General features: G+C 35.2%; 6 protein-coding genes, 2 long non-coding RNA genes and 1 other non-coding gene across 11 annotated transcripts; 5 read left to right on the top strand and 4 right to left on the bottom strand.

The window, feature by feature from the left end:
* Positions 1-22,935: 22,935 nt before the first annotated feature.
* LOC141670632 (pentatricopeptide repeat-containing protein At1g43980, mitochondrial) lies at positions 22,936-25,631 on the top strand. Its single transcript, XM_074476575.1, has 2 exons — positions 22,936-24,976; positions 25,226-25,631. Exon 1 carries the CDS (start codon positions 23,023-23,025, stop codon positions 24,916-24,918), a length of 1,896 nt encoding a protein of 631 aa, XP_074332676.1. The 5' UTR covers positions 22,936-23,022; the 3' UTR covers positions 24,919-24,976; positions 25,226-25,631.
* Positions 25,632-28,228: 2,597 nt separating this feature from the next.
* Positions 28,229-35,908, top strand: LOC141671397 (ACT domain-containing protein ACR3). The gene is made up of 8 exons (XM_074477636.1): positions 28,229-28,483; positions 31,486-31,603; positions 31,831-31,876; positions 32,661-32,775; positions 32,961-33,028; positions 33,616-34,233; positions 34,707-34,811; positions 35,431-35,908. The coding sequence occupies exons 2-8, from the start codon at positions 31,536-31,538 to the stop codon at positions 35,752-35,754; spliced, it is 1,344 nt and encodes a 447-aa protein (XP_074333737.1). The 5' UTR covers positions 28,229-28,483; positions 31,486-31,535; the 3' UTR covers positions 35,755-35,908.
* Positions 35,909-36,061: 153 nt separating this feature from the next.
* Positions 36,062-38,594, bottom strand: LOC141671398 (uncharacterized). Of its 3 annotated transcripts, XR_012555127.1 has the most exons (4): positions 37,337-38,594; positions 37,054-37,207; positions 36,845-36,885; positions 36,062-36,545 (listed from the first exon to the last, which is right to left on the bottom strand). It is a non-coding gene; the product is annotated as an uncharacterized LOC141671398 (long non-coding RNA). The 3 variants fall into 3 exon arrangements; XR_012555128.1 differs by lacking the exon at positions 36,845-36,885 and having other exon boundaries at positions 37,054-37,228; XR_012555126.1 differs by lacking the exon at positions 36,845-36,885.
* Positions 38,595-46,934: 8,340 nt separating this feature from the next.
* On the top strand, positions 46,935-47,301 carry LOC141671886 (uncharacterized). Its single transcript, XR_012555287.1, has 3 exons — positions 46,935-46,999; positions 47,079-47,144; positions 47,239-47,301. It is a non-coding gene; the product is annotated as an uncharacterized LOC141671886 (long non-coding RNA).
* Positions 47,302-50,447: 3,146 nt separating this feature from the next.
* LOC141674679 (protein FAR1-RELATED SEQUENCE 5-like) lies at positions 50,448-53,186 on the bottom strand. Its single transcript, XM_074481385.1, has 3 exons — positions 52,869-53,186; positions 51,031-52,721; positions 50,448-50,463 (listed from the first exon to the last, which is right to left on the bottom strand). Exons 1-3 carry the CDS (start codon positions 53,184-53,186, stop codon positions 50,448-50,450), a joined length of 2,025 nt encoding a protein of 674 aa, XP_074337486.1.
* Positions 53,187-56,400: 3,214 nt separating this feature from the next.
* LOC141674678 (U-box domain-containing protein 28-like) lies at positions 56,401-57,333 on the top strand. The gene has a single exon (XM_074481384.1). The coding sequence runs from the start codon at positions 56,401-56,403 to the stop codon at positions 57,331-57,333; it is 933 nt and encodes a 310-aa protein (XP_074337485.1).
* A 169-nt stretch (positions 57,334-57,502) lies between these two features.
* Positions 57,503-60,111, bottom strand: LOC141675312 (L-type lectin-domain containing receptor kinase S.6-like). The gene is made up of 2 exons (XM_074482030.1): positions 59,091-60,111; positions 57,503-59,027 (listed from the first exon to the last, which is right to left on the bottom strand). The coding sequence occupies exons 1-2, from the start codon at positions 59,953-59,955 to the stop codon at positions 57,847-57,849; spliced, it is 2,046 nt and encodes a 681-aa protein (XP_074338131.1). The 5' UTR covers positions 59,956-60,111; the 3' UTR covers positions 57,503-57,846.
* Positions 60,112-64,859: 4,748 nt separating this feature from the next.
* Positions 64,860-65,980, top strand: LOC141672287 (protein MKS1-like). Its single transcript, XM_074478858.1, has one exon. The coding sequence runs from the start codon at positions 65,039-65,041 to the stop codon at positions 65,681-65,683; it is 645 nt and encodes a 214-aa protein (XP_074334959.1). The 5' UTR covers positions 64,860-65,038; the 3' UTR covers positions 65,684-65,980.
* Positions 65,981-69,844: 3,864 nt separating this feature from the next.
* LOC141675909 (small nucleolar RNA R71) lies at positions 69,845-69,951 on the bottom strand. The gene has a single exon (XR_012556536.1). It is a non-coding gene; the product is annotated as a small nucleolar RNA R71 (small nucleolar RNA).
* Positions 69,952-72,089: the final 2,138 nt, after the last annotated feature.

Below are 72,089 nucleotides of genomic sequence, written 5' to 3'. Positions count from 1 at the left end.
AATTGGCGGACCGTTCCATTACTTACCCAAGGGGCATAGTTGAGGATGTGCTCGTCAAGGTGGATAAGCTCTTCTTTCCAGCAGATTTTATTATTCTGGATTTTGAGGAAGATAAGAAGATTCCCATAATCTTGGGGAGGCCTTTCTTGGCTACTGGCCGTACCTTGATAGATGTGCAAAAAGGGGAACTTACTATGCGGGTCCAAGATCAGGATGTGACCTTCAATGTATTCAAGGCAATGAAATTCCCTACAGAAGATGATGAGTGCTTAAAAGTGGATGTGATTGATTCCGCGGTTACTTCGGAACTCGAGCACATGCTAATGTCTGATGCATTGGAAAAGGCCTTAGTGGGGGAATTTGACAGTGATGATGAAGATAGCAACGAGCAATTACAATATCTGAACGCTTCTCCCTGGAAGCAAAAGCTGGACATACCATTTGAATCTCTTGGTACTTCTGACCTTAAGAATGCTGAAGGGAAGCTCAAACCATCAATAGAGGAAGCACCTACCTTGGAGCTCAAACCACTACCTGAACACTTGAGGTATGCTTTTTTAGGTGATTCATCTACGTTACCTGTTATTATTTCAGCTGACCTTTCAGGTAGTGAGGAAGACAAGCTCTTAAGGATTTTGAGAGAATTCAAATCGGCTATAGGATGGACCATAGCAGACATCAAGGGGATAAGTCCTTCTTATTGTATGCATAAAATTCTGTTAGAGGAAGGTAGTAAGCCAACTGTGGAACAGCAGCGAAGACTGAACCCGATCATGAAGGAGGTGGTGAAGAAAGAAATTCTGAAATGGCTAGATGCAGGCATCATTTATCCTATTTCTGACAGCTCGTGGGTGAGCCCCGTACAATGTGTACCTAAGAAAGGAGGTATCACTGTGGTCGCAAATGAAAAGAATGAGCTCATCCCTACTCGAACAGTTACAGGATGGAGAGTGTGCATGGATTATAGGAAATTGAACAAAGCCACAAGGAAGGATCACTTTCCTCTTTCATTCATTGATCAAATGCTTGACAGATTGGCGGGACATGAGTATTTTTGTCTTCTGGATGGTTATTCCGGGTATAATCAGATTTGTATTGCACCAGAGGATCAGGAAAAGACTACCTTCACTTGTCCATTTGGCACATTTGCTTTTCGTAGAGTTTCGTTTGGGTTATGTGGCGCCCCGGCCACCTTTCAGAGATGTATGATGGCTATATTCTTTGACATGATTGGAAATAACGTCGAAGTGTTCATGGATGACTTCTCCGTCTTTAGACACTCATATGATGAATGTTTGAATAATCTGCGCGCCGTACTCAAAAGATGCGTGGAAACTAATTTGGTGCTTAATTGGGAGAAATGTCATTTTATGGTGCGTGAAGGCATTATCCTTGGGCATAAGGTCTCTAGCAAGGGTCTGGAGGTGGACAAGGCCAAGGTGGGAGTCATTGAAAATCTTCCCCCACCCAATTCTGTGAAAGGAATCCGTAGTTTTCTTGGTCATGCGGGTTTTTATCGGTGATTCATCAAGGACTTTTCAAAGATATCTAAGCCGTTGTGCAATTTGCTTGAGAAAGATGTGCCTTTCAAATTTGATGATGAATGTTTGGCAGCATTCGAGACTCTCAAGAAGAGTTTGATCACTGCACCAGTTATTACAGCACCAGATTGGACAGAACCGTTTGAGATGATGTGTGATGTGAGTGATTATGCGATAGGTGCAGTTCTGGGAAAGCGCAAGAAAAATCTCTTCCATGTGGTCTACTATGCGAGTAAGACTTTAAATGGTGCCCAATTGAACTACACCACTACTGAGAAGGAGCTTTTGGCTATAGTCTTTGGCTTTGAGAAATTTCGATCTTATCTGCTTGGTACGAAAGTAACAGTATTCACTGATCATGCGGCTATTCGCTATCTGGTTTCTAAGAAGGATTCGAAGCCGAGACTCATTCGTTGGGTGCTTTTACTTCAGGAATTTGAGTTAGAGATCAAAGATAGAAAAGGTACCGAGAATCAAGTAGCTGACCATCTCTCTAGGTTGGAGAATCCCGATTCTACTTCACAAGATAGGACGTTAATCAATGAATCTTTTCCGGATGAGCAGTTGTTTGCAATTTAGGAGGAAGAACCATGGTTTGCAGATATTGTAAACTATCTTGTCAGCAATATAATGCCTCTTAATTTGACATCCGCGCAAAAGAAGAAGTTTCTGCATGAGGTGAAGTGGTATATGTGGGATGAACCATATTTGTTTAGACAGGGAGCTGACCAGATCATCAGGAGATGTAGCCCGTTCTGTGAGACGGAGGGGATATTACGAGACTGCCATTCCACGGTTTATGGTGGACACTATGGAGGTGAGAAGACGGCAGCTCGTATTCTGCAAGCAGGCTTTTTCTGGCCTACTTTGTTCAAGGATGCTCATCAGTTTGTTTTAAGGTGTGATCGTTGCCAAAGAGTGGGAAATTTGTCAAGGAAGGATGAGATGCCATTAAATGTGATGCTTGAAGTCGAGGTCTTTGATGTGTGGGGAATCGATTTTATGGGGCCTTTTATCTCATCTTGCAATAATCAGTACATCTTGCTGGCAGTCGATTATGTCTCGAAATGGGTCGAAGTTAAAGCTTTACCGACAAATGATGCAAAGGGAGTACTAAATTTTCTTCATAAGCAAATTTTCACAAGGTTTGGAACACCTCGGGTAATCATAAGTGATGAAGGATCACATTTTTGCAACCGTAAGTTCACTTCTATGATGCAGCGTTATAATGTGAATCATCGAGTAGCTACTGCCTATCATCCGCAAACAAATGGTCAAGCGGAAGTGTCTAACAGAGAGATAAAGCGCATTCTAGAGAAGGTTGTTTGTCCGTCAAGGAAGGATTGGTCTTTAAAGCTCGATGAAGCTGTTTGGGCTTACAGAACAGCATACAAAACTCCACTAGGGATGTCACCGTTTCAGTTGGTGTACGGTAAGGGATGTCATCTACCAGCGGAGCTTGAGCATAAGGCCTACTGGGCATTGAAGAAATTGAACCTGGATTTAGATGCAGCTGGTAAGAAAAGAATGCTTCAGCTTAATGAACTTGATGAATTTCGACTTCAAGCGTACGAGAATAACAAAATGTATAAGGAAAAGGTGAAGAGGTGGCACGATAGGAAGCTACATCCTAAGTTATTTGTGCCAGGGCAACAAGTTCTTTTATTCAACTCTCGGCTCCGACTTTTTCCTGGGAAGTTGAAATCAAGGTGATCTGGACCTTTTATTGTCAAAACTGTGTTTCCACATGGAGCGGTGGAAATTTTTTAGAATGATTCGGACCAAGCATTCAAGGTTAACGGTCAGCGGTTGAAGTACTACTATGGGGACATGGCAAACCGAGAGGTGGTTAGTGCCATTTTGTTGACTACTTGAGAAAGGTAAGGAACGTCAAGCTAATGACGAAAAAGAAGCGCTGCGTGGGAGGCAACCCATGAATTGTTGTTACAGGAACCCTTAGAAGTTAATAACCTATCCAAAAACACAAAAAAATCAGAAAACAGGGGCTGAAAAATTTTTTTCCCAGAGACCCTCTGCGCGCCCGCGCAGCTAGGCTGAGCGGCCGCACAGCTTGCTGCGCACCCGCGCAGAAATGCTGAGCGGCCGCGCAGGGGTCGAGTTCCAGAAAATTTTTTGCAGTTCAGAAAAAAAAATAAAAAAAATAAAAACACAAAAATAGTTTTAGCCCATAAACCCACGAATTGTTCCCACTACCCCATGATTTTATCCCTTAATTACCAAACCCTAATCTAATCCACACCCTATATATACATACACCTATCCTACATATCTCCCACAAAACTTCCTACACTTAAACCCTCTCACAAACATCAAAATTCAGTTCTTACACACTTCTATTCACGAATCAATGGCACCCAAGAGAGCACGCACTATTGACAGCAGCAGCACAGTTCCTACTGCTGATTCTTCGAGGGGAACTGCTGCAAGGCCTCGATTAACTGACAGAGCTGCGGAGGAGGAGTACACTAGGCTGTTGGGGAAGCCGATTCTGAAGGAGAGGGGGTTTTTACCATCAGGGAGGGATGGTGAGTTGTTGCCCATGATTGCAGAGAAGGGGTGGATAGCTTTTTGTGAGTCACCCGAAGCAGTACCGATGAGCGTTGTTCGCGAGTTCTACGCGAACGCGAAGGCTGAAAAGAATGGGTTTTCTGTAGTCCGTGGGCTGACGGTTGATTATCATCCTGCGGCGATTCGCCGTGTGATTGGACAGCGAGAGAGGAAGCCCGAGGAGGAGAACTGGAATGAAAAGACTGCTGAGGATTTTGACTTGGATTTGATTTGTGCGACTCTCTGTCGACCGGGCACAGTTTGGAACCGCAGTCCAGCCAATAATGAGTATCGTCACTTTCCGGCGATCGCCATGAACAGGTATGCCTGTGCATGGAATGTATTTATATGTGCTAATATTTTGCCTTCTTCACATGCACACGAGGTCACAGTTGAGAGAGCACAGCTGTTGTGGGGAATTCTGAATGAGGAATACTATGTGGACCTTGGTGAGTTTATCTACCAAGGAATTCTGAAGTTTTTGAGGGGAGCAAAGCATATGAACATCCCTTATGCATCCATGGTTACGAAGCTATGCCGAGCAGTGGGAGTGAACTGGCCGGCTCATGAGCAGTTGCAGTTGCCAGCAGCTCCGATAGATTCTGGCACTCTGAATGGGATGCAGGAGTGGACCGGTGGTGAGCCTGAGGAGCATGGGCTGGGTTATCGTCTTCTAGGAGGGCGTCCAGCACGAGGTGCTACTATGGCTAGGCCAGGGCGTGGTGAGGCTGGTTCGTCGAGAGCTCAGGAGGGTGCTGGGATGGGTGATGCCCAGTATAGGAGGCTTTCACGGCGGATGGATGCCATGTATGAGACACAGAGTAGGTTTGCTCAGGAGCTCACCCTTGCGTTAGGGACTGCTTTTCGAGGCCTTGGAGCTGATATTCAGTGGCCAGTTTTTGGTGAGGACTCTGCATACCCGCCGCCTGATACTCCACCCGCTGAGGGTGATGATGATGACTCCGAGTAGGTATACCCTGTGTTCCTTTCTACTACTTTCACTGAGGACAGTGAAGATTTTTAGTTTGGGGGTGGTAGTTAAAGGAATATTGTGTGTGTGTCATTTAGTTGCATATTCATGATAGTTAGTTCATATAGTTGCATAATTTATGCCATATAGTTTTTTTTATGAATGTCATGTAGCTCATGCATTTACTATGATCCCTTTTGCAATGATTTATCGACTGAATTGTGATATTGATGCGAGTGTAGTGATAGCATTAAAGTGATATTAAGTTGTGTAGGTTGAATTGCATGCTAGAAACAATTGTAAGTCCACTGAGTCTTAAAGAATGCGTAAGGGCTAGATTGTTGTTATGATTTGGTTGTTTTCAAGGTCAATCTATTTATTATGCTTAGAATTCGATTATAGGTTCTTAGTGATAAAAACATGAAAAAGAAAATTGTTTTGGAGAAAAAAATATGGAAGTTGTTGCTAGTTGTGGCTAGGCGTTAAATGGCTAGTAGCCGGCTCGCTTATGTTGCGAGTAGTCTAGGGTTGAGTAAGATGGAGCGAAACGCACTTGCTCAGAAGTTATGAAAAAAAAAATTTGCATAATTGATCAAGAGTGGGCTCTTTGGTATTCGAGTTATTAAGTTCTTAGGGGACTTTGTGCCTAGTGACCTAAGGCTTTTAGAGTCTGGGATCCGCTAACCTAACGCTCGTTACATGGATACCATTGTATAAGTCTTTTGTGGACCTCACTCATTGCACGGTCAAATAAGCATTTGAGTTGTAAATAAAAAGCACAATTCCGTAGTAAGCTCCAGAGTTCTTGTAGTGTTGTATATCACTTTGTGCCTAGAATTTTTATTTTTTGTATAATCGTAGGATTGCCTTGAGGATAGTCTGGTCATAGTAATTGGTCTAGTTCCGAAGCATATCTATTAAGCATTTGCACACACCACGTTTCTGGCTGTTTGTCCGGTTGCATGAGTTTATTGATCTTTAGATGTCTAACTGCATTCGTTGAGATGTGACAATTTGGTTGGTTAATTGTAGTAAGGGGGATCGTTGCATTTTCATATAGATTGCATTCATGCATATTTTTATTTGTTTTGAGTCTGTGACGCTTGAGGACAAGCATCGATTTAAGTTTGGGGGTGTGATAAGTGGCATTTTATACCACTTAGAACGTCTTAAAATGGCTTAAATTGGTGTCTTGAAATCAAGTATTTTGTGTATTTAATGCGTTTTTCTAGTGTTTATGCATTTCAGGGTATTAGTTGCATTTCGGGGGAGGAATCATCAAGAATAAGCCTTGGCATGTGTTCACCATTGCGAGAGGAAAGGAATGGGCAGATTACGGCGAAGAAACGGAGCAAGCTTGGAATTTTTCCAGTAGGGTCCTGCGCGCCCGCGCAGCAATGCTGAGCGGCCGCGCAGCAGCCTGCACGCCCGTGCAGAAATGCTGAGCGGCCGCGCAAGGTCGGGGAAAAGCTGAATTATTTTAGACTTCTACTTCTGTGTGGCTTCCAACTTCTAGGTAATCTGAGTTTTATGGGACTATTATATAGGTAGATTTGAGACGTTTTCATGGAGAGTATTAAGGAGATTATGTTTTAGATTGTGTTTTACGCAAGAAGCGAAGGAGATAAGGAAGAAGACCGATTTAGCACACCGCAACGAAGAGGAAGCATATATTCTTGTGATTCTTGTTTCGTTGTAACGTGGGATGCTAGTTTTCTTGCTTTGACTTATTTACTCTTGTGACGTACTCTGTTTTAATATAATTAGTTTAGTTATTATTTTCTTGTATTTGTTTATCATGATTTCATATGAACCCATGATGGAGATGAGTTCTATTATGGGCTAATCGTGATCATGGGGTTACAATGGATTTATTATGGAATTCTTTAGTTAATTGTTTAATACTTTAGTGTGTGATGATTGCATGATATCTAGTATTAGTTGTGCGTATTCGTCTTATGTGCGTCGCGAACATATAAGATAGGGTGTTAATCTTTTGTGAAGCGACAGTGGATCTTGAGATTTAGAACTTGCCATGCTAGCATAGGTTCATGTACGTTGTGCATGATTAGTGGGTAACTCTCATAGTTTTATTTGCCCTATGTAATCAAAAGGAATAATTTGTGCTTAAATCGTTGTGTTGTCAATTTCTGTAGACATATAGGAACTCAACATAATTGATGACTATTCAACTTCTATCTTAATTGTGGATGCTTGGTAGAATGGTATTAGTACAATGAAAGTTGGCTTTTATCAGTTTCGTGTTATTCGATTAATGTCATCACTGTCACATGCTAAAGGTAATAACAATGGCTATAGAAGGAAGTAATAATGAAGTTGTGATCTCATGAGTGTTTTATTATTGATAATTTGAAGTGATAGTTAAGTGGTTAATTAAGTAGTTAATTATAGTTAATATTTAATCAACAATTTTAAGTGTTATTATCTTAACATTGAGAAGTAATCATACATTGGTGAGTGAGTTTAATTAGACAATAATTTAGTCTGAGTCTCTGAGGGAACGAACTAGAAAGTATTCTATATTACTTGCGAACGCGTATACTTGCGTGAATATTAGTGCGTGTTTTCGCCCTAACAACAACCACTTTGGGGGATTCCTCCTCAGCCTTAAGAGCAAATGTTCTTTACTTTCTCCCATGTCTCTTGCTTCTTTGATCCATCTCAAATTCATGAGTTTTGAGCATATCATAAATTTCATCAAGAGTAGTTTCATCAAGAGCATAGTTATCTCTTATAGTGGTTGCCTTTAAATCCCAAGTTTCAGGAAGAGCTAAAAGGAATTTAAGATTAGTATCTTCAAGATCATATTCCTTATCCACCAGTGACAATCATTCAAGAGTTTGACAAATCTGTCATATAAACCAGTTAATGACTCATCAGGTTTTAAGTCAAAGTGCTCATACTCTTGAGTGAGTATAGTCCTTCTGTTCTTCTTAAATGCATCAGTTCCCTGACATCTTGTCTCCAAGGCATCCCATATCTCCTTTGCAGTCTTGCAGTTGATTACCCTATTTGACATGACATTATTAATGGCACTATACAGCAAATGCCTTACCTTTGCAGTCTTGGCAATAGATGAGATATCTTCAGCTGTATATTCACTTTTCTCCTTTGGTACGATCTTTGCTGGTTGATCTGCAACTACAACAGAGAGCTTGGTTGGCTTATGTGGTCCTTCTTTAATTCTGTCAAGGTATTCTGGATCTGTAGCTTCCAGAAACATAGTCATCCTCACTTTCCATATGGGATACTCAGAAGGTCTCATCATGGGAACCCTAATAGTCTCATATCGACTGTGGATTTGAGTCTTTGGAGTTTCTTCCGTTTTGGTGGGCTTGGTTGGAGTTTGTTCTTCTTCAGACATGATTGTTTTGGATCTTTACTGTATATGTGTTAATAAATAGGCTCTGATACCACTTGTTAGGTCACACACACTGTAGAAGGGGGTTGAATACAGTGTATAGTACAATCAAATCGAATTAAGAACACAAGTATGTAACAAAGAATAATCTTATTGATAAAACAATATTGCAATGGAACCGTCCTCTCTCAGTGATGAATAAATATCACGAGAGCTGCTAGGGCTACAATGAATAATATTCTCGATAATGATAACACATATAGTGTAAACCCTATGTTGTGTTTATATAGGCACACAGTTACAAGATAATCTTCTAATTGATATCGAATATGATTCTGTATCCTAAAATATATCAACTAGTTATATTTTCCTCCAAGTCTTCTATTCTTCATAGAATTCTTCTCCATGCATATCTCTTCTTGTTTTAGTCTTGATCTTCTTTCCTTTCAATCAGCCGCCTTCCTTATCTGAAAGTCTTCTTAAGTCCTGATATTATCTCCTGATAAATATCTTCTGATATCTTAAGTTCTGATAACTTAAGTTCTGACTTCGGTATAAGTACTGATTTCCAGTTAAGTCCTGATTTGTCCTATTAGTCAAGATATGAAAACTAAACACAAATCATTATTAGACATGACATCACAAATATATCTAACATTACTATCACATCCCCTGATGCAAGACTACCTATTCGAGAATCCCCCACATGCTAATTCTGGTTCTACCGGATATTCAGTTGTGAGTGCATATTTTCTGTCTACTCCACACCTTGTTCTATAACATCCGTTTAAAACTCGTCTTATGAAGTAACAACACTTATGAGGATGGATTCGAGAGCTACAACATATGGTGAGTATACGAGGTATTAAGAAATGTGAGAAAGAACCTAGAGTGAGGATGCGTGTGTTCCGGAAGATAGCCGCTACCAGGTTATATAGAACTACTAGTAAGTATGCCACCCATGATTATCTTGTGAAGTGAGCTAGATGGATTTTAAAGGAATTTGAGAAGATTGGATATCGAGAGTTTCTTAGAATTGATGATGATGTTATGATCAATCATGACACGTATAGTAGTAATGTGATGTGATATTAGTCGACCTTGTTTTATAAAATGAATTTAATGATTACTGGATAGACTTGTTATACCTAGTAATCATAAGAAATGATGATGGGAGTGTTACCGGTATGAAAGACTACAAGTGAAGTTATGAATAAAATTATACGCAACGGTAATTGGAATTTTTGTCGACCAATGAAGGTAAAATGGACCCAACAAGGGATAGAGGATATATAGAAATGAATGAGCTTTTATCTGATTGTGTTCCTAATTTGGTACTTTGCAGTGGTTGAAAAGAACGACAACCAACTCATATAGTAATGACGATCAGGTGTATGATTTTCAAAATTTTAAACCAGTTTTCAAAAGAGATTTTCTTAACATATTTTTTTTTCTAAAAATCCTTTGAATAAAACAAGTTTTAAAAACTTGGTTGTCCAATTACTACTTGAGTTTCTCGATTGTTATAAGACTTGGATTATCTAGAAGAATACTGGTTTAAGAAGTTAGTATGGTTCATTTAGAAGGCCAAATGGACCCGCTATTACAGAAAAGATTTGATTGTTTCTAACAGAAGAGTGCAAATCTTGCTTGATAAGTTTAAATGTCAGAACCGATGTAAGTAGAAACTATTCATCCAATATTTGAGACTATTAGAGTTCAAAGGTTACGTCGATTTAAAAGAAGATGACTAGGATCAAAGAAGATTGAGAAATTTCCAGAATTTCCTAAAGGAAGAACGTTATTAGCAAATGAGGCGATATATTGAACGATCAGCAGCATAAGCGAAATTTGAAATTATGATTGTAAATCTCGTAAAACTGCAAATAAAGTCGAATTATAAATATGGAAGCGCGACGCTAAAGATACAAGACCCAGTACAGGGGAATTTATTCTAATGATCAATTAAGAAGGCATGTCAGAGAACTTTCTAAGGTTAATATATGACTCGGATTGGAATATATTGATCGAATCAGGTTAAAGTTGTAAATAGATGAAATGTGGATGGCGAATGCTATCATTCTTTTATATAATACCATTCGTTCTTATGAATCTTGAATAAAGTATGAACTTCATTCATAATCAGCTCTATGAGGTGATAAAAAAATTGTTATATTCCATTCAAAATCATTTTCCTCTCAAGCCTTATTTTCTGATTGAGACAAACAGTGTTATGGTGTGACGCTTTGTCAAAATGACAAAGAGTCTGGTGGGACTCCACCTAATCATGTGTTGTATGCCATATAGTATGAAAGACTGGTCATCTTGAGTACAAATATGGTTGTCTCATTCATATCTAAATTATTATTCATTCTTTCTTCTTCAATCATGATTTGTTGATTCATGGATCCTTCCAATTGTTTCCTTGTACTCTTATTCCTTACAAAAGGTTTCCAATCAGAATCATATACATAAATTTCCTTCTTGTGTAAGGTCTATTCTTTGAATATTTTCAAAAGAAAGTGAAATGAACCCGTGTAGCAGATGGAGCTATATGATGAGTGTGGGTAATTGCAAGCCAATAAATGGTGGACATATACGTGTAGAAAAGAACCATTATGCCAATAACGTGGTTGTTACGAGGACATCAAATCCGAGGCAGAAATCTGTATACATGATATGTTTCAAGTATGAGATTTTGACGTGAATTGGAGTAGTTAGCGAACCGTATGAGGTAAATTAACTAGAGAAATAAGAAAGTAAAGCTGCGTATATCGGATAAGGCAAATAATTGATTGGAGAGTAGAAGTGAATAAAGAAATTCTTAATAATAACCAGATAATCGATTAGTACATTGTGAAGATGAAGCATACCTCAATCATGTGGGAGATACTGTCATGAAGGTTCAAGATCGAAGAAGTGCTAGCTACAAATAAACTTTGAGTGTGTTCTTCAAGAAATGGTTGGGCTTTTCCACTTAAGTAAATGAGTTATGGTAAATTTGATACTCATAACTGAGCCAGCAAAGAAGGTTCGGTATGGAAAGACATAAGGGGAGATGAAGGTATGGTGGTTTGACTGCAACAATTTTTTTTAGATATGATGAATTCTTTCACAAGATTATAATAGTGTTGGTTAAGACCACGTGCTGGTTATCAGAAGTTAAAAAAGTTGACTAATAAGAATAAGTGTATGTTTTCAAGGATGGATAAATTGTTAATTAGAGAGCTTAAATTGAAACAGGAACTAGAAGAATTCTAGAATGATTCATAATTGTACTCAGTAGTGATATTCTGTTATAATCAGAAGATATGAGAAAAGGTATGGTATAATAAGAATTGTTCGCTATAATCTTAAGTTGAATTAAAAACATGGGTTATAATGGCTAGTATTATATGCGGTGGTGAAATGGTGAGTTTAGAAGATGGCAGTTGGTTGGTACACTTGTGGATTGGTTGTGGGTTGTTTAATTGATTGTTGGTGTCGGCTTCAGTCCGACTGGTAGTCAATAACACAAAGGAGATGCTGCCCAAATTTTCGAAAAATATCCTACTCTTAAAGATATAAATTATACTTCCGGGTGTTGTTGATATTCCTGTTGATACTCTAAATAATAGTGATCTCGGTTCTTGAAAGAGGTTGTTACCGCCAATCTGACTATATATAATTGGTCTTTGATTTTATTTAGCTAGTCATCACTTGGTGTAATTGATCAATTAAGTGAGATAATTGGTTAATTTTACCAATTAATGGTCAGTTAGATGGAAATCGATTCCAATTAGATTAAGTCAAATTTTGATGTGACTTTCAAATCCAAAATCAAAGCAATGAGAAATTTGGAGGAAGTAAGGACACCGGTAGAATTCAGGAATTGCTGCAAGTGTGTGAGGCTTTACTTGGATAATATGCCCTTTATAATGGATAAGAGAAATAAAAAGTTATTTGAATGGACAAGTGAGAGAAATGTTCTCAAGAACTACAAATTTAAAATAGAGCAAAGAGAAGGAAGGAAAGGAAGAAGGGAGGTGGAATAAAGAAGATATTAATAACTACACCAATAAGGATTTTATTAGACAATCAAAGAGATTTTATCATCTGCAATAAATTTTATTAAAGGACGTCGTGTTTCTAAATTGTTTTGATAATCATACAATAAATGATTTACCCAGTATTTCTGTTTTGGATAAAATGTGAGATATAGTTTTAATTCAGTTTCTGATTGATGTTGATACTTAGGTTGTTGTTAAATATCGAAAGTGTTATTAATATAGATGATTGATGTTTAATTCAAGATGGGATGTTGTGAGCATCAAAGTTCGTATTGATATCTAATTTGATATGACATCAAAATGAGTATTAATGTCAAGAGTTCAGTTTTGAATAAGCTATGAGAATGAAGAATGGAAATAGGAAAGGAAGTGGAATCAAAAGGATGATAAAGAAACTTTATAAGATGCCAGGATATAGGTAAGATGTGGGTATTATGTGGGATAGGAGTAAAGTGAAGAGTTTGAGGAAAAAAATTGTAAATTGAGATATGGAATGCATCTCAGAGGTACGATTAAATACCGAGGGCTGAAAGAAAATATCTAGTGACCAGACATGCAGAGAAAATGGGAGAAATATGTAAATAAATGTTATACTTACCCAAGAATTAAGGCGGGACATCAAAGGCTAGATGGATACATTTCTCCAGGAGACGTCGTAGTGAAATCACCTGATAACTAAAGGTGAGGAAAGCATTAATTGCATCACTATCGATAGGTTATCCAAACCTAATCATTCTCTTTTATTAATAAACAGTTTTTCTAATAAGTGGGTTAGTGCTATTTGAAAAAGTGGTGGTACGTCATCAGGTCCAGAAATTGATTGTAAATGATCAAAATTATTTGTTTTGAGATTTGACAGAAGTTTTCAGAACACGATAAATTATGTCGAACCAGAATAATAAATACCACTCCTAGGTGAACGGGCATTAAGTAAGGCGGAACTAAAAGATAGGAATTTGGCTACGATAACTCAAGGGATTTAAGTTACTCCGAGAATATGATACGAGACATAGATGTCAAAGAAGACTTTCTGATAGTATGGCATAAAGAAAGAATAAGCGTTATATGCGACTAAACGTCAAGGAAGAGCATTATAGTCAGTTTCGTATTAGAACTCCCTAGAACTAAAATAAATGATAATATGGGTTAGAACATGTTGGTGATGCCTCCAGGTTAGTGTATTTTCTTCTAAATAGTAAGAGATCTTTGCTCAACAAATATACTCGACTGTGATTTAAGGAAATTAAGGTATGATGATACGATTGTGCGTCAATCGTATCCAGTCGAGATTTTCTCGTTAATTCTTAATTCTGGTATAATTTTGAGAATGTCAGGAATCGAATACGCCATGGTCTCAGTATATCATTCGCAGATGGACATGAAGATTAAGAAAACGATTAAAGAGCCTCGAATGCGATTGGAAGCGATTACAAACTAGGGTAATTGAACAGAGAAACATGTGGGAATGGGGTTCAATAACCAGTAATTATTGCAAACGTTCATGAGCACGAATTATTAGAATTAGAAAGAAAAAAGAATTAATAGGTGTAATAACCCCAATTTTTGGAAATATTTGAAACCCTGATGAATAGTAACTTTTTGTTGATGATGCTGATTAAGGAAAATTATCAGACCACACTATATAGGAGTACTGTTATGGAAATTCTGAGATCGTATTAGTATTCCATATAGTAAAAGAGTGTATGTGAAGGTCGTCAGAATTCGGATTCGAACACTTTTGTTTTTCCCGAAAATCCATCAGATACCGAAAGGATTAAGTATAAGGTAACATAATTAAAAGGATTTTTATTTAAGGATTATAGCAGAGGATCATTAAAGGAATATAAGATATTAATAAAGGTTCAGGTAAGCCCAATTAATAAGATCCCGGATATGATCCCTCAACCAATTAACAAGAACGAGAGTTAAGCGAACTGTAAAACAGATACGCGACCAAGAGACAAGCTTGTTCAAGAAGCCAAGGGGCTATGACATCATCAAACCATGGGATTTTGACAAGTGGCAACTAGGTGATGTAATGATGGTGACATAAGCATGGTTAATTAGATATTTGTCAAGAATTAATTCTAGCCAAGCATTTAAACTATAGCTAAACCAAGGTTAGTTGTTAACCAAGCAATAAAAACCATACAAATCATTTAATCAAACTAGAAATATTTTCACTTCACTTCTTCTTCCTTTGCTCTCGGCCAAAACCAGAGCAGCAACTTCAAATTGTCTTATCTCCTTCAATACTCACTCAAATATTATGTTCTATAGCTCTTTGGAAAGGTATTGAGATGGCCTACAACTCTTGTTCACAAGTCTCGTCCAAATAAGTAAGGTAAGACCCTCATTTGTACAGTTCTTTCAATCGGACTTTTAGAAACTTCAAAATCTAACTTTGTATTTTCTTGATTGTTTGTGAGATCCAAGCTTGTATAAGGATTGATCAAGGTTTTAAGTCTCCCTAGCAACTTTTCACTCACAAATCAAGGTATAAAAACGTCTTGACCTTTAGCACTAAGCTTGATTGTTTGAGTTTTTAAATGAATTGGTAAATGTATAGTTAGATCCACGCTTAGTAGTGATTTTTGTGAAGTTGTGTTGATTTTGAATGGTGGATTTGTAGTTGATTAAATGAGTTGGTAAAACCTTGGAGTGTGGACTGATTTTGCAGTTGTTTAAGTTGTATTTGTTTTGATATTAATTGTTGGAGGATGGGAGTGAATTGATGAGGATTTAGAGTGGTAATTATTTTGGGAATCGCGTAAACATAACCGTCGTAATGCCCATTTTCATTCAACTGTTTGTACTTAGTGTTCGGGACAGAAATCTCACTGACCAATCTGTAACCTTGCCATGTTTAACTAGACTGTGTCGTAAGCTTTGTTTTGGTATGTGGTTCTCTTAGATCCAATGTACGGTTTAGGAGAAACGGCTGTTTTAAATAACGGCGTTTCGCGAGCAAACCATTACCCCTCGCTTTACTTTGAAACCTTGATTAAGGTCCTTAAATGACTAATTGGAGTACGAAACAATTACGTAAGATTAATTGGTCAGTTGGTAGAGTATTCGCGAAAGAGTCACCTTAAAATTCGTAATGGTTAATTTAATAAAATTAGTGGAGCTGAGGGTATGCGAGCGCTTAACGCAAATCGTTAAGTGTATAAGCGACCGTTAGGGTATGAGTGAGTTTTGACTAGTTTCTTAAGCGACCGTGGTCTAATTCCAGCTTATGTTATTGTTCATAGGTTATCGGATCCACTCTAAACTTAAGTCTACCCCGGAATAATCAGGCAAGTTTTCTACCCATTATACTATTGTAGTGATGTAAATATGTATATGCATTATCTTGTGATAAGTGCATGATTGTTATTAGCAAATCTTGCGATATATTGGAGCATGATATATATATATATATATATGCATGCCTGTGTCATAATCTTGCTATCTCATTGTTGATTCAATTGTTATAAACTGCATAATACCTATGTTAGTGATAAGCATTATTTGCATATACCCTTAGTATAGGGGACCTAAATGTTAACATTTTTCTAAACCAGGAGAAGATGTTCCCGAGTATATTATATATATAGTTTTCAAAACTATTAATCGAATAATGTTTATTCGATATTTTTAAATTATAAGTAAATATTAGTTTGAATATTCATTCGAAGGCTATTGACTTCGTTTATTTTATTAAATAATATTCTTTATTTTCTTAAAGAATAATGATTTGTTATTCGCCAAGTATTAGAGAAATGATTGATATCGTCAATCATTCTTACCTTAAATATTTTCCGAAAGTTATTTTCAAAACTTTTACTTCATTTGCTTTGATAAAAGCTATTCGTTATTGGAATATTATTTATAGAATAATATTCAGATATTCTTTGATTATCTTGGAATTGATTTATTCTATCAAATCATCCTTATTCCAAACGCTTTCAAAAATGTTTTCGAGTCTTCAAAATGATTTTAAAAGTTAGAGCGGATCCCAAAACTCATTTTCAAATTTAAGATCTTCCTTTCGAAGGGGATTTAAATACTCATTCAAAACTTAAGGGATCCGGCTCTGTGGTTTATTTTATATTTGCAACGAGGTTACGGATTTGATAAAGAGCTTTTGATTACTTGCCCAACATTCGGGAAGTCCTTCTAAATGAGTCGACATAAGCGACAGGCCGGGGTACGGTCTATTAAAGTGTAAGTGGTTGGGTGGCAGTCCATCAACGCGTAAGAGGTCGGGTGGCGGTCCAGCACAAGGTCCTAATGCGGCCAGAGTGATGACCGGTGGGGGATTCATCCATCTACTAGTATAAAAGGTTACTTAATGGGTATCTTTGCCTGATCAACAAGATATCGGGTTTATGCCAAAGTTTTTCTTCTTTCCAAATTCATTGGGTATTATAACTCTGTTTATACTTTTCATAATAGAGGTTTTCAAGGAAAGTATGAGATATATATAGGTGTATATATATATATATCAGGACTTAATGAAGTATCTCGTAACTTCATTTCTTTTGAATGATATTTCAAATATTGAATCTATTCAAGTCTTATCTTGTAGTCTCATCCATGTGATGAACTTTTGAAACTGATTATAGCTTGAATGGTGGTAGTTCGAGTAGTATTCGGAAAAAATATAAGTATATTGGAGTATCTTGTAACTTCATCTTTTCAACTTATATCTAGTTAATGATTATCTTATGCATGACAAAGATTTTCAGAAAAAACATTGAGACAAGGTTAGATATATGAGATCACCTCGCAATGATATTTTTATACAGTTATAAACTAGAACTCTGTGTATATTATAAACTGGAATCTGTTGTAGTTGGACTTGTACTTGAACTTGGGATTTCTCTTGAATCTGACATTGGAGAATCTCTTGATAATCTGGGCCATTGACTCATCTTCCAATTGATCCAGCTCTTCCAAGGAGTAAAAATCATCACTAGATTGATTTGTAGTAGGAGGATCATATTATGCTACTAATATATTTTCCTCAGCCTTGGAATACTGTATCATTCTCTCTGACTATTGAGATTGTTGTTGTTGTTGTTGACCTTCAGCTACTAGAGCAGTAGATGTGCTGACCACTCTATCTTTCCCGTAGACTTCCTTCTGCTGAATCTGCTCCAACTCATAGGTTTTTAACACACCATAGAGTCTATCCAAAGAAATCCCACTCAGATCTCTAGCTTCTCTTATGGCAGTGATTTTATGTTCAAGATGAGTTGGCAGTGTTAAAAGAAACTTTTTGTTGACCTCCCTGATTGAATAATATTTTCCATTTATGTTCAGGTTGTTGATCAATGCATTGTACCTCTCAAACACTTTAGTAATTCCTTCTCCTAGATTGGATTTAAAATGTTCATACTCAGAGGTTAGGATCTCTAACTTGTTCTCCCTAACTTCCTCTGTGCCTTCATTAATCACCTCAATAGTTTCCCATATGTGTTTGGAATTTTTACAGTTCATCACATGTCTGTTCATCAAGGGATCGAGGGAATCAACTAAAATTAACTGAAGGCTGGATGCTTCTTCTTTTTCAGCAGGAGAAAAATCCTCAGGCTCTTTTGCATAGGTTCTAACTTTGGTAATCACAACATCATCTACTATCACCTCTGGTTCAATAACCATCGGAGTTTTTGGACCCTTCTTTAACTAGTTCAGATATTTGGGATTTGCAACTTGTAAAAACAAAAGCATCTTCTTCTTCCACATAATATAATTTTCTTTATCAAATAGTGGAATTTTAACGGTTCCAACTTTTTGTGAAGTCATTATGAATTTTTGAATAAATAAAAATTCAAGGAGTTGAAAAATCACAAAAGTCTAGGATCTTGATTTGTTCGTTAATCAGAAGGCTCTGATACCAATTGTTAGGTCCCAATATGTTTGTAGAAGGGGGTTGAATACAAACTATACCGTTTAATCGAATTTAGTGCGGAATAAAAATTGAAACAAAATTCAAGTTAAATAAAAATATTATTAAACTTGAAAGGTGTTACAACAACGGTATCGATTACAAGGGATTAATCTCAAATTAATTATCACAAATCTAGAATAAATTCGACATGAACTTTTTCTATTTTTTGCAATAAAAAGAATCAAATGCTAAACGTAATTTAAGATTAAGTTCTAGGGATTTTGATCCGCTAGATAGTTACACAAGAACAAAGAATGATTTCTAGTTGTTTGGATTTAACTTTAAAACTAGAAATGAATGATCTTGAATTCAGCAGAGAGATGAAATATTTGTTCTGCGACTGCTGTTCTTGGTTGGTTGATTTTTGTTGTGAATAAATATGAATGTCTGATGCTTCTGTCTTTTAAATAATAATCAACAGAACTGAAATGAACTGGCATGACAATCCCACAGCTGGTAGAACTTTCGGTGAGACAATCTGTTGTACTACCATGACAATCGGCATGATAATCTGGTGAACTAGCAAGACAATCGGTGAGACAATCATTTGTACTAGCAAGACAATCGGTATGACTATCTCCTGAACTAGCATGACTTTCGGCAAGACTATTGAATGAACTGGTATGCTTTCGGTATGACAATTGATTGTCATACTAGTTCAAATGATTGTCTTGCTGAATTAATTTTGAATATAAATTCAAAATCAATTCTGAAAATTTCTAATATTAATTCAGAATTAATTAATAAATTAATTCAATTAATAAATAAATTAATCTTTACAGATATAATTTATTTTCTTAATTAAACTATATGACTTAATTAATTAATAGAGAATTAATACTACTCTTCAACAACAACCATTCTTCTGAAAATCTTCTGAAAATCACTGTCAATAATGAATCAATTCCACCACTTCAATGTTGACACTCGATGTACTGTCTGGTTCATGAGTGACTAACTTTCATGACGTTTCTTCATGTCTTGACTTTGATAACTTGATTTTCTTCAGATTAAATCTCTGTAATTATCTGATACCCTGACAAGATCTCTATCACTTGATTAAATCCACAATTTTGATTTATATCACTGAGGCTTGATCAATTTCTTGAACTTCTTCCGGTGAATTAATTCCTCAAGTCTGTAGATGAACCTTGTTTCTGAATCATTTGACAGATGTTACTTTCATTTGTTGTTGAAGTATTGTTTGTTACGCATTTGTTGTTAGAGTATTATGTAGTAATATTATAAATACTTGATACACATTTGGATTTGGGGTATCTTGTAAATACCCAAATCAGTAATGCGTATCTTTTAAAGACCCCGTTCTTATACGGCTAAAAAATTATATTATTGAATTATGATAAAAGAATAATATATATTAGTCATCCAAGTTAAAAAAAAAATTATACAATTGACCCAAATTAAAACAAAATTATAATTAAAATATAATTTAACCAACTAAAACAAAATCAAAGGGTTATGGTCCATTTGGCACATTTTTTAAGAGCAATGACCAAAATAGCACTATCCTCAAAGTTGGCCCATTAATGGCACTTTGATAACGCATTTGTCTCATGCATTATGCAAAAAGCAATCCAAACTTACGTTAATGTGGTAGTTAGCTAAAATTTAGTATGGTCAACGTACTGTATATATAACTTGCGTTTGGAATTCCAACGCATTACAAAAATGCACGGGCTTGACGTATTGCATATTTGTATTACCTCACTGTCTACGTGCTGTTAATTTTGTTATTTTGTCATGTTTGTTGGTTCTATCTGTTAGGTTTGCACCCCTGCAGTATGATATTGATATTAATTTTTTTAAATAAAAATAACGCATGTATTATATGTGTTATGCATGTGCTAGGTGAGGGCCATACATTTACAAGGTGCTATTTTGGAACTTTCTATATGAGTAAAGTTCTATGGAGTCCACTTTTAATTGGAGTCCTCGGAGTCCATATATGTTCTGCAAGTAAAATATAGCTTAAAATATTGCAAAACATATTATTTTTCGACAAACATCACTATTCTATCAAAAATCTTGTAGATTACATACATTTTACAAGCAGAACATTGCAAAAATATATATTCTACAAAACATGTTTAGTTTGCAGAACATAAATGTTAATGTTGCAGAACATATTGCAGAACATACATATTGTACCGTAAATATATGAGATTTGCATGATTTTGTTGAAGTTATGCTATTTGTGTAACATGTTTTGCAAAATAACACGTTTTACCATATATTTTATTTGCAGAACGTAGATGGACTCCGAGGACTCCGATAAAAAGGTGGACTCCATAGAACTCAACCCAATTATTCTAATTCTAATTGGTCAGTTGGTCGATCGGTCAATTCAAATTCTAATAAATAACTCAGAACATAAAATTTTCACTTCATATTAAATTCAAAAATTATATAATATTAAAAATAATTTGTGCATCGCACGCGTTTTAAACTAGTATAACTTAGTGTGAAAAGATAAAAAAACATGTAAAGGGTTGTAATCAATCAATTTTTAATATATATATATATAGTGAGTATAATGAATTAAAATAGTGGATGCGATTGATTTTTATATTATAAAATTTTATTATTTTTGAAACGAACGTATGTATAAAAATAAATGAGATAAAGGTAGTAGGATAGTAACACAACTTGAATCAGTTTTAGGAAAAAGTAATTGTGGGCTTGTCGCAGTGACATCCCCGTTGGCCCATTTATTGGACCCATTAAAAAATAAGGACCTAAACGTCCATATTTGTGACCCATTAAGATCCCGCAGCCCAAATGTACAAGGGACATTATCAACGGGGCTCATTTTTTGCAAACGATTTTTGAGCATTTTTATTTCAAATGGATGAAAACATTTTGTTATAAGAGGAAGTTCAATACCAAATATAAAATGACTATAATTATTATAATAATTTGATTTAAAAACTGTTTTTATGTTAAAATACATTTTAACTCCAATATTAGTTTCATTTTGAAATCAAATAATTTCAAATTTAACTCGTTTTTATCTTTTCCTTCTAAATATTATTTAAAATTTATCAACATACATATCATTTATGTTTACTTGATGATATGGTATCAATGCATAAATGTATTTTTATTTTTAAATTTAGAACCAAAAAGGCATATTTGCATCTAATGATAGCATCCATTTGAAATTAAAATTTTTATCGCTTGATTTCAAATTATGAAAATGCCACCACTTGTATCATTACATTGGACTTGCTCTAAGGTATTGCAAAACTAAATGTTGGGTCCATAATGATTTAAATAGATGTTTCAACACGAATGCGGGTTGACGAATTTTTTAAACTTGCAAAAAAACGTAATAGACAATGTTGAGATATTAGTTCAATATATGATATATTAAAGACGATGATGATTATGTTTTATTGCATGACGAAAATATTATAGCGAGGTGAGGTAGATATCTTCATAAATCATTAAATACAGTCAAAGGGAGATATATTATTTGGGATTAAGAAAGTTTTCGGGTTTTGGCTAAATCCGAGTCAAGATATTATTAGAGCGGAAGGGGGAAGCATCATTACGCATGATGGGTAACCACAAAGCTGTAGGCCTGAATGAGATGTTAATTGAAGTGTGATATTATTTGGCGGAATACAATGCTCTTTATAAAAAAAAGACAAAACTCAAAATTATAGTAACCATCATAATATTAAGTTACTTAGTCGTACACTGTAATTATGGGAGCGTGTTATTGAATTTAGAAGACGAAGAGTTATTGATATATCGACTAATCAATTGAGTTACATTCCCGACCGATCAAACATTTTGACAACTTATCTCATTCGCAGTTTCATGAAAAAATATCGGAAACGTCATAAATATCTTTATATGATATTTATCGATCTTGAAAAAATTCACGACGTTACACCGAGAGTGGTTATTTGGAAATATTTAAAGACTAAAATAATTTCACAAATATAAACACATGCTTAATACAAAATATGTATTCGGAGAGACGAACATGTGTAAGAACACCCATAAAATATACTCGTTTTTTCTATTTGAGTTCGACCTTCATCAATGATCGATGTTAAGTTTTATTTTGTATGGAATCGTTCGTGATATACAATACAAACTAATGCACTCTCGTGTATAACTTTTGTTGATGATATAATGTTGACAGCAGAATATAGAAACGAGGTTAATGTATACTTAGAGCAGTTTCCTAAATTATTAGAGAACGGAAGGAGTATATACAGAATAAATAACAAATTAAAATTTGATAACAACAATGAAAGTAAAAGAATTAAAATTAGTATATTTTTCTACTTAATAAATTCATCAATTAAATATACCTTTAGTTTTTTTGAAAAAAGCTGCCCGTATTTTAAATTTTAATGCAAAAAATTAAAAATATGATTAAATAAGGGGCTACAAAAAATATTTTATGATACATTTTACGTTTTAGGCTTGAAAAAAAAGAAACAAAAAAACTATGTTATGATATGTTCAATTGTTCATACTAGTATCAAATATATCATATGTTTGATGGATGATATATAGTGTGATATCATATATGTATGTACCAGTCTCTGAGAAAATGCCACACACTCCACAAATCATCATCTTCCTATGTATCTCACCTCATTAATCATTGTTTACACTCAAAGTCTTTAACTTTAGCTAAATTTATACATGCCCATTTAATAAAAATTGGATTAAATCATCATACTTTTCAGGGTAACTATTGTGTGAATTTTTATTCTAAGTTGGGTAGTTTTAAGGATTCTTTACTAGCATTTGATGATATTGAAGTGAAAAATGTTGTGTCTTGGAACATCTGTTTGAGGGTTTTTGTTAAATTTCAAGATTTGGTTAGTGCACGGAAGGTGTTTGATGAAATGCCTGAACGAGATGTTGTGAGTTGGAACAGTATGGTTTCGGGGTATGTTGAGAATGGGTTTGGAGATTGTGGATTTGAGGTTTTTAGGAGAATGCAGAGTGAGGGTGTTAGGCCTAGTGGGTTTACGTATTCGATATTGGTGTCGTGTGTTGGGTGTGGGAGATGGGGTAAGGAAATTCATGGGAATATGATAAGGAGTGGAGTGGATTTGTGTAATGTAGTTGTTGGGAATTCTTTGATTGATATGTATGGAAAGCTTGGGTTACTGGATTATGCGTTTGGAGTGTTTTTGTGTATGGAGGAGTTGGATGTTATTTCGTGGAACTCGTTGCTCTCGGGGTGCTGTAAATCAGGTCAGGAGGAATTGGCATTAAGTCATTTTTGTACGTTGAGAGAGATATTTTTTCCGGATGAGTTTACGATATCCATGGTCTCAACTGCATGTTCCAACTTGCAAGATTTGGGAATGGGTAAGCAAATTTTATGTATTTCTGTTAAATTGGGGTTTCTTTCGAATACCATTGTTTCGAGTGCAATGATTGACATGTTCTCCAAATGCAACAGAGTGGAGGATGCTGTCTATGTCTTTGAATATGTACACGTGTGGGATTCTGCAGTTTGTAACTCAATGATTTCAAGTTATGCAAGGAATGGATCCGAGGAGGTTGCATTGGAACTATTTGTCTTGACTTTAAGGAAGGATATCAAACCAACTGAGTTCACACTCAGCTGTGTTATTAGTTGCGCATCAGTCCTTCATCCCATAGATCATGGTAGTCAGTTTCATTGTTTAGTTGTCAGATTAGGTTTTGATTCAGATTATGTTGTTGCTAGCTCTCTAGTAGAAATGTACAGTAAATATGGACAGATGGATTTTGCCACAATGATCTTTGACGACATGTGTTTAAAAGATTTGATATCTTGGAATACGATGATTTTGGGATTGACTTGCAATGGGAAAGTATCAGAATCACTAGAACTTTTCAAGGAATTACTTGAAAGAGGCCCACCACCAGATCACGTCACAATGACTGGAGTTTTATCAGCTTGCAACTATGGCGGATTTGTAGATGAAGGGATGTCTATATTTGCATTAATGGAAAAGCAATATGGGGTCAAACCTGTTAGCGAACATTATGTTTGCATAGTGGACATGATAGGCCGAGCAGGTCATCTCGAGGATGCCCTAAATATATTAGAAACAACGCCTTTCGAGCGAAAAGTCCTTGGCTGGATATCTATTCTTTATGCTTCTGAAATGTATAATGACTTAAAATTTATGGAAAGAGCTTCAGAGAGGATATTAGAATTGGAACCACAGTCATCGCTTCCTTATATGGTGTTGGCCAAAGCCTATGAAAGAAGGGGCAGATGGGAGAGCCTTGTTCGGGTCAAAAAGCTCATGGAAAAGAGTCGTGCAAAGGAAGTGGCGGGATTCAGTTCAGTTGGAATAAGAAACTGCGTATATATGTTTAAAGAAAATCAACTACTACACTGTGGTGGCAAGGACATATATTTAACACTAAGATTACTGGAAGAGGATTTAGAACACTCTGAGAAAACTGGCACATGACAGAACTAACGGCTATATTGTTTACATATTAAAGATATAGTAGAACGAATTTTAATAGGTAAGAAAGATGAGATTATTAGGAGATCTGAAAGCCCTTTGTATATGTGATATATGTTAATTACTTGTTCCATAGATTTCATTTTCGGCCCAGTTTGTACAGAATAGTGTTTAGATGAGCTAACCTAAAATGATCAAGCTGCTGAAGTTATTTAGATGGCACAACTTCTACATTTAGACTTGCTGATGCACACAATATGGTTATATAGAAGCATTGTAAATCTAAATTTTGTTTTCTTTGAATGATTAGATAGAAAAGTTGATGCAGAACAGGATGAGTCCAAAGAAAGCAGCTCCAACAATCACCCTACACAGTACATTCACAATCCCAGGTTCTGAAATCATTCTTCACAATTATTGATTGCTCATAATTGAAGTCATTACATTTAATGTTTCTTAACATCCTACTGAGTTGTTGCACATCTATTAATGTTGTACTATTGCTGAGGACTAGTCGTAACTTCCAAGTAGTTGATACAGAACGATTAAAGTTTCCTAAGCCTTCTGCAGTATTAAAAATATTTGTGAATGTAAGTTTGACCTGTACATGCTTTATTGTTAGAATGCAATTATGGAGTCCTAATATTAACATTGACATGAGAGTTTGTTTTGATATCAAAATTTTGGATTAGAGATAATTGAGATGGTACCATTCTATACAGGTTGCTTTATAAATGACCTTATTGTATATAGTGATACAATATTATCAGCAAGGGAGTAATGCAAGTAGTCTCATCTGTAGTTGCATATTATATTGTAACATAATTAGTTAAGCAGTTGAGTTTACTGAAGTGATGCAAATGTATGAACCAAAACTTTGGTTTGAGAATGTATATCTTAGACTTTAGGAATTTGTTTAGAAATTTGAGTTTGACTATTCAGTTTTGAAGTTAAGATTGGTAACAGAAGTCATCTCTCTTGTGTGTTCTCTTGTTGGCTAATGCATATGAGAGTTGAGTTGCATAGTGGAGAACATTATTTAAGCCATGAAACTCCACGAAGAATGTGGATCTAAAAGTCAGATTGGTTCACATTGAGCTCATTATCCACACCAAGAGGTTTACTTTGCACATTCTACACATTATCTTATGCGAAAAAGTGAAGAATCAAGGGTATTGAAAAAGAAATGTACCACTATGCAAAGGAATCTGCATTCTCTAGTTGTAGTCACCTTCTAGTTGTGAGGGAGGCATATATAATTGTCACCACATCAGAAGAGGCAAATAGAACTTAAACTAATAGGCCACACAAATTTATAGTGCAAGATGACATATTATTATGCATTCTTTATATTTATGTAATATAGATAACAGATATACTGTTTCTCATGGTCCCTTATCATAATTTAGTAGAATGTCAATGTTGAAATGGGTGAACCATGGAGATCCACATAGGTAAAGTATGTCATGGAATCCATTCACCTATCCTCCTTTGCATCTCTGGTGGTATCCACTATCCACATACACAACTTGTATACATGATGAATGACTATATATTATATAAATTGTATCATGACCATCTATATGCATAGGTCACTTCTTAATAATCACGTAATTAAAATTCCCAGTATATCTTCTTCAATTTTTTTGAAAATAGGTGTAGACATGGTCAGTGATTCATGGTTTTCGGCGAAAAAGAGTTTCTTATCTGGGTATAATCTGGTCCGAAAGAACATGCACATTTACAAGAAAAGTGAGAATGAGGTTCTATTTGCATGGTGCACATACAAGTGCTGAAATCATATTTGAATATTGGTTTATTTCAAACCATTTCTTGATTTATGACAACAAAGAGGATATGAAAGTACAGGAATAAGGCAATAGAGCTTCCAAAAATTATGTGGACTAGCCTGAATAACAAAGAAATGCCTGACCGAATGTCTGGATAAGTTATTTTCAAAGATGATTAGATTCATGGTTCCCCGCGAAAAACATTTATAAAGATTTATCATCCAGTAGTATAATTTGGGTTGCATATATATACAAGTGAAAGTGTGTGTTTATATAAAAGTGGGAATGAGATTCCATTTCTCCTGGTGTACAACAATGCTTAAAGTTTATAGTAAAGCGGAGGGTGTTTACATTTTTAATCCATTGGTTGGGGCTTGGTTAATAGTGTAAAGACTTCAATAATTGTAGAGCAAAAGCTCTGCATCAAAATGTTGTGAAAAAAATCAAGTAATAATTTTATTGTCATCTAAGATTGAAAAAAGCCGGTACATAATATTTAAAAACTGTGTAAAGTTTGTAGTTCATGATAATCTAATGGAATTAATAGAATTTGTGTGATTTATTTTTGTCAAATTTTTAGTTCTTTTTGAAAGGTATTAAATGGTTAACGGGACGATTAACAACGGCTAATAAGGTTAATACATATATCAATGCCGAGATTAAAGATGAGCAGCAGGATGGATGACCGTGAAATTTAAGAAGAACTTATCGAAATTAGTTTAGGGGGCTTATTGTACATATAAGTTACATTTTATATTTTTGTACATATGAAAATTTGAGAACTAAATGAATACTTGAATCGCAAGATTATTTGAACTATAATAAAATCCACCTAATAAGTAGCACGAACCGGTTCGAACGAATATTTGTTACTAGTATGCAACGACAATCTACCATCCGACGAGTAGCACAAAACAATACACCTACCACGAAATATGCAATGACAATTTGCAAGGCCATTATGGTAAATCCATGAGAAGAATCATAATCCTCTCTTACAACATTTTTTGTTGGAGAGGGGAATCGAACTCGTCAGAAGAGAGGGGAGTTCCAGGTATTTTATCATAGTTCCGGTTTGGTCGATTTTTTTACTTGAATCCCTTAATTATTGTATACCTAAAAAACATTAATGATAACAAAAGAGAGTGCTATAAATTAGTAAAATTTAAATATTCTTGCTTCAGGAAATGAAATGTTCACTGAAGTCAACTGAAACAGTTTCAATCATATACACCATTATAATCAATTGACCCGGTACTGTATACAATCAAATTAATATAGTACAATTTAATTTCGAATCCAACAGATAGGTGTCTCAAAACGCAAGTTCCCAATATAAAAAACAACAAAAACTCAACTTTGCTTATAATTTCTGAAAAATAAATATAATTTAAACAAGACTTGTTTGTAAAATGACGTCAGTTTTTAATTTAATTTTCTAAAGTAGAGAGATAGAAAAGCACAAGTGGGGGTTGAATAAGAAAATGATGAGGACAGTAGTTGCAACTTATAAAAAGCGCACTGAAAGAACCTAGTCTACTTGTGTTGTATTTGTAATTTGTATGCATAAAAACTCATCGCGCTGCACTTGCTTGCATACTGTTGTATCATGTAGTTGTCCACTCAATACAACCAAACCTTTTCCCTCTCTCTCTCGGCACCTCAGTTCACACACATGCAATCTTGGAAGTATATGTGAACATCGCTCCTTCTTATCTTCTGCCATCCCCTTCAGATATGTTTTTTGTCAAGTAAAACTCCTCCTTCCTTCAACTCAGGTGCGCTCTCTCTCTCTCTCTCTCTCTCTCTCTCATGTATGCATGTACATATGTACCGTATTGCTTAAATTTGTGTTATGTTTTTACTGTTTTAGAGTTTCCTAGTTAAGCGTTTACTTGTTATCCGCTAGTGAAATTTTGAAAGAATTGTTCTATATAGAAGAAGAGATGCCTGGATACATAGGAACATCAGGCACAACCTTTGAATTTTATATTAGTAATTACAAGTCATGATCTTTTTTTGTATTGTTACATATTTTTTGTTGTACCAAATTTTTACGTACACGGAAGGAAATGATAATTGGGACTTTGAGAGGGGAACGAGTCTTGCAAACTGTCCAACTAGTCCCAAATTTAGCTCTTGTTAGTTGTTTATATGTTATGTACTGATTATTTTTATTGATATCATTAGAAATTGTGAATTCTCTTTTAATTATATGATAATTAACCCTGCCAAGATATAAAAAGATTTGCTACGGAAATTTAAGCATTTTACTTTTCTAGTTTAACTTTACAGCTTTTCTTTAGTACTGCACAAAGTAGAAGTATACAGAGAAATTAAATTACTAGTAAAAGATTAATTGTGTATATTATGCTCTGTTACTCCATTTGACAAAAATGAGTCATATGTTCTTATTCCCACGTGTATATTACGTGTTGTGTATATATTATGCTGTACTAATAGTACTGCGATGACAAATTGAATCCTATGTTTCTATCTCACAGTTGTAGGACTTAGCTTTGGCATTGACAGGCCCTCATGGTTAGATTCTTTCTGTCTGCTAGAAAGATTCAGGATGTAATTTTAGTGCCCATATGCTGCCCAAGGTCCTCGACTCTTGACATATTTCCTCGAATAGTTAAGAATAAAATGTGTTAAAAGGTTCTTAACATAGCTTGAAAATTATGCAAGATCGTGTAGTTTTTGATATGGTGGGCAGATAAAGAATGCATAAGAATCCAAATCTTGATGTCGCGTCTGATTCATGATTTATCATGCTTCTATATAGATTACCATCCCAGGAGGAGCCTTGTCAGCAGTCAACACACATATATATTGATAGGGGTGCCTTACTTAAAGATACATCATGTCTTTATAGAAAGTAGACTAAGTTCGAATTTTGGAATTTTTGAGTCTTTTATTCGTTTAGGCTGCCCTTGAGTTAAGGTTTCCAAACTGAGTTCTTTAATTAGGCCTGGTAAGTAATGCCTTGTGAAGTGCCAAATGAACGCTGAGGAAATTATTATAAGAATAAGCAGAAGAAATTGAGTTCCACAATAATTTAAGACTGATAAGAAGATGAATGAAGTTCTTCTCATAAAAAAACTAGTGTCTGGGAAATAAGTTCCATAAAATTAAACTAACTGGTCTCATCTTAGTGACACCAAGTGTCACTGCTGGAGTGGTGACCAAACTCCTTGTATCATAATTACCTATTTTGTTCAAGTCAAGAGTTTACTTTAAAAAAAAAAAACTAAAGTCCAGTTGCTAGCTACAACAATCTAGGTGAGGAAAACAGATGTGACGAAATTGATATTACCCTGACAAGATGATTAGTGTTTCACCCTTCACAGAAAAGGCCTTGTAAAATGTAACAGTAAGAATATGTTCATAGAGTTAATGATTATTTAAGGCATATCCAGTCTTTCTTTCTAATATATTACTGAATATCATGATTGAATCATATGTCTTTACTTCTGACTAAGTTATATGATGTCAATCCAACATTGGTTTTTGGAAAATGTTAATGGTTCTTAAAATATTGCTTATAATGTTATACATAAAGTGATTCTATAATCAGAATGAGTTGTAAATACTATAGTGCCAGAGCAACTGCAGTTTTCCAGTTGCATCTGATGTGTAGCTCGTGATAATGAAGTTTCATCATCTAAATTTAACTATTTTGTGGATTGTTTTCCAAACAGATACTAGAACTTGAGATGTGCCTAGTTCTTAAATCTTCCTTCAGAAAAATGTTAATCGTACTATATATATTCCTTTCTTATTCTTTGTTTGATAATGAGAACCTGAAATTACATACCTAACAGATCGGTGGGGAATATCATGAAAGTTTGCTTCTATAATCTATTTACTAATCATCATTGCTTAATGATTTTAAATCCATTGCTCGTAATACATTTGCACTAATAATACTTTCCGATGATTAAAATGATAATCATCTGAGTGAATCTGTCCCCATATGGCCATATCTATGTGCCCAGTCCTGAATAATTTGACTAGTTCACATTTTTGTCGCATGAACAATTTGTGGGAATAAAATCCCCTAAACATGTGAGTTTCTCTATTTCTCCTACAACGATAAAGTTCTGGGCCTGCTGGCTTTCTTAGTTGATATTGTCTTAAAATCTTCCAATGCATTCTTACACCTAACACTTACTGGGAATATAGATCTGTGATTAACCTATAAAACTTATTACAGCTCATCCGCTTCCAAAATGGGTTCTCACCAGTTTCCTTTAACAAAGTAAATATTAAGGATTCCGAATATCTGCTTAGGACACATGAAATTATATATGCCGATTCCCCTTGTTCTTTATATCTCAATGGTGTGCATAGGTAATATTTGTCAGAAACATTGATGATTAATATACATTCAAGCACATGCAATTGTTATGACTTTAGGGTAGTTACGGTTTGACTGGTTTGTGTGTGCCTTATCTGAGCACATCAAAACATTAATCAGCGAAAGCTGGTTTATCTTTTCTCTATAAATAAAGTCTGTCTTAACATTATTACGTATCTTTTGAGATGAATATATGATTTATTTTAGTTAACACTTTAAATAGAAATCGCATTTTATTTATTTATTGTGAGTATAAGTGCTTCCTTTTGTTTGCATTCTGATCCAGTTAGTCCACCTGTTTTTCCATTAAAGTCTGAAGTCATCACTTGTTAGTATGGACAATTTTTTTTTGCAATTTCATTTTGTATGCATTATCACTTGGGAACTTTTAAACCCTAGAACTTCTCTGTAATGCAGGCAGCAGGAGAAGAGAGTCATCTTCTGTAGTCGCCCAAAAACAGGTGGGGATGGCTTCAGGTTTGCCTTACTTTGATCCTGACTATGAGAATCTGAGCTCCAGAATAAACCCTCCAAGGTGATACCTCTCACATTATTTTCCCAAGCACCGCCTAAGTATATAAGTAGTAGTATATTAGTGCTTAAAATTCGCAAACTTAGTTAGAGAACTTCTATGCTATAATATGTATGTAGCCTTCATTAAATATGTTATATGTAACCTATGGCAATTTTTTAGGTTTGCGTATGGGACTAGAAGTATATTAATACATCTCCTAATCCTTTTATCCCCACATTTTTTTGTAGGGTGTCTGTGGACAACACTAGCTGCAAGAACTATACCTTGATCCAGGTAACTTCTTATTTTCTTAACTATTTTTTGTAAACATTTTTAATCTTCCCAAACTCTAATTTTCCTACCAATCCTTTTTTAAGCTCTGTGGATATAAATATTTCACAATAGGTTACCCTGCTCTTCACAGTGCCATGTGGCAATAATCTTGATCAGAGCTGGATATACATAATATTCATCTCATGCATTTTGTTTTAATTGCATTGGCGCGTTCCATAGGATCATGCAACGAGTATTCTTTAGATTTCTGGTCTTCTATAATCCACTGTCACGAATTATCACAACTGCATGCTCAAACTCATTTAAACAATCTATTATTCTCTGTTGACTGTTCTAAGCATAAAAAAATGATATGAAGATAACAAGGTATTAGTTATGTAATTTGGCATTTACATACCAATCTTCCACTGAATTATTTTTACATATAAAAGTGGTTAGTTCTGATACTCCGGGGGATTTCTGAACACAAATTATACTTCTGTTGCCATTTTCATCACTGAACGTACCTAGTGCCTGTTTGATCACTGTTGCCATATGCCTAATATTTTGAGGATCCTAACAAATCTTCTGGACTTAAAGCTCTATTCATGGTCACACTGACACACTCTATTAACAGAGTAAAGTGTGGCTTAATATTTTGCAGCTAGCATATGATGCGGTATTCTAAACACCAGAAAAACACATGCATTGTACTAGATGAGAGTCATGTGATTGATTTGCTGTGATTATTAGCGACTTAAACATTTCACATAAATTGAAAAGATTTTCTGGATGTGCTGGTTAGGTCGACAGTGTAAACAAACCTGGAATACTTCTGGAAGTTGTGCAAATTTTATCAGACCTTGACCTCAGCATATCCAAAGCATACATCTCATCTGATGGTGGATGGTTCATGGATGGTATGTTTTGTTTAATGTTATAGTAGCTTTTACGGACAGAACAAAAATAATGCTCTTTGAGTTGCTCTAAATTTGTTCCTGCCCACTTATATTCTGCAAACAAAAATCATCACTATGATTTGATGGGGTAAACATATTTGCTCATGTATTTCATGCGTAACTATTTTCATTTTGGACTTTTGCAGTTTTTCATGTGACTGATGAACATGGGAACAAAATCACCGACCCTAAAACCATAAATGACTTAGAACAGGTATGTTTTCGAGTATCAGACTATCAGATGCTTAAGATTAAGTAATTTAGTGCATATAAACCACACATTTAGACGTTTTCTTTGTGACTAATACATGTACCTTTTTCCCCTTTCAATTGTTTTCTGTATTACTATTTTTCATTGATGCTTTAAAATGTCTGCACTTTCAGTGTTTAAAAACTTCCAGGATAGAGTGCAAATGAGAAGGTTGACGAAGCAGCCAATTAGCTGTCTCCTAACTTGTACGAAAGAAAAGCAAAAAGAGCTTAGCCTTTTTTTTCCTTACAAAAATATATTTCCTAATAGCCCGTAAAAGTATAGTATCCCCCATTCTGTCATACAACATATTTAGGATGCTTAGTTCTGCCAGTTCCTTGTCATGGATAGAATATAATGTACATATTAAGTCCATCAACTTAGCAGAGACCAACATATAGGGGTTTGATGGAGTTTAGTGGATTGGAAAGTGGTTATCCTGATTTAGCCCAAAAAGATGAAGTGGTTACTTTTAAATCCAATTTTGGTGACCTAGGTCTGCATGTAAATAGAAGTTAAATATCTTTGTATGTTCTTCTCGTTTTTATTAGGCTCTAGAACCTAAATGTCGCAAAGCAAATGTGTCAAAAACTTGGTCCGGACAAAGAGTAGAAGTTCATTCTATGGGTGACCACACTGTGGTTGAGCTTATAGGCAGGGACCGCCCAGGACTCTTATCGGAAGTCTCTGCCATTCTCAGCAACCTTCACATCAATGTTGTTGCTGCTGAAGTTTGGACACATAACCAAAGAGTAGCATCTGTTGTTTATGTCAATAATAATACAACTTGCCGTGCTGTGGATGACCCTATTCAGTTATCTACAATGAAAGAGCAGCTGAAGAACATTCTTGGAGGGTGTGAGGATGATAAAAAAGTGTCTCATACTGATTTTTCTGAAGGTTCCACCCATATTGATCGGCGACTCCACCAAATGCTGTTTGCTGATAGGGATTATGAAGGTGTTTGCTTTACATCTGGGAATGATCACCTTCATTCTTTCCAACCGAATATAACCATCGATCACTGTGAGGAGAAAGGGTATGCAGTGGTTAGTGTCAGGTGCAAAGATCGGTCAAAACTGATGTTTGACATTGTTTGCACTCTTACATATATGAAGTATGTGGTTTTTCACGCCAGTATCTCCTCCGACAGTCCTTACGCATCACAGGTACATTTGGATTTTTTAAGTTAAAATTTATGAAACTTCCGTTCCAATCTTACATATGTATTGCACACAATAATGTTATGGCCAAAACAGAAATTAGCCCGGGCCTCTGATACTTTGTAATATCAACTGTGTTGCTGTGAACTGTCTGTATGCTCATTTAACTCTGTTTAAAATTTAATTATGTTTATTTGGTTTATACTTCTATACTCAAGTACAAAATACTTGGTAATTGGTGCACTATGATATTAGCTTAATGCCAAGTTGCACGTTCTGATTTTGTTTGTCTCCAAATTTTTTTAAGGTAAATAGCATGTCGCGTTGTATATATTCTTACCCTGTTTCACACTTGTGCAGTTCTATCACATGCTTATTACTGACTAGTTCTAAAATAAAGTCTTATGAGGAACTTCAAATGACCTTATATATTAACTTCCCTCACATTAACTGATAAAATCATTCTACTAATATTGTAGGAGTATTATATTCGTCATGTGGATGGTTGCACTCTTAACACTGACGGAGAAAAAGAAAGGGTCATCAAGTGTCTTGAAGCTGCAATACGGAGAAGAGTGAGTGAGGTGAGGAGTTCGTAACTAACATAGTAATATGGTATACGTTACTCATTAAAAGCACAATGGCAAAGCGCTCATGTTTCTTAAATGTTCTCTTTTCTTTTCCTCTTAGTCTTAAGCCACAAGTAAATTATACATCTGCATCTTGTTAGCTTACTCTTAACTTCAAATCGCCAAAAAATTAAACAATGGTATTTGCTTCATCTCTAATGTCCTACTTTCTATATTCCTCTACGAGAGTAGGTATTGGAAGTGAAATTGAAAAGAAGAAACTAGTGAAGGTTGCATCATTTCTGATGTACATCTTTATATTATCATCTACATGTAGAGGAAGTTGCAATTAATTGGAAGAGACTAATGAAAGCAAGAACTATGCTCTAAGAAAAAAATTCTGGGCTGTAGATGGTCTAAAACTACAATTTTAGTTTGCGTGTAGGTCACTTCATGGGTGTCCTGTAAGATTGTCTTAATCGTGAACTTTGATGATTCTGTTATCACCTATAAGACCTTGCTTTTATAGCCTATACAAACCACAGAATATAGCATTGTGCATCATGAGAAGGTTCAGAATTCTAGTAGCACCAAATCAGATTCATTTAGTTAATTAAATTTGGATGTTGTATAGGGATTAAGGCTGGAGCTGTGTGCAAAGGACAGGGTAGGATTACTATCTGAAGTAACAAGAGTTCTCCGAGAAAATGGACTAATTGTTGCTAGAGCAGGTGTGACGACAGTTGGAGAACAAGCAATGAATGTATTCTACATAAGAGATTCTTCAGGGAATCCGGTGAATATGAAGACAATTGAAGAACTGAGAAAAGAAATTGGACACAGGATGATGCTAAACGTGAAGATGGACCCAGCAAGTGAAAAGGCACCGGAAGCTAATAAGTGGGCAGCAAAATCCAGCTTCTCCTTGGGAGGTTTGATGGGGAAGTTCTTGTCTTAGAACTTCGGTTCCTATGTTATATATGTATTGCACAGAATAATGTTACTGCCAAAACAAAATCACACCGGGCCTTGGATACTTTGTTTTCTTAACTCAGCTGTGAACTCTCTGTATAATTATTTAGTTATGTTGAAATCTCTTTCGTTGTAGTGTCTATTTTGTCATGCATGTAACAGAAAAATTTGAATCCAAAATGTGTTATATTGGAGAGGTCAGATATAGATAAACTTCATCTCTACTTCAAAGTAGATGAGAAAGAGAGACAATTATGTTAAGACCAAACTTTTGTTTCTCTTCATTATAGACTTACAATGTACATCACATCAGTGCTATAAGATAGGACATGTAAGTGTACCTATTCACATCAGAATATACTATCATAGGAGTATATGATAGCATAGAATGTTCAAACTAAATCATCCACAAAACCAAGAGGGCAAGTATGCACAGCTACAAACTAAATCACCCACAAAAACCAAGAGGGAAAGTTCAAGTTCAGCAACAGTTTTCCATGCACAGCGACTAGAATGAGATATTCATGGCCACAACCTAAGGTTGCATCTGCCCCGGCAACTCTTCTTTCTGTTCGAAATTTATGAAATAATGGCTTGCCTCTACCTTGTAGGAGTATCTTACAAGCAGCTTTGAAAGCACTTTCAATATTTTGCATCCCTTTCACTGTAACCGTTCGGCCTATATTCTCAGAACCGTAAGGATTTAGAATCACTATTTGATTGGCTTCCACCACTTTCCTTTTCTGATCAGTATGTGGCCATCCCACATCTGCTTTCCTGAAATAACAAGAACTGAAATACATAAACATTGAAAAATAACTTGGAAATAATATGAAACTAAAAAATAGAAGTTGAGTTATATACTTGACAAGACCAGCATGAGAAAGAGAGATCGCAAAATCTATGCTAGTTCTTTCTCCTTCCGGATTGGAAGACACAAGGATATGTCTAAATCGAGAGAGAGAGAGAGAGTATGTTTAACGACCTAGGGTTTTCAATTGATAATTTGCACTAGAGAGTATGGGAGAGAGGAGGGAGAAGCAAGATGATGGAGAAGACATTTCTCTGTTACTCACCTTACCCCCCTCTTTTCATGACAAACGACGTCGATCAGATCCTGGAGGGAAAATCACAATTTGAATTTTAACTATATTATATTCTTGGCTATATTATTTTTGCTTATGTTTAAAAATTGTACAGCAAATATAAAATTAACACAGCTCTTATGTTTAATTTGGAACAAGCAAATGTGGCTATCCCGGATGATATAGTTGTATTGTCATACCTGAATCAATGATTAGTCCACATATTTGATATTTAGGCAGTGGGATCATGAGTTTTGCAACGTAGAAATAATTGAAAATATGTATCCAATCTGAACACTTGGTAGCTGTAGCAAACAAACATGTGTACCCTGCTAGATATATTCCTTGTTTCCACTGTACACAGAGAAAAACAAACTATTGCTTCTTTTAGGTATTTACTATAAAAGATACATGCAGCGACTTGCAGGCAAAGAATTAATAGAAATATAGAATTTGGCTATTAAGGGTATATTGATATAGTACCATTCTGGTGTGATGTTCAACTCTAGACATTTGCCGTTACTTCAAGACTGTAAACATCCTCTTTGCAGTCGGAAGTACTACATTCCAAGACATTGAACTTTAGATCTTTAGAATGTAGGCCTAACAGAGACATTTCAGGTTTTTGTATCTCCTCAAATTTATTCTCTCTCAACCATTGCAAAAGATGCACAAGACATATCATATTAAACTGTGTGTCATTAATTCAGTCTATACTCTCGTGTCTTGTATGTTGTCTAGATCAAAGTGCATATACCGTGGGTCATATGATACCCTCTAATGGTAATCGATTTAAATTGAATAGCTTAAATGTCAGGATTAAACATGGACTCATAGCTTTTGTAATGGGACTTCAAGGCAGTACCTGCAACAACAAAATCCTTTGTGAGCTCCTTACAAAACAACTTTAACAAGAATTAAACATGCTGACCAATGTTGCATACGTAACCATGCACATAAAAACAGAGTATAACTAGAAAAAACCGTTCACTACAATTGGAGGGCCTTTGTATTCATTACGTGAGAGCCTATCAATACTGTTTCCATTATGAACTTCAAACCAAAGATCAAAAGGTTAATAACGCGGGCATAGAATTTTTTAAACAAAGTTGATGGTTTCTGGGTTCATTTCAGATTTTAAGCTCAGGATCTTCTCATTCCCTGTTTTCATATTTTAAGATGTACCAAAAATACTAGTTACATACTTATACCTAATCAATCTTAACATAAAATTTTGTTTGCCTCAAATAGATAGTCCACTTCCTGTCATAAGCATTATCTTCAACAAATTTTCCCTTCACACCCTCACAATTATTTTAAACACTGAAAAATTACATCTGGAACCGTAAAGAAGCCTACTCCATGATGGAAGGTCTAAGAAGCAAGGAACAGTTAACAAATATAAGTCAATTAGGAAATGCTAAAAGTAACAAGATTTTAATGTGTGCACTTGAATAAAATGATTTGTTCAGCTTGAGAAGATAAATTTCCTCAAACAACATAAAACTGTCAATACTGGTGTAAAATGGCGGGCTCTTAGGTAGGCAAATAGAAAGCAGGGGAGCTGTCTATGCCTAAATGCAAGGCAACCTGATGTGTTCTATTTTCACTCGACTGTCTTTCATTATAACTTCAATTCTTCACCGTTGTTTCAAACCCCCAGCACCCTCTCAGGGGAGCTGTGTATATGCCCAAATGCAAGGCAAGCTGAACCACATCCCCCTAGCGGTGATTTTCTCTAATCTTATCAAAAATAAGAAAAACATATATAAGTACAGATAATAATAGGGAAAGAAAATTCATAAGATATGAAGGCAACTATTTCCCATCTTAACGACGTTAACGTGCAGAAATCAAAAGCATGTTTAAGTGCAATAACTGATTCGCTCTAGCATGCATGTTCTAGGAGCTACTTCTGTCCAAATAACTCCAATTTTTTAAAACTTACATCATCCAGTACCTAATCACAAAGCCTCTACTCTAGTTTAAGTTTCCGATCCAAATTCATATAATGTATAAAACAGCCAAATTCATATAATGTATAAAACAGCCAAATTCATATAGTCATACTCCAAGTTGAAGCATTTTATTCTACAAACTCAACAAATTAGCTAAAATCATCTGCCTGTAGTCTGTAAGCTCAATCAGTTAAAGACTTAAACAAGCACCTACACATTTACACATTACACAGGAAAGTTTAAGATACTAACAAACTCTGAGACGACTATCATGAATTCTAAAAATCTTCTGAAAATCAGTAGCAACAGCCTGCAACTGAACACTGAGTTGACCATCGCTAGCAATACCAAAACAGTTCTTGCCAACCATGGCCACTAAAGCACTTCCATTGTACTCAGATATCTACAGAAATATCAATCAATTACAATATTAAACTACACGTATCCAGATCTAAATATCACCCAAAAAAGAAGAAGCTGCAATTAGGGGTTCTGAAAAAACTAAACAAGAGAGTGGCAATATATATATTCAAAAATACATATATGTACGTAAAATAAAGATGTAATTACATACCGATATTGCTGACTGTGATCATATATGATGATGATTGTATTGAAGTGATAGAGAGAATGGAGGTGTTGTGATTGTGCTTGTACTTTCTGAAATCGAGCAGAAAATAAAAATACTATAGGACAACCTACTTGGCACACATGCATGCCCTTTCAGAACCATATGGCTGTACCAAACCACAATGACTTAACTGAAACAACATTACAAAGAGTGTGTTTTTCACTTTTTAAGAAAAATAAATATAGTCCTACATTATCATTCCGTTAAAATTAAAAACAAAATCTGCAATTGCTGGAACTAAAAAATTGTATAGGTAGAATGGGAATAGAGAGAATTTAGATTGCTTATGAAGAGGAGCATGTTGATCTTCTAACCCCTCCTATATGCACTAATTCTACCCATTGAAATTCAGCTCGTTGCTTACCAATTCTTATCATAATATTAAACACCTTTCATCCAATGAACAGAAAAACTACATAGACCTACGGGTTGCTTCAGCGAATAAATGTAAGTCACGCAAATCAAACCATGTGAATTTGCTACCCAGGTGGACGAGGGCAAGTCGAGAAGATATTTAACTCTGCAGTATTCTTCACATCGTCTATCATCAAAACGTATTGTCATCATTTCATTATAAGAAGCCTTGAAGGAGAGAAGTTTAGGGCGATTACGGTTATTGTATTGAAAATGTGTGTGGAGGGTGATGAAAGTAGGCGTCTTAATAAGAGAATTCCATGACTTTTGGACGCACCTGCAACATAACACATATTTGACAGGTAGTCTTCTAAGAACTTCTGTCAACAATTCAGGTGGTAAATCAGATAAGCTTGAAGTGAGTTGATTGATTGTCGAGGGGGTCGTATATTCACTACCGTGGCTAGTAGAACTAATTTGATAATCCAGAAATTTCATCTTTTGCATCTGTGGCTGGTTTGAGGTCATCAAGTCCATCTTCTTTTCTAATTTACGTTTATGTTTATTGCGCATTGGATTAGATGATGATATTTCGACTAGTAGGGACAAATTGCACCATTTTCATTAATTTTGTTAAATTTTTCAGAGGTATTTTAGGAAATTTAAATATTCAATTATTTTTAGATCTTTATTTAAGGTTTTTGACCCTCTAAATGATACATTCTGAAAAAAATTAAAGAACGAAAGTTATAGGGAATGAAAAGATCTTCCTGAAATAAAAAGGTTCAAAACTGAAATATTTTTTTTATAATTCTTTTTCATAAATTCATAAAGTATAGATTTAATTTAATTTGGCTTCGTAAATTTTTTGATAATTTTTGAATGTTATTGTTTTGATAAGTTTTTTTCGTTCTCTACGACTTCCGTTCTTTAAATTTTTTTGAAAAGTATCATTTAGAGGGTCAAAAAACTTAAAATAATAATATAATTATAATTAAATATTTTAATTTTCTAAAATACCCCTGAAAATTTTAACAAAATTAACAAAAATGGTGCAATTTGTCGCACCAAAAATCTCAAATAATAATCATACCTGTGTGCAAGTGAGAACACACTCTGGTAGTTAATATCCTTCCATTTGGTCAATTAATCTTCATCTTTAGCAACTTTTTCAACCAATTCAAATCACTTTGTTATGTCCTTGTAGATGCAAGTGTAATTGCTTTGGCAACAGTCGCCTTCTTATGCAGTCTATTGGCCTCTACTACTGCCAAAATATCACCAGATAGAGCAATCTATGCTCTGTCTCACAGTTGAGTGAAGATCAAACACGGTGTTTGGAAATATGTGAGGAACCGGCATGAGGAAGAAGGGCTTAAAAATCTATACATCAGCCACTGTACAGCTCCTACTCCTCCAGCTGTTTAAGCGTTGTGTGACTCATGTCCAGAACTTCATACATGCCCATGAAGAAATTCACTATAATCATAAGTGGTTGTCTCAACTTAACATCCATCCTGTGCAGTTCAAGCTCATAGTCGGAGCAGTGTGACCAGTAATGTCCAGGCTCACTGAGCAAGAACCAAGGTAAAAGTCCCATCGTTTATGTCAAGGGTGGATTCATGTACAGGCCAACACGGACACGTGTCTCCACAGAAAACAAAAATTAGCTGTTTTTTATTAAAATTTTAAGATATAATATATATATTTTAGAAAGTGTCTCCATTAAAAAAGGTTAAGTGCCCCTTTAATGCTAGTAAATCTTTTATACTTTGAGCCATATTTAATTTTTATAGTTATATGTAGGGGTGCGGGCGGTGCGGTTTTTTCCTCAAACCGCAAACCAAACCGCACATGCGGTTTGCTTAAATTTCCAAACCGCAACCGCACCGCGTACCCTCGAAAACCGCATAAACCACACCACGAAAATGTGGTGCGGTGTAGTGCGGTTCACTGCGGTTTATACTTTACAAGTTCAAAAAAATTAAATAAATACAAAACTTAAATTTAATCAAATTTCCGAAAATAGTTTTAGTCAATCAGAATGCAACATCTTAGTTTACTAGTATAAATACTTGGATTTTGGTTTTCCTAGTGAAGAAATACAAACAAGAGATTGTGTAGTCTCTTTTTTATTTGTCAGAAGATCGTGTGATCCATTTGAATTCCTTAATGAATTTAACATATAATTCTAACTCAATAAGGATGTTATGGCCATCTGGTGAAATTCAGTTTAACTAAGAACATAAAATGGTTGTTTATGTTACTCGATAGGAATATAAGTGTGTGTATATATGTATATATATAATATATTAAATATTGAGGTGCGGTGCGGTTTGAACCGCATTTCAGAAATTTAAAATTACAACCCGCACCGCACCGTGCGGTTTATTAAAAATTCAAACCGCAACCGCACCACGAAAATTAAAAACCGCATTTTGCGGTGTGGTCTGGTGCGGTGCGGGCGGTTTTTGCGGTTTGTGCGGTTTTCTGCTCACCCCTAGTTATATGATTATAAGTTGGAGATTAAATGGTAGAAATACTAATTTTTAGCACTTAAATATCAAAAATTGAAAAAGTCAAATGAAAATGACAGAAAAATAAATAAATTTGATAACATACTCACTGAGGTACAATCCAAAGGTCCAGATTCGTCATAGCAACTCCCTTACATTATATACATACATATACATCCTAATCCTCCATTATCTCTTTCCTCTCCACCTCTCTCCATACCCTCCCCCACACATCCACCTCTCTCCCTACCTTCTACCGCACATCATAAACATAAATATACACAAATATATATAGGGTCCCTATCCACAGCCATAGTTGGATAGGGACCCTATTCAACCAACAAATCAGGACCATTGAAGTAAAAAACGAATGGCTAGGATCCGCTATTACCGCTATGTTTCATTGCGAGGGCGCAATGAAACATTGCGGGAGTGGCCCACATACTCCATTCCCCTTTTTACCCTTTTCCTATGTTAATTCATTTATCAATGCTTTTTTAACTACATAAATATTAATTTAATAAGATATTATTCTTAATAATTCTGATTAAAAATATAATATTTAAAAAATATTATAAAATATTTTATAATAATATTTAATATTATATTTAATATTTAATATTTAATATTCAATATTTTAAAAGTATTGAAACATTAAAATGAAATTAATATATTTAAATATTTAATAATATATATTAAAATAATAAAGGAAAATATTTTTGATTTTTAAATATTTTAATTATTCAATATTTTTAATAATAAATGAAAATATTTGAATATTTGAAAATATTAATAATGTTAAACATTAATAATGTCAAATAAACACAAATATTATACCTCCGCAATGTTTCATTGCGTCCCCGCAATGTTTCATTGCGGTAGTCGTTTTACCTTACACACAGACACAGAAACTCAGGCACAGATACTCGCATATACACGCAGAAACTCAAAAACAGACACTCAAACACGACCATCAGCGACATTGAAGCGATTTGAGACAATTTCAATCACAACCACTCCACTGATCTTCTTGTTCATCAGGTATACAAACGATTTATAGCTATGCACACACTTATACACACGATTACACCAACACACACACGATTATACAATGAGTTTGAGTTTGAGTGCGATTTTATTCGATTACTATTCGATTTTTTTATGTGAATGTGATATTTGTTCGAAATTATGTTGATTATGTGATAATTAGGGTTCGAATTAGGGGTAAATTAGTTAATAATTAGGTTAAATTAGGTTTCGAATTAGGGGTAATTTAGATGGGTTTTGTGTGTATTTTGTAGTTTTTTTTATTTTAAGCTAATTTTTTATTAATGCCAATGAAGTGTTTGATGAAAGTCCTCTGAGAATTAGTTTGTTTTTTACATTAGTAAGTAGCTGAAGAGTATCATTCTTAAGCTTGAGATTTTTTACATCAGGTGTCTAAACTGTTAAGGTGTGAAGTACAATATTTTAAGATCATTGCTTGAATTCAAGTACAATTTATCTAACAGTAAACTTTGTTTTTTGTTGCATTCTGGATAGAGTTTTTATGTCCACAAATTGTGATAATGCAACTCTACAAGATGGCATTCCACTCATTAGAATGTCATTTATTTATAAGAACATAGTAAGAATTCTTAAACTTGTCATTACCTATATCTTCTGCAGTTGTTGAGACACCAGATTGATACAAAAATATTGTGAATATCTTATTCTAGTATTCTTTGCCATTCCTCACTAATTTCTTTCTTCATGTATATCTAATAAGAGAATCTTTAAAACAAATGTATAACCAGTATTTTAACCAAGAATTGTGGAATCATGCTACATTATCTAATCTTATATCTACTACTCAAGTCATAAGAGTCCATATAAATAATATTATCATTCAGAAGGTGTGGGATTGGTGTTGTTAGTGACAGCATTGAAATTTCTACTCAAAATTCTCAATGCTGGTTCCATGGCTAAAGAAAGAGCCACAGTTTTAGTCCAACTAAAATCAGAATTTTGACATATCGAAAACTGGAGTTTCAAAACACAGAAGTAGCTGAAGAGTATCATTCTTAAGCTGAAAGAATGTTTGTTTTCTTTTTCATAATTACTGTTTGTTTGAAGTTGTACTGATGTGCTTTTTGGTTTAAAATATTGCAGATACTATTGACATGGAGTGTGGACCACTTGATCGATCCTTGCTGACTATGCAGGACCGCCATATTAGCAGTCTGATCTAGGAGGGCGGGGACAGGAATACCGTAGATGTTAGACAGCTGACAGCGAGGATGAGTGAGTGTCATATACTTCCAGATCAGCAGGCTCTGTTGGATGCATATGGTTTTGGGGCGTTCGGCAACCCCCGAGTGGTTCGGCAGAATGACATCAGACTCATTACGGCCTTGATTGAGAGGTGGAGGCCAGAGACTAACACATTCCATCTGCCGTGTGGGGAGATGACTATTACTTTGGAGGATGTTTATATGATTCTGGGATTACCGGTTACTGGCCGTCCTCTCACCCAGGGCGAGCTTGAGCACCCGAAGACGTGATTCATGAAGAACTGGGAGGATCCGTCTATGTCAGAGCAGGAGCGCAGGGAGTTCTATAAGGATGGGCTGCATTTTAACCAGCTGAGGAACCGGTACGGGGCGAGAGCTGATACCAGAGATATGGATGCTGCTCAGATTGAGGTGCAGTGCAGAGTGCATACACGAGCCTATATGTTATTTATTATTGGAGGCTTGCTTTTCCCTACATCTTCGCGGGACGTGGTGCATCCCCGGTATATGCAGCTACTGATGGAGGAGTCGGAGATTCGTGATTATGCATGGGGTGCAGCTGTTTTGGCACACTTGTACAGATCACTGACTTTGTCGGCTGATAGGTCTGTTCGCACCTTTAACGGGTGTAGTCTGCTATTGATGTTGTGGGCTTACGAGAGATTGGCACCCGGGAGGCCGGAGATTGCGCCTCAGCAGGATATTCAGTGGCCGAGGGCGTGCGCGTGGGCTGAGCCAGTGAAGGTTAGTAGAGTAAACCCCCACCACCATACACGTAACTACCGGGGTGATTTGGACAGTTTACAGCTACACTGGGTGACATGGCAGCCGTATGCCAGACTTTACGAGAGAGAGGCTGATCCTGATGATGTTGATGCTACTCATTTCCCGGTGTGCCGTCATATGGCTCTTGGTCGTATCCCGCAGGTAGCATTTGAGATCATTGAGTACCAGTATTCTGATATGGTACTGAGACAGTTTGGGATGTGCCAGCATATACCGGATGATCCGTTTGACCACGCTGTTCTGAGGTTGGAGAGACAGTCTTCTTTTCAGCGGCCTCACCGTCTTGCTATGCATCAGCAGTATGTTGCCGAGTGGGAGAGTTATGTGGCTACGGGCGGGCCGGAGATTGTTGAGGGCGGGTTTGTATCTTTCGCCGAGTATATGCAGTGGTATAGACGGGTAAGTAAGATGAGGATCGCTCGTTGTGTACCCCCTGAGGGCGATATCATACAACCCCGTGACTGGTACCCTCAGCAGATGATGGGTGATGCGGTATGGTATTCTTCACTTGTTTCCAATTGTAGTCTTTACCTATTTTCCTACAACTATTTAGGTTATTTTCCCGTGAATTATCGTTAATTCCCTACAACTACTTGTAAAATGGATTAAAAATGAAAATAAGGACTTATTTAGGTTAATTTCCCGTGAATTATCGTTAATTCCCTACAACTACTTGTAAAATGGATTAAAAATGAAAATAAGGACTTATTTAGGTTATTTTCCTGTGAATTATCATTAATTCCCTACAACTACTTGTAAAATGGATTAAAAATGAAAATAAGGACTTATTTAGGTTATTTTCCCATGAATTATCGTTAATTCCCTACAACTACTTGTAAAATGGATTAAAAATGAAAATAAGGACTTATTTAGGTTAATTTCCCGTGAATTATCGTTAATTCCCTACAACTACTTGTAAAATGGATTAAAAATGAAAATAAGGACTTATTTAGGTTATTTTCCCGTGAATTATCGTTAATTCCCTACAACTACTTGTAAAATGGATTAAAAATGAAAATAAGGACTTATTTAGGTTATTTTCCTGTGAATTATCATTAATTCCCTACAACTACTTGTAAAATGGATTAAAAATGAAAATAAGTACTTATTTAGGTTAATTTCCCGTGAATTATCGTTAATTCCCTACAACTACTTGTAAAATGGATTATCGTTATTTATTTGTAGTTAGAGAGTGCTATGAAGATGACATACATGATCCACATGCACGGCCCTCCTAGCTGGTTCTATGATGTCATTCCCGATTTTCTCGCACATTATGATCAGGTAATGACTGAGTGGAAGGGTCTTGGATACAGTAGGCCCGCTTTCATCAGACCGAAAGATATTCAGCAGCCTCTTGTTGAGCGTCAGCCTCCTGCTGGAGATGCACGTGAGGTAGACATTCATGATACAGCTCCTAGTAGCTCGCAATAGACAGCGCCCCCATCTCTCAGAAGCGTCCTCGTGAGGTACTAATAACTATCATTCACGAACTTGTGATCTTTTTAATTTCGTCTATTGAATATATAAATGACCTGTGTGTCTTTAATTTACATTAATGGAAGGATGAGACTGGTGGTCCTGAGGAGGATACCGCAGTACTTGTCCCCCCTAAACGTCCACGTGAGGTATAAATTTCTAACAAAAGCTTTCATTTCATGCATCATAGAACTTCGATTAATATGTCTGTGTCGGCTGTAATTGTAGGAGGTTCAGTCTACTGGTGATATTCCAGCCACCCATGCTCCTACACATGTATCTATTCCCCCTCAGGTACAAATATTTTATAAATATTGTCCTCCTGTGCACTTACATATTTACAGCTTCCTGTGTTGAATAATGTTTATGTATTGGCTTGTAATTGCAGGTTGAGGTTCAGTCTACTGGTGATGTTCCACCCGCCACTGCTCCTACACCTGTATCCATTGCCTCTCAGGTACAAATCTTTGACAAATATTTTCCTCCTATGCACTTACACATTTTTAGCTTCGAGTGTTGAATATGTTTATGTATCGGCTTCAAATTGCAAGTTGAGGTTCAATCTCCTGCCGATGTTCCACCCACCACTGCTCCGACACCTATATCCATTCCCCCTCAGGTACAAATATTTAACAAATATTGTCATTCTATGCACCTAAAATATTTTAGCTTCGTGTGTTGAATATGTTTATGTATCGGCTTCCAATTGCAGGTTGATTATACTACTCCGACACCATTTCACAGATCTATGACATTTCAACCTATTCCACTAAAGGTATTATTTGTTCCCTACTATGTCAACTAAATGGGATTAAAATGGATTAATTCCCTACAACTAGTTATAAATGGATTAAACTAAGTGCTAAATGTGTACTTAATTTATGGATTGCAGATGCCTATTACTCCAGAATCTTTAGAGGCCTCTTCCTCCCTTGTCACTCCATATGTACATTTGGGCATAGGCGAGTATTCTGTTCCTAGTGAGCTACGGGACATGTTTGATGTAATAACTCTTAACTCTTTTTTAAAGTAAATGGCCTTAGATTAACTAGTTCCAAATATGCTAATTGTGTTTTTGTTTATTTTGTAGATGGACTCAATTGAAGATTTAACGGAGGATGCGGCGAAACGAGGTGGTCCTGAGCGGCGTGGTGATATGACAAGGCCACTAAAAAATCGGAAAGTGAGGTGGTTGTATCGGCATTTCTGGAGTTTAGAGGTTGATTACATTTGGCGTGATCACAGTGAGCGGGGCATTACTTATCCTCTTACACATAGCCAAGTAACAACTTTGCGACCAGAGTTTTGGGTAGAGGATGATGTTCTCAATGCCTATGGTGAGCTCTTGAGACTTAGAGAGGATAAACTCTGAGAAAAATGGGAAAAAATTCCCAGAACTGAAAGTTTCAAGCCCAGGCGGTATTTCATTGCTCCTAGCTTTTTCATGGCGATGGCACTTGAGTTTTGTCCTAACTTGAAGGTACTCTATTAAACAAATAGCAATGCTCCAACCTGCTTTTCTATAAACAGATATCAATTATGCTGTATAAATGTTAACCTATTTTTTGACTTGTAATTGTAGGCTTCTCCGAATACCCTAAAAGGTGATGCCAAGAAGTCAATGGAGAGGTTCTTTAGAGATTATGCTAACAAGGGGGGTAGCTTGCCTCTTCAGTTTTGTGACTTTGCATTTTTCCCCACGTGTGATAGCTCTCATTGGTTCTTGTTTGTTGTTAATCTCAACAAAATGAGAGTGCTAAACATTGATCCTCTTAGGGACGACAAAGACACAACAGGGAACATCGCTCACCCCTTCCAGTATTACATTATGGTAACTATATCATTCTTTAATTCCCTACTAGTAGTTTTAAATAGATTAATAATTAAATAATGACTTGTTAGGTTCATTTCCCATGAAATATCATTATTGTAACTATATCATTCTTTAATTCCCTACCAGTAGTTTTAAATAGATTAATAATTAAATAATGACTTGTTAGGTTCATTTCCCGTGAAATATCATTCTTTAATTCCCTACCAGTAGTTTTAAATAGATTAATAATTAAATAATGACTTGTTAGGTTCATTTCCCGTGAAATATCATTCTTTAATTCCCTACCAGTAGTTTTAAATAGATTAACAATTATATAATGACTTGTTAGGTTCATTTCCCGTGAAATATCATTCTTTAATTCCCTACCAGTAGTTTTAAATAGATTAATAATTAAATAATGACTTGTTAGGTTCATTTCCCGTGAAATATCATTCTTTAATTTCCTACCAGTAGTTTTAAATAGATTAATAATTAAATAATGACTTGTTAGGTTCATTTCCCGTGAAATATCATTCTTTAATTCCCTACTAGTAGTTTTAAATAGATTAATAATTAAATAATGACTTGTTAGGTTCATTTCCCGTGAAATATCATTCTTTAATTCCCTACCAGTAGTTTTAAATAGATTAATAATAAAATAATGACTTGTTAGGTTCATTTCCCGTGAAATATCATTCTTTAATTCCCTACCAGTAGTTTTAAATAGATTAATAATTAAATAATGACTTGTTAGGTTCATTTCCCGTTATTTGCAGGAAAAGTTGATCCCATATATGCTCAATTATTTGCATCCATCTCGATTTCCATTGAAATATACCCGGGTTCATGGTCTTGATGCTCGACCCAAGCAAGATGGTGGCAATGATTGTGGTGTGTATGTATCCAAGTACATGGATGCTATGCTCAACGGGATCTCCTTGCCATCAGCTGTGTGGAACCCTAAAGTTGATGTACAGACTTTTCGCTATCGGATGGCGCACGAGTTATCAAAAGGGGTTGCTAGACACATTTCTGAGTGGGGCATTCGACAAAGAGAGGCGGGACACTAGTTTGTTATTTGATTAGTGACTTGTAGTTACTTTAGTTAGTTGTACATATTTTGCCCGGTTGTATTTTATTTAGATTGGTTGTATTTATTTTGGTTGGTTAGATTTATTTATTTTAGTTGATTTGTTTGTAGTTGGCATATCAAGGCCATTTTTTTAAAGTTTGGTTTGGTTTGGTTTGGTTTGTTTATAGTTGGCATGTCAAGGCCATTCATTTTTAAGTTTAGTTTGGTTTGGTTTGTTTGTAGTTGGCATGTCAAGGCCATTCATTTTTAAGTTTAGTTTGGTTTGGTTTGAAATTTTACAGGTTTTTGGTTGACTTAAAAATAAATAGGTCATGCCATTTTTTTATTTTACAGGTAAAGTTTAACTTAAAAACAAAGAGGTCATGCCGAATTTGTTATTATGTACTTTAAAATATTAATGAATTTTAATTAAATATTTTCAATGTTGTTAATGTTAGTACTTGTTGCCATTATTAATAATCCCAAAAAAAGAAGTGACTCCAAAAAAAAATTTGAAAAAAAAGTTTTTTTTGAAGATTTTTTTTTTCCAAAATTGGGCAGAAAGTTTTCTGTAAAACAGAAAAAGTTTTATATAAAAAATAAATCATTTGCAAGTGCAGTGACCAATATGCAAAATTCGGCAAAGCCCAGTTTAGGCCCGCAATGTTTCATTGTGGATGCCGCAATGTTTCATTGCGGATGCAGCATTGTTTCATTGCGGGGGTAATCTGGGTTTTGCATAAATTTGCAGATTGGTCATTGCACTTGCAAATGATTTATTTTTTATATAATACTTTTTCTGTTTTACAGAAAACTTTCTGCCCAATTTTGGAAAAAAAAATCTTCAAAAATAACTTTTTTTCAAATTTTTTTTGGAGTCACTTCTTTTTTTGGGATTATTAATAATGGCAACAAGTACTAACATTAACAACATTGAAAATATTTAATTAAAATTCATTAATATTTCAAAGTACATGATAAGAAATTACAATCAATTTTTTCCTTTTTTTCCTAATAATCTAGAGGGACAATTTCTTCTATCATGGCCTTCTTCCCTCGCCCCACAAAAACTGCACTTTCGAAATTGTTTATTTGAACTTGACGTCTCGATACCACTTTTGAATCTACCCGCTTTTGGACGTCCTTTTGTTTGTGACCTTGGGGGATCTAATAACGGATCATCTTCTTCATCACTTTCATAGTCCTCATTTATTTTTTTCTCTCTCTTTTCTCCCGGAAAAGACTTAATCACATACTCCTTTTCTCTCTTGATCACGCTCATCAAGTAATTGTACCGCGGAACGGAGCAACTACCAACAACGGACAAACCTTGGAAAGCTTTACACAATCCACTATATCTTGTCGTTTGAGATTCTACAACATTACCAAGCATCCGAGGCGTACACGGTAGAGGTCCCACAACTTTGTTTTCGTTTATTGTCCACCTCATTGTTACAAGATCTGGTGGTATCATCGTCTTTTGTTTCTTGTTAAGGTAACGGATCATGTGTCTACAAATCATCCCGGAATGTTCAAATTTTTTACATGTACAAGAAAAACTCCCGTCGATGGAAACCTTCAAGAAAAAATTCCTTCTATTAATCTCCGGCAAGGTGGACTTTTCTACCAAATACATCTTTGAAAGATAATCTCCACAACCTTTCATGCTTTTCACAACAAAAGATTGACTTTTTTGAAGCTCTTTTTGAAATCGCTTAAACATCTCTTTTGTGTATATCTTGGAGGCATGTATCTCCATTGACGAGTTAGAGAATAGTCTCCTTTCCTTGTACTCGGTGTCAAAATCGGCTTGAACCTCCCGTAAATATTGTGAGTCCAAAGCTTTTTGTGAATTCTCAATGAATTCTTTCAAACCGGTCGACGCTTTCACATACTCATCAAAAAATGAATTCATAGACTCGCTCCTTGAGGTGGTAGTCATACCGGCGGCAAAATGTTGTTTCGTGAAAGCAAAAACCCATTGTCGTCTAATTGCATACATATCATTTAGCCAATTGTGATTTTCAAGATCATATTTCTCTTTCAAGTCCTCCCACCTACCTTCAAATTCCGTTGGTGACAATGACTTATAGATACATGCATTAAAATCCGTCTTGAACTCCGAGTATTGAGTATACAAAGTAGATAGTTTCTCGGGAAACTTGCTACTAATATGCCACGTACAATATGTATGGTTGGTGTTAGGCATAACCTCAGAAATGGCATTACTTAAAGCGATGTCTTGATCCATAATAATGGTAATAGGTGGCTTGTTATCGACCGCTTCCAACCAAGTCTTCAAAACCCATTTATAAGTAGTCTCTTTCTCGTCCCTTATAAGTGCAAATCCAAACAAAATATTTTGGTAGTGGTGATTCACTCCCGTAATTGGAATAAAAGGCATGTCATACCTATTAGTCCGATATGTCGAGTCGAAAGTCACCACATCTCCAAAATTCTTGTACGCGTTAAGCGAACGAGGATCAACCCACACCAAACCCCTAACCCGATTCTCCTCATCCACATCCACTCGGTAGAAAAAATTGCCATCACTTTGTTTTTGCAAGTCTCGTAACAAAACCAATCCACACTCCGCATCACCGGAATCAAAAACCCGTCTTCGAATGTCACGTATTACATTTCGTACGTCTTGAGCGGAAAAACCAATTTTTTCAATACCACCACACGTCTCACTAAGTAAATTCATCACTTTCGGGGTCTCGATACCCGATTTGTTGAATAACTCAATCAAAGATCGGGTAAACGGATCTATGTTGCGTGATCTTTGCATGAAAGTTACCTTATCCGATGTAACCATAGCATGATTGTGCTCTAGGTTGACCTTGGTTACTTCCCATTTGTTTGAGCTTACTTTGTGAGCAACACACATACGAGCACGACAACAAGTTCGAGGAATAACATCTCGAGGTCGTTTCCCTTTAGCCCTATCTTCAACTTCCAAGGGTTTTGGGCCCAATCTTCCACCCTTTCGACATATATACAAACGTGATGATATACCACCATTTCTTGAATGCTTATGACTACTTCGAATAATTATCTCGAACCCTATACTTCGACCTTAACCTCGATAAAAACTTTCCGCTTCATCCAACGAATCAAACATCATACCAACACAAGGAACTACATCATTCATATTTCCAATAAAATTTTCATCATTAATTTTATCATCATCATCGCCATTAAAAGAATCATTACTATCATCGGAATCACCGTGAACATCGTGATTCTTCCAACCGAAACCAACATCATCATCACTATGCGTTTTTCGCTTCCCCGGATCATTAACTTTATCTTCAATACTATCAACATCTATTACTTCATCATCATTAAAGATTTTACGATAAACCCTCTTTTTTGTGTGGGGGGTAACATAATTAAAATCGTTATGATCACTAGATGAACTTGAATAATCAAATAAATAAGAAGCCATGGATACTGAATACTAACCTTTTTTTTCAGAAGAATAAATTTGAGCAGAATGTTAAGAAGCAGTAAAAACAGCAATGTCTCAAAAATACAGACATTTTAAGGTAGGTGTGTGCATTAAATGCACGGCCGCAATGTTTCATTGCGATGGTCGCAATGAAACATTGCGGCACTGTACAAACCCCCAAGCCAACAACTGTAAATATTTGCAGTTTAAAAAAAACTTTACAACGTACCCCAGCAATGTTTCATTGCGGGGGGAAGTGTCCACCGCAATGAAACATTGCGGTTGGGTTGTTTATTTTTGTTATTTTCTTTAAAATTAGAAAGTTAATCAAAAATAATTATAAAAAATAGTTTCTAGACTTATTATATTTCATTTAATATGTTAAATATTATTTTGAAAATATAAATATTTATAAGAGTAACTTAATAATAATATCAACGTCGGATCAATTATCTCATGCAATTATCTAAACAAAGAATTAGATATTGAGAGATTATTAGTGGACATGAGAAATTAGAAGCATGCGTGTCCTTTTCTATTTCGAAAGAATCCAGGTAAAGTGTCCATTTTTATATTTTTTATAGATAACGAAAATTCGATAAATTTTCATTTTTTTAGTTTTTCACATTTTCAAATTTTAGCATTATATTTGTTTATTAAAATTTAAACTTGATAAAATAAATTGGACAAGTACAAGAAAAATAAAACATTAAATAATTTATTTCATTCAAACATAAATGGAGTACATTCAAATATTTTTTCAAAAAAAATACATAATAACATTTTATGTCGACGAGAATGATCAAACTTTAACGGTGTTGGAAGAACCGCCTTTATCACCCTTATCGTCGTCTTTCTTTTTCTTCGACTTTTCCGCCTTCGCTTTAGCTTCATTTTCCTTTTTTTTCTTGCGCTCAAGCGCCATTTGAATACGGCGGAGAGCTATTGCCATGTCTTCGTCTCCTTCGGGCCCGTCATAAGCCACACCATCGATAATTACCTTATTATTGTCATAATCATAGTAGAAAACCATTTTTCGGAAATTAGAGAAGATAATGTTGAAGAGAAAATGTAGAATAAAAATAGAGAAGAGAATGTTGAAAAAAAATGAGATGAGGCAAGACTATTTATAGGTGAAAATCTGAATTTTAAAATTCACAAGCTTCTGCCGGCGTGTCGGTCAAACTTCTGCTCTATTGACCAGTCAATTCAACTGCCGCAATGTTTCATCGCGGCAATTTCAACAGTCAAATGAAATGTTTTCAGCAAATTTTTTTTTGTGCCAAATTTAATTTTGTGAATTTTAAAATTCTTATTAATATTGGCACAAAAATAAGTTTTGCACAAAAAATAAGTTTGACTGTTGATAAATTTTTTAAACTAAAATAACTCAATTCACTAAAAAGTATAAAATTAATAATATTATTTTTTAAACTAAAATTATTCATACGATAATTTAAAGAAAAAGTACCGAAAAAATTAAATTGATAAATTTATTATTAAAATTGATAATATTTTAATATATTACTACTACTTATATTTAATGTTAACATATTTTAAAAAATTAATTACTGTTGAACATTAATATTATTTTTATACTTATATAAATAAGTTAAATATTAGAATAAGCTAAAGAGAGGGGCAGTTTGGACAAAAATGAAACATTGCGGCCCAACAATGAAACATTGCGGAATGCGCAATATTTCCTGTGCATGGAAACATCCCGCAATATTTCATTGCGGAAGGCAAGACCCGCATTGAAACATTGCTTTCCCCGCAATGTTTCATTGCTGTGGGTTGGCTGGCTGTCCCCCCAACCCACGTTGGCTCCTGATTATTTTCCACATATATATATACATATACAAACACTTACATATTCATACATGCTAAACTAATGTCTTACAAATTTTATTTCATATAACATTAACAATAGCAAATTCAACTTATGAAAATTTGGTGGAAAAAGCGTTTTCAACAATCGAAGTTATTCCGGTGATAGGAGCTTATTCATCAACCGAACAATGTCCGGTGACCATTTCCGTCAAACTAGATATAAAGAAAAAGTAGTGTCGTAGAATTCGATTTGAAAGTTTTAGTTAAGTTTTACGAGTAAGTTTGTAATGAAAATAAAATTAATAATTATGAAATATGATATATAATTATTTTGGTGTGTTAATTATTTACATAACATAAATTGTATATTGATCAGTGACACAAAATCATAATAACAAAAATTATATGTTTTTTTATATTTTTGGCGAGCAGAATGCACCGGAAAGTTATTGTATTTGACAAATATAGATTACGGTTAAATTTGACTTACTTCGGTCAATTTTATATTTTTGACTGCTTTCGGTCAAAAATATAAATTTGACGGAATTCAGTCAAATTTGCTTTACGTTAGGCGGAAAAATCACAATTTTCCAAATTTTAAAATTTTAAGCGCCAAAATTTTAAAAAAAAATTCAAATTTTAGGCGTCAATTTAAAAAAAATTCAAATTTTAATCGATTTCATATAATTTTTTGGACTTGAGTTGGAACCAAATCTTACAGAGCACAGTTCGAGGAACTGTCGGCTCGATCAAATTTGAGTCATGAATATTCTCTCAAACTATGAAAACAAACAATCAACATGCACCACGTACGAGTCTAGATAAGATAAAGCCAAAGTATCACTCATTAGTTAAATCATTAGTTTCCAGATGTAGGGTACAATGAGCAATATTAAATCCAAATCTATCTTTCCAGATTTAACTAAAAAAATCTTTGTGTTTGAAAGTGAAAGATCTAGCGGGCCGGTTACAAAGTAACGAAATTGCAAATGAGAATGCTACCTTGAACTTTCTAGCCAGATATCTGATTTAACTTTAGTCCCCACAAGTATTATTACACATTAACATATACTACTTCGTTAGAAACGCGTTTTGATTCTTTCCCAACCGCCAACACGGAATTCAAAGGCAAATTACTATTCGCAACTCACCAGGCCCTCAGCCTAGTTTATATACATGTGCTACATGTTCGTTTATTTGCAACCATTACATTTTATACTTGATCATTTACAAGGAGTGTATAAAACTGGCGAAGCCTAATGAGGAGCTACAAGTCACCACCCCTGGTTTCCTCTCGTGTCCTGCACCATCCCAAGCAACGATAAAATCTCCGATGATCCTCAGTTCTGGAGTCACTTGCAACTGTTGTGGCAACACAATGCGCGATTATATTGATAACATTGTCGATAATAGTTCAGAATGTTGCACGATTTCGCTGTCAAAAGTATATGAGTTTGCAAAGCTGTCAGCTGAAAACCGCGAGTTTCTAGCAACTTATAAAGGATTTGTTCCAGCATTTGTTGAGATTTTGAGCAATGCTTCTGATGTTGAACTTATCGGATTCATAATGGAGGTTTTAAATTTGTTGATATCAGAAGATGGTAGAGTCAAAAAACAGTTACATGATTTGATCTTCAGAAATAACAAAGATTGTTTGTCTCTGTTTATTTTGTTGCTCGAAAAAGGTAATTTGAACTCGAAGATTAATTCAGCAAAACTTCTGGAGTCAATTGCATCTACGATGAATTCTCAAACAACAATGTTTGAAAACCAGGCGTTATTAACAGGATTGTACAAGTTAGTGAGTTCAAAAACTAACCAAACAGCTCGTGCTGTTGGTTTATCGTCGTTGATCGCTGTTTCACAATCAAGAAACGTGAAAACTAAGCTCGTCCATCTCGGAATTGTTCGTACAGGAGGGAAAATTCTCTCTGATCCGGGAACAGAAGTTCAGGTTATCGAGAAAGTGATGAAAGTTTTAGAAATGGTGTCTAGATGTCCAGAAGGACGAACAGCGATATGCATAGATGAGAGATGCTTAAAGGCAATAGTAACGAGGCTAATGAATGTATCAGTAACAGCCACGGAGCATGGCATTGGAGTCTTGTGGAGCTTGTGTTATCTATCTGGTGACAGGATGGCTAAGGAGGCAGTTTCGAAGAGTAATGGAATGAGGAAGGTGGTGTTGGTGATGCAGAGCAAGTGCTCGGGGAGTGTGAGGCAAATGTGTGGGGATCTGGTGAAGGTGTTTCAGGTTAACTCAAAGTCCTGGCTAACCAGTTACGAGACCAGGACAACTCGCGTGCGTTGATAACTCTAGCTGATTCGTCCTTAATTTGTTGTCATGATACCTCTCATTAGCTATTCTTGCTGTATCTAAATTGTTCATAGTAATATAATCCCCATACAAGATTTGTCATTTACAAAGATTCTCTTTGATGCACTGTTAATAAGCTATATCAGACAAAACAGTACTTCCGGCTAACAAGTAAGGTCCAGAATTAACATAAACATTATCTATCATTTGGATATCTGCTGGTAACTAAAATCAAATCATATCTGAAAGCAGTGCACTGAAAGTAATCTACAAAGGTCACAATTCAGAATTCAAACATAGTCTGTTCAAGATACAGCTTGTGACATTAAGCATTGGAAAATGTAGTACATTTAATCAAAGCTAGTAGAGCACACTACCCTTAAAGTATAAAATGCACAATTGATTATCTACAGTACCAAGAGGGGAGAATGAACAAGCATGTTCAGCAGCTTAATACAATTGTTTTGAGTGCACATGTACAATTTGAATCAGTAAATCTTTCTCTAACTAGTTCTTACTTAGATGAGTCCCGGGGGTTGACCATGGTGTGCCATCCAACCCTTCATTAGGTTGTCTCATATCTTCAGAATTCTCACTCAATGCCCGGATCCTCACAGTTGGCTTAGAAGCAGGCAGTTTACGCAATGGTGCCTCCCCTTTAAGCATCCGTGCTACTTCTATCATTGAAGGCCGCCTCTCTTGATTAGGATGCACACAAGACAGCCCAACCAAGAAGATTCTTTCCATCTCCACCCTATTAAAGTTCCCCATCAGTGTAGGATCAGCAGCAGCCATTAAATTCCTTTTTTCCCACACATCCCACATCCAATCAGTCAACACAGTCCCATCATCATTTACAGGCCTCCTCCCCGTTGCTATTTCCAGAGCAACCACGCCAAAGCTGTACACGTCTGTATTAACAGACGGAATACCAGAGTACACATACTCGGGAGCAAGATATCCCATAGTTCCAGCTGGAAGAGTCACATCTCTTGCCTTGGGACTATGCTCATAGACTTCTGCTAAGCCGAAATCTCCAAGCTTGGGACTGAAATCATCATCAAGCATAATATTGGAAGTCTTCAAATCTCTATGAATTATCTGTTTCTCACACTCCTCGTGTAGATATGCTAGAGCAGAAGAAATGCCAAGAACTATATGCACCCTGCGCTCCCAAGTGAGGAGTTTTGTGGCTCGAGTGCGTGAGTGTAAAATCCTGTTAAGGCTCCCATTAGGCATGTACTCATAAACTAGCACAAGTTCATTCCTCTCACAGCACCATCCTAAGAGCTGAACCAAGTTCTTATGCCTTCTACACCCCACCATTGTCCCAAACTCGTTAGTAAACCGATTATACAGAGCGCTAGTTCTTTTTACCTCGCTGAACCTCTTTACTGCCACACTACCAAGAGAAGGGAGTAATCCCTCATAAACGACTGCTGATGCTCCTGCACCGATGATTCTCTTCCTGTTAAATCCTTTTGTAGCTGATCTAATTTCAGTCAGTGACAACCTTTTTGGTATTTTATTGGCCTGAAGCCTCTGAAACCTCTGAAACCTACTTACTTGACCTTCACTGCTTTTTAGAGCAACATCTCTCTTCCTATTTCTCATACACACAAAGTACAAACGAAGAAATGCAATCACACACATGACAGAGACCACAAAGCCACCCAAAGCAAGGGCCACTTGTAGTACCCTTTTACGTTTCTGACGATGATGATCAGAGTCACCAACATCTGTACTAGCACTACTAGAATCCCCAGAAAGACATATCAAACACTCCTCCAAGTCATCTGTAAATCTATCAACCACAACTGACGAAGACACAAACCCTGAAGTTCGAAACTGCCACTCATCAACAACATGAACTGCAGAACCTCTACCATTAGAAGCAGAAAATCCAACATGCATAAATTCCTTAAAACTCTTGGAAATATCAATGTTACTAACAAGTAAAGGACTTAAAGGCCTCAAAAATCCAAAATAACCAACCCAAACACGAATCATTTTCTCCGAATGACTATACTCAATCCAAACACTCATTTTCCTCCCACTCTTAAAATCAATCCCTCTAGACAAAGAATCAACAGAAGCAACGGAAAGAACAGAATTCAAATCAACACTAACATGATTCCCATTAATATCACCAAGATTAGCATTAAAACTAGTATCAAACTCAACAGCAAGAAAAGAATCTTGAGCATTAGATACAGGCATTCCCATAAAACCATCAGAAAGACTTACAGAACCAGGATTAGAAGTGATCAAGAATGCAAGCCCATCACCAAAAGCACAATGAGGAGCAGAAGGGTCAATTCTAAATGAAAATTTACAAGAAAAAGAAGCAACATTATTTATCGAAAAATCAAGAAACCTTATTGGGTACTTGTAAAAAGCTCTGCCAACACCAGAAGAATAAGAAGTAGACGTTGAAGAAGAACATGCAGATGCTTGTTGAGTGAGAATAATGGAGGTGTTCTTGAAATATGCATCACCAAGAAAGATGAAATCTTTGTTATTAAAAGAAGTTGAAGAGGACAAACAAGTGAAAAGAGTGGTGCAAATGAAGAAGATGAGAAGAGCCCAAAAGAGTTTTGTTGAGTTTGAAGGCATTGTGAATCAAGAATCAGGGTTTAGACTAGTGGGGTTTATGTAAAAAAACAGAGATTTTGCAGGAGGAGTTGTTGCAGAGTGTGTAAATATTGTGTGTATGCATGTGTGTTTTACTTGAAGAATGATTGGGTGTTTGTTGGTTGGTTTATTGATCAGTGATCGCTTTAATGAACTGAATATAGATACTAGCAAATTTAAGAACTAATTTTGTACTACGTGTATATGCACATAATAACAATTTATTTTTTATCGATGTTTTTTTAATAGTGCTAAATATCATCAATTAAAATTACCCAAATTTATAAATTTATGTAATTATTGTGAATTGATGACGGCATGGTAGAAAAATCAATTTAAGAAATCTCGACAAAAAGTCAAAAACAGAAAAAAGGATAACTAAACTCTTCTGGTAAGATTCCGCTCAACCGGGTAGAACAGTAAGGTTAGGGGCAACGGGTCACACCCAAATTAGAACAGAAAGAGCCCAGAATCAAAATAGGAGAAACTAAGCATGAGTTTAGATCCGATAACAAGAATAAGGGGTATATGAATGGAGTTAATGAAAATGAGTATGAAATTATAAAGGGTAAAGAGGGTATAATTTAATTATCTAATGAAAATAAGGTTTTCATTCCCAACTATTTAATTGTTAATTCAAATATTATAATATGTTATTGAAGTTCCGATTACCATTAACCGGACTTATTAAACATCATCCAAACACCCCTAAATGTAACTAAACCGAACTGATCAAATTAAAAGAATCGAATTCTTATTTTATTTTAAAATTATTTTATTTTAAAGATTTATAATTTTGTACCTGAAATTCGTTAATTTTGACTAATTTTAACTATTTAATGGGAGTATTGATTTTAAAATAAGATTACTTATTTGGGGCAAGTTATAATGAGTTTAATTCAACAAGATTATAGTTGAAATCTTTAACAAATAGATATGAAATGACTTTAAATATGTTCGTTATAATTATTAATATATTTTAACATCAGTTAAAGAGTACAACATTATTTTTTATTGTAATAATGACAAATATGGTAGGACCTAAAAAATATTAACAAGTTGCATTTTAAAACTAGGAGTTTGTTTATTAAATTCTTGTTACTTAGCTCATTTGCTTAAAAGGTTGACAAAAAGAAATTAATTTTCTGTCAGTTATCACAAAAAAATCAGTTTTTTATAATATAATCCAGATATTATCCATTTTTGGATTTACTAACTTATAACTCGCCTAAAAAACTTAAAATTCGTGCGATAAACAAAGTTTTTATTTTCACTTCTTAATAAAGTACGCATAATATAAATACTATAACGCGACGACCAAGATTGTGGATAAGATCTCTTTTACACTCAGTATTTTAAAAATTCCCGATTTAATCGATTAATCGTTTATAAGGTGCATGACCGGTTCGATTTTTAAAATCCGATTAACCTATATAATTTTTTCTTTGATTGGAGTATATATATAATAATTTTTTAAAATTAAATTACTATATTCATTTATCTTTAATAATGTAAGATACAATAAATATATGTTTGTTAATAAATACATAAAATAATCATAATTATATAATAAATAACTTTTGGACATTAAAATACAACTGATCTTTACTATGATTAATCCTCAATTTATGATTAATCCTAAATTTGGATTTCAGTCGATTAAGTCTAATTCCCAATTTTTACAACACTGTTTACTCTTATTAAATTTTAAAAAATAGTCTCAGTTAAATAAAATATTTGAAGATATACGAAAATTAAATCACAATATAAAATAAACCCTTTATCCGCAAATATCCAACTTATGTATTTATTTACCCAAAAAGAAAATATATTCACCGTGAGTGAGGCTTCCAAGAACACTGCACTGGTGATTACAAGCAAACACTCAAAACAAAGATCAAAATGAGTAATGAGAGAGAAGTGCCAAAATTTGATAAAGAAGTGGACAATTTTGACTGGTTCATCCGAGTAGTATCTAGGAAGTATAAAGCCTCACAAGACCTAGTCCGGTTTTAAGCGAAGGGCTGGGCTCTACTAACTAAAACGCGAGAAATGAGCTTGACCCTCTCCGCTCCAATGTTCTAGTCAATTCACTAGTTTACGCCTCTCGCTCATCTCATGCTGTTACGTAGCCAACACAACCCACTTGATAACATGTTTTTTTAAATACTTTATTTTAGATAAGTACATGCATATATAATCTGCAAATTTTGTAGTTTTATAATTTAAATTCTTTTTATTTAAGTTATGTTCGAGTAATATATTTTTTACCCGTTAACATAATTATCTATAAGTTATAAATGAACTATACTTAAACCCGTCCAATTGGTATTAGATATGTAGTTTACTTTAATTAAAATAATTTTTTTTAGTAATTAGTTATTTAAAAGGTTTAAAATTAAATAGGTACATAATCTTATTTAAGTTTCAACCAAATTCCCGGCCGATTAATTAGCAAAAAAAAAACTTCCCGGCCAATTAAAATTTTAAATATCTTGGATAGACCCTACTTTACTTATAGAATAAAATATATATTACAATTTTAATAGTATTGAGTTTTTTTAATTTTTTTAAATTTTACGTATCCCGGATACATGTTTATGCCTTATATTATTTTATATGTTATATTTTTTAAAATTATTTTAATGATATTTTATTTTCTCTTTTATATCTGATTCAATAAATGACTGTTCTTGTGCAATGCACGATTATTTTTAACTTTTTAAATTGTAAATGATAATTTTAATATGTTGTAGGTGAAATTTATAAAGAGTATATCTACCGTTCTTCATTAATTAAATTCTAAATTTAGCATTATATAGGACAATTATATTTTTATAATAATTAATGTTTATTTATAAATATAAACCTTTCTCGTATCGCATTGGGAATGTTATGCAGGGAAAGATTACGAAAAAATTCAAGGGTGAAAAATCAAAATATCCACCATTTGGGAAGATCTGCCCAAAATACTCACCGGCGGGAAAATCGCCCAAAATACCCACTGTATAAGCAATAGAATCATGCGTATTCTATTTTTTTTTAAAAAAATACAAAGAATCATAGAATATGCATGTCTTACATGCGTACTTTTTGTATTTTTTTTAAAAAAATAGAATACGAATCTGTAACATGCGTATTCGGTGGTTATTTTGGGCAGTTTTCCGCCGGTGGGTATTTTGGGCAGTTTTTCCGCCGTTGGGTATTTTGGGCACGTGAAACTGAAAAGTGGTGCATTTTAAGCATTTTTTCTAAATTTGATTGGTTTTCTTTATCATTCAACTATCACAAAGAATTTGTTAAAAATATAATGGGCCCGGTTAAAATATAATGCTAAATTGAGAACATACTAAAATGGCAAATCATGTTTTTATCGGACGGTTGTTTTTTCAAATATTATTATTAATTTAAATTAAAATAAAATATCAAATTTTGACTTCAAATTAGAACTAGAATTGGAATAAAATTTAGAAATTAAATAAGAACAATTAAAATAATTAAATAAAGGATCGTAGCAACAACATTTCAATATTTCATTTATTATATTAATACAAATGATGGCCACTTACGTAATTAACTATCATTGTACAAAACTATGACATGAAGTGGTAAAATTTTATTTTAAATTTAGGTACACAAAATTAAAATAAACTTTCTTAAAAAATTTATGTACCTTGATTTATATTCAGAAGTATTAATCACGCTGAATAACAAATTACATACATAAATATCGTGACGCTCAAAAAAAAATATGATCATAGAAAGTTCCATGCACATGCACACACGTCTTTCCAAATATTTAATATTTTGTAATCAAAAATCAAGAAAAATTATTGTGAAAATGACAAATCTTCATTCCTACCCTACCAAGAAGGACTAATGTATTACTGAAATTTAATATGATTTTTAATGTTTCTAAAGAAAGATTTGCCAGTTACGTATCTATAATTTACTGCGGTTTTGTTAATTAATTACTTTGATTTTGTCTGGCGCTTTAATATCAAACACTCTGGTTATCAGTATTCTGTCTAATCACGACGTATTAATTTATATCGGTCAAACAGTAAAACTAACTATTTTGACCGGTTACTTTTAGCTTCATACAAAGTCAGAACTAATACAATGTACTAGAACTTTTGATTATATTGACAATGTAGTAATTTCGATATTTAGTAATTGACTTGTGTTGAATGATATATTTTTCATAAACTAGTATTGACTATTAATTTCAATAATTATTATAGGCTTAGTCAGGATCTTCTAAATACATTTTTCATCACTAATAGTATTGACAAGTAGTACTTATAGTTAGTAATTTCGATATATTTCCACACAATTCACTTCGTTTAAAAAATATATTAATCCCTGCGTCTCACCCAATTATTAACATGGGGAGACGGGACTCGACACACGCTTTTTGAGACTCTTATAAAATTATAAAATCTAGTTGCCTAATTTTTTTTAAAAAAAATTGCTTTCTTTTAAATAATAATATAATATTCAAATTTTTATACAAAGAAATTTTAAAAATAAAATATGAAATTGCTTACTTTATAATAGTATTTAAATGCGATTGAAAGAAAAAAAACGGTAAAAAAATGAGGGGGAGAGAGTATATTCAGACATATTTGCAAATGTGTTTTCGAATTTCAGATACATGACATCTAAGTCACAAGGACTGAATAATTATCCAAACAAAATTTTTAATTTTTTTTAACGTTTAGAGATAGGAAAATAAATATACAAGTCTTTAAATTACTGTAATTTTTAGTCTGGAAACATAGTTAACTGGAGGGGATCCATGTCCTGGGACCAGGAGGGACCGCGTAGAAGTGAAGTTGACAAGTTCAAAGACTCAGTAAAGCAAAGAAACAGCCAAAAGACCCAGCCTCCAGCAGCCAAATTAACGAGTATTCACCTTCAATATATATCAACAATTCTACCTAGTACATACACACTCTACTTGTTCTGTTTTAGATCATTTCATGCATACAAATTATAATCTCTGTTTCTCTTTTATAAAACACAACTCAATAGCAACACTACCATCTGTAATCAACAAAAAATGAACAGCTCTTACAACTCTTCTGGCAAGTCTCCTAGGAAAGAGATGCAAGGACTGCGACCAACGCCCCTCCAAGTACGAAAAGACTCGCACATGATCCGAAAACCACCTGTTAATATTTCCCAACAACAAGTGTCTCAATCTCATCGTCAGTACCCTCCACCGGTTATTATTTATACTCTTTCACCAAAAGTGTATCGTGTAGAACCAAATGAGTTCATGCAGTTGGTTCAAAGACTCACTGGCCGTGAAGGAGGAGTTGGTCAATCATCTTCTGCTGTTTTCGACAACAATAATGGTGTGATTTCTCCTGCTGCTCGTTTTGCGGTTACTGAATATGTTGATAAGTCAAACAAAGGGAAGAAAGATTATAAAGCAATGGGTGAAGCTGATATAGGAGAAGGTATAGATGAAATCAATGGTCTGTTTCCGGGGATTTTGTCACCTCCTCCGAGCTCTCTTCCACCTATTCCACAAGACATTTTTGAACCGTCATCAGAGACTAATCCTCTTGGTGGCAAGAACCATATGGATAGATATGATAGAAGTCCTGTGCCTACTCATTCAAACAATTCATTTTCCCCTAAAATTATGGCTTACTCCCCTGATTCTCAAGATTTTTTCATAAATTTCTACGACATTTAGTGTCAATAGATAGGGTCCTTGGATTTATTGTTTAGAGACAATGAGACACATGCCTGCGCATTTTAATTTCTGCAAGTACTCCCTAGCTATTCGCAGAAACTCATCGATGTATACTTTATTTTTTTTCCCGAAAGATATCAGCTGATAAGTGCCTGACTGGACCCTAATAATGGCACATTCTGACTCTTCGGTTGATTAATCTTTATTTCATAGATAGTTCATAGTAACTATTGTTGTAGGAAGATGGGATTGCTTTATCTTAGGTATCCAACCCTGGAAAACAGTGGTGTTTTGTTCCGTATTATATTAACGTTCCAAATTTGATGCGGTTAGACGGGAAACTATGTGGCTGTATTGGTATATACTATTTCTAAAAGTAAAACAGATATTATATAAGTGTGCAAATGTGGTAATCTTATTCTCTTACAAAGCAGACTACTTGAGGAATCTTTTTACTTAAGGTTGATTCACATATCTCTATCTATAAAGTTGTGCTAAGATAAACCGGCAAATTGCCATTTCTAAAATGCTGACGCGTTATTCAAGTCAGATCACATATCAAAATCTCTATAGTAAATGTAACTCTGCAAGGTTGAATGTAAAAAAATGGCTTCATATATTTCAGCTCCTATATGTAAACAAGTAATACCTGTTGATATTCTTGAAAGTGTCGAGCCGTAGATTGTTCAGATAGTATGAATTAGCTTGGGGCCAAGAAAGAGAGTACATATATAACTTCCAAGAAAATAACCAGAAACGTTAGGGTTTAAAGTTGTGTACTCGACTACTCGTCTTGATCAAACCATCCAATTTCGAAGGTTAGCACATTTGAAGCATTTTCTCTTGGACCCTCTTGGTTAAAAGTTCTCCCATAATTGCGAAACTGCAGTGTTGGAGTAGATTGGCAAAGAAACTAAGAACTCCCATTTTCCTAGCTTGTGATTAAAATGACAGAAAATTTGGTCTCTGATCTTATCTCAGAATGTTGTTGCTGACGAAAACGACACTACATATCCCAAACAATTAGCATGAAGTGGCTGAATTGCCCCGAAACCATTAGCACCTAGACACACCAGTAAGGAATTCTTTCAGCGCTATCACAACAAATAAATATTCAAACGATCACTCTGGATCAGGCATTTCATCAAGCATTTAACGTGCATTACCTTTTCACCAGTCTTACCATACAAATTAGTCAAACTACACTTTACAAACGCATTGGCCTTAGACCCACTTCTCCGATTTCAAAACTACCCAAAGCGAGAGGTCAGTGATTTCACTTATGAAATGTTCACTGGTCTGATATTTCTTTTATGGCACAGGTTTTTTTGTGCAAATTCCATCGCTTAAAATGTGATTAAATACACAACTTAACAAACAGTTATTTTAGTAATAATTATAATAAAGCTAAAAATAATTTGATTTTCTAGGGAGGTAAAATTGAAAATCAATTAATAAAAAGCAGTGTCCTTAAAAATCGGCCGATTAAGTGATTAATCGGCTCAGAGTTCGGACATGAATAAAGTGTAAAGAGCTTTGTCAGGATATGAATAAAAATAATTTTTGATTTTAAAGTTAGTTTGTCAACAATTAAACAGGAGCATTAATATATATATAGGAGTATTTTTTTTGTTTTAAAACAACACAAACGATGAGCAGCTATACTTATTGACCATCTCATTTTCCAGGGGATCACCGGAAAACTTAAGAGGAGGGTGTAAATTATGGGATTTCGAATTGATTTTTTTTTTTTTTTTTGCTTTTTTCACGTGTGTGAACTACGGACACAAATGCAGGGTTTGATCACATTCAAATTAGCAGCCTCTCATTCACTCTAAAAATCCCTTGCAGGGTTCAGACTAAAAAAAATTTTGCACTTCACTTAAGGTTTTTCTTATTTATATCACACACATTAAAACATAACTATTTCTTGGATTAGTGACCATAAAGTATGGACAAATTTACCTATAGACTCTATAAGAGAGCTAGAGTCTTAAATATAAAAGCGTAACTATTGATTCCTGGGATATTAAAATTATCTCTTTTTAATCTTATAATACATGATAAAAGTTGATAAGTGGCATTTTATACCACTTAGAGCGTCTTAAAATGGCTTAAATTGGTGTCTTGAAATCAAGTATTTTGTGTATTTGATGCGTTTTTCTAGTGTTTATGCATTTCAGGGTTTTAGTTGCATTTCGGGGGAGGAATCATCAAGAATAAGCCTTGGCATGTGTTCACCATTGCGAGAGGAAAGAAACGGGCAGATTACGGCGAAGAAACGGAGCGAAATCAGAATTTTTCCAGAAGAGGTCTGAGCGCCCGCTCAGCTATGCTGAGCGGCCGCTCAGGGTCGGGAAAAATGATAAATTATTTTAGGACTTCTATTTCTGTTTGGTTTCCACTTCTATGTAATCTGAGTTTTATGGGACTATTATATAAGTAGATTTGAGACGTTTTTCACAAGTGTGGATTAAAGAAGATTGTGTTTTTACGCAAGGATCGAAGGAGATAAGGAAGAAGACCGATTTAGCACACCGCAACGAAGAGGAAGCATATATTCTTGTGATTTTTGTTTCGTTGTAACGTTGGATGCTAGTTTTCTTGCTTTGAACTTATTTACTCTTGTGACGTACTCTGTTTTAATATAATTAGCTTAGTTATTATTTTCTTGTGTTTGTTTATCATGATTTCATATGAACCCATGATGACGATAAGTGCTATTATGGGCTAATCGTGATCATGGGGTTGCAACGGATTTATTATGGAATTCTTTAGTTAATTGTTTAATACTTTAGTGTGTGATGATTGCATGATATCTAGTATTGGTTGTGCGTATTCGTCTTATGTGCGTCGCGAACATATAAGATAGGGTGTTAATCTCTTGTGAAGCGACGGTGGATCTTGAGATTTAGAACTTGCCATGCTAGCATAGGTTCATGTACGTTGTGCATGATTAGTGGGTAACTCTAACAGTTTTATTTGCCCTATGTAATCAAAAGGAATAACTTGTGCTTAAATCGTTGTGTTGTCAATTTCTGTAGACATATGGGAACTCAACATAATTGATGACTATTCAACTTCTATCTTAATTGTGGATGCTTGGTAGAATGGTATTAGTACAATGAAAGTTGGCTTTTATCAGTTTCGTGTTATTCGATTAATATCATCACTGTCACAAGCTAAAGGTAATAACAATGGCTATAGAAGGAAGTAATAATGAAGTTGTGATCTCATGAGTGTTTTATTATTGATAAATTGAAGTGTTAGTTAAGTGATTAATTAAGTAGTTAATTATAGTTAATATTTAATCAACAATTTTAAGTGTTAGTATCTTAACATTGAGAAGTAATCATACATTGGTGAGTGAGTTTAATTAGACAATAATTTAGTCTGAGTCTCTGAGGGAACGAACTAGAAAGTATTCTATATTACTTGCGAACGCGTATACTTGCGTGAATATTAGCGCGTGTTTTCGCCCTAACAAGTTTTTGGCGCCGCTGCCGGGGACTCGGCGTATTTGTTTAGTTTATGTACTTACCATCATTGGTCATTAGGACTCAGTGATTAGGACGTAGTAGTTACTTAATTTTATTTTTTTTTCCGGTTGTGTCTCAGGTACTTTAGCAAGCGTTTATGCAAACTCGTTCTCGTGCTCGCAAGAGGACTTTAGATACAGCTGAGGAGACAGACGAAGTTCTTGATATTCCGGAGAAGTTAGATTTTGAGGATTCGGATTCAGGAACTGAGCAGAAAGAACCAGTAAATATGGGAGATCGTATTGTTCAAGCTGATCCAGCTCTTATGGATTTTTCTCGGCCTAAAATTGATGACATTCAGTCAAGCATCCTTCATCCGGCTATTCAAGCTAACACCTTTGAAATCAAGCCGGGCACTATTCAGATGGTGCAGAATTCTGTTTCTTTTGGAGGAGCGGCAACTGAAGACCCCAACATGCACATAAGGAATTTTGTCGAGATCTGCAGCACTTTTAAGTATAATGGCGTGACTGATGAGGCTATCAAGTTGAGGCTTTTCCCATTCTCACTGAGGGACAAGGCTAAAGACTGGTTACATTCTGACCCAGCTGGGTCCATCACTACGTGGCAAGATCTTGCGCAAAAGTTTCTGGTGAAGTTTTATCCGATGGCAAAGACTGCTGCTATGAGGAGTGCTCTTACTCAGTTTGCGCAGCAACCTACATAATCTATGTGCGAGGCTTGGGAACGCTACAAGGAAATGTTGAGAAAATGTCCACATCATGGAATGCCGGATTGGATGGTGATCACTGATTTCTATAATGGTTTGGGGGCCCAATCTCGGCCCATGCTCGATGCAGCAGCTGGAGGCGCCTTATGGGCTAAAAGCTATACTGAGGCGTATAATCTTATAGAGTCGATGGCTGCAAATGAGCATCAAAACCCAACTCAGAGGATGACGTCAGGCAAGGTAGCAGGTATTCTGGAAGTTGATGCAGCCACCGCTATTGCAGCCCAGCTCCAAGCGCTATCAATGAAGGTTGATTCTCTGGCTACGTATGGAGTTAATCAAATAGCTATGGTTTATGAGCTTTGTGCAGGTTCTCATGCTACGGATCAGTGTTCTTTTGTCAACGAATCTGTTCAGTATGTGAATAATTATCAGCGACAACAGCAGCCTGTGCCAGCGACCTATCATCCTAACAACAGAAATCATCCAAATTTCAGCTGGGGGAATAATCAGAATGCTATTCAGCCACCATATCAGCAAGGAGTGAGTAAACAGTTTAACCCACCTGGATTCCAGCAACCACAGCAGTATGCTACAAGGCAATCATATCCTCAACAGGGAAGTGCAGCTGCACCTACTAGTGCTGATTTTGAGGAACTTAAGCTGTTGTGCAAGAGTCAGGCGGTTTCTATCAAGACCTTGGAAAATCAAATCGGTCAATTAGCCAATGCAGTGCTCAATCGTCAACCTGGCACTCTTCCCAGTGACACGGAAGTACCAGGCAGGAAGAAAGCTAAAGAGCAAGTCAAGGCTATTACCTTAAGGTCTGGAAAAGTAGCTGATGCTGAAAAGGTAAAAGAAGTAGAAGCTGAAATTAGAGATGAAGAATCTACGCAAAAGGAGAAAGTGGCGGAACCAAGGAAGACTACTGTTGAACACACTCTTCCTGAGGCTAATACAGGGGAGAAACAGCTCTATCCTCCACCACCTTTTCCTAAGAGATTGCAGCAACAAAAGCTGGATAGACAGTTCGGGAAGTTTCTAGAGGTGTTCAAGAAACTTCACATCAATATACCTTTCGCTGAGGCTCTTGAACAGATGCCTAGTTATGCGAAGTTTATGAAGACTATTCTTTCAAGGAAGGTGAAACTGGATGACCTTGAAACCGTTGCTCTCACGGAAGAATGCAGCGCTGTTCTGCAGCAAAAGTTACCACCAAAACTGAAAGATCCAGGAAGCTTCATCATTCCTTGCACAATTGGCAATCTGACATTTGACAAGTGCCTTTGTGATTTGGGAGCAAGCATTAATCTGATGCCGTTGTCGATCTTTAAAAAGCTGGATCTGCCTGATCCAAAACCCACATACATGTCGCTACAATTGGCTGACCGTTCCATCACTTACCCAAGGGGCATAGTTGAGGATGTGCTCGTCAAGGTGGATAAGCTCTTCTTTCCAGCAGATTTTGTTATTCTGGATTTTGAGGAAGATAAGAAGATTCCCATAATCTTAGGAAGGCCTTTCTTGGCTACTGGCCGTACTTTGATAGATGTGCAAAAAGGGGAACTTACTATGCGGGTCCAAGATCAGGATGTGACCTTCAACGTATTCAAGGCAATGAAATTCCCTACAGAAGATGAGGAGTGCTTAAAATTGGATGTGATTGATTCTGCGGTTAATTCGGAACTCGATCACATGCTAATGTCTGATGCATTGGAAAAGGCCTTAGTGGGGGATTTTGACAGCGATGATGAAGATAGCAACGAGCAATTACAATATCTGAACGCTTCTCCCTGGAAGCGAAAGCTGGACATACCATTTGAATCTCTTGGTACTTCTGACCTTAAGAACGCTGAAGGGAAGCTCAAACCATCAATAGAGGAAGCACCTACCTTGGAGCTCAAGCCATTACCTGAGCACTTGAGGTATGCTTTTTTAGGTGATTCATCTACGTTACCTGTTATTATTTCATCTGACCTTTCAGGTAGTGAAGAAGACAAGCTCTTAAGGATTTTGAGAGAATTCAAATCGGCTATAGGATGGACCATAGCAGACATCAAGGGGATAAGTCCTTCATATTGTATGCATAAAATTCTGCTAGAGGAAGGTAGTAAGCCAACTGTGGAACAACAGCAAAGAATGAACCCCATCATGAAGGAGGTGGTGAAGAAAGAAATTCTAAAATGGCTAGATGCAG

Source organism: Apium graveolens, chromosome 7, assembly GCF_009905375.1.
Source record: "Apium graveolens cultivar Ventura chromosome 7, ASM990537v1, whole genome shotgun sequence".
Taxonomy (NCBI): Eukaryota; Viridiplantae; Streptophyta; class Magnoliopsida; order Apiales; family Apiaceae; genus Apium; species Apium graveolens.
Note: the sequence above shows the minus strand (reverse complement) of the source record. Positions and strands in the feature narration are given on the sequence as shown.

Bases quoted from the DNA above. Each gene is read 5' to 3' on its own strand.
- LOC141670632 (XM_074476575.1), top strand. From the start codon at position 23,023: ATGTACCAGTCTCTGAGAAAATGCCACACACTCCACAAATCATCATCT.
- LOC141671397 (XM_074477636.1), top strand. From the start codon at position 31,536: ATGGCTTCAGGTTTGCCTTACTTTGATCCTGACTATGAGAATCTGAGC. The intron at 31,877-32,660 runs GTAACTTCTTAT...TGTGCTGGTTAG, and splicing joins AGAACTATACCTTGATCCAG to GTCGACAGTGTAAACAAACC. The intron at 34,234-34,706 runs GTACATTTGGAT...CTAATATTGTAG, and splicing joins ACAGTCCTTACGCATCACAG to GAGTATTATATTCGTCATGT.
- LOC141674679 (XM_074481385.1), bottom strand. From the start codon at position 53,186: ATGGCTTCTTATTTATTTGATTATTCAAGTTCATCTAGTGATCATAAC. The intron at 52,722-52,868 runs GTTGGTATGATG...ATATGTCGAAAG, and splicing joins TGAATGATGTAGTTCCTTGT to GGTGGAAGATTGGGCCCAAA.
- LOC141674678 (XM_074481384.1), top strand. From the start codon at position 56,401: ATGCGCGATTATATTGATAACATTGTCGATAATAGTTCAGAATGTTGC.
- LOC141675312 (XM_074482030.1), bottom strand. From the start codon at position 59,955: ATGCCTTCAAACTCAACAAAACTCTTTTGGGCTCTTCTCATCTTCTTC. The intron at 59,028-59,090 runs GTGCTAGTACAG...GGGTACTACAAG, and splicing joins TCTTTCTGGGGATTCTAGTA to TGGCCCTTGCTTTGGGTGGC.
- LOC141672287 (XM_074478858.1), top strand. From the start codon at position 65,039: ATGAACAGCTCTTACAACTCTTCTGGCAAGTCTCCTAGGAAAGAGATG.